The sequence below is a fragment of the Solanum dulcamara genome, chromosome 8 (genome assembly GCF_947179165.1).
Source record: "Solanum dulcamara chromosome 8, daSolDulc1.2, whole genome shotgun sequence".
NCBI lineage: Eukaryota > Viridiplantae > Streptophyta > Magnoliopsida > Solanales > Solanaceae > Solanum > Solanum dulcamara.
Window position 1 is genome coordinate 26,125,117 of NC_077244.1, and position 72,089 is coordinate 26,197,205.

The 72,089-nt window shown below is 38.4% G+C and overlaps 1 protein-coding gene across 3 annotated transcripts; it reads right to left on the reverse strand.

Annotated features, from left to right (window-relative positions):
• Positions 1-37,875: 37,875 nt before the first annotated feature.
• LOC129900539 (uncharacterized) lies at positions 37,876-43,009 on the reverse strand. 3 transcript variants are annotated; one of them, XM_055975533.1, is made up of 4 exons: positions 42,926-42,992; positions 40,227-40,303; positions 39,220-39,320; positions 37,876-38,419 (listed from the first exon to the last, which is right to left on the reverse strand). In XM_055975533.1, the coding sequence occupies exons 3-4, from the start codon at positions 39,317-39,319 to the stop codon at positions 38,280-38,282; spliced, it is 240 nt and encodes a 79-aa protein (XP_055831508.1). In that variant the 5' UTR covers position 39,320; positions 40,227-40,303; positions 42,926-42,992; the 3' UTR covers positions 37,876-38,279. The 3 variants fall into 3 exon arrangements, with proteins under 3 accessions (XP_055831508.1, XP_055831507.1, XP_055831506.1); XM_055975532.1 differs by lacking the exon at positions 40,227-40,303 and having other exon boundaries at positions 42,926-43,009; XM_055975531.1 differs by lacking the exons at positions 40,227-40,303; positions 42,926-42,992 and having other exon boundaries at positions 39,220-40,204.
• Positions 43,010-72,089: the final 29,080 nt, after the last annotated feature.

Here is a 72,089-nt window from a genome sequence, read left to right on the forward strand (position 1 = left end):
ATCCAGTAAATACATCTGTAATACCATCATAGGCCCCATGCCATCACCACCTTATTACAACACATCATAATATATATACATACGTAACCCAGACCTCTAGTGAGGGGCGGTGGACAATGCAGTGAATTGGACAAATCTGAAAACTGGTCCGAGACTCGGAGAAAAAGTGTTACATTATACATGAATAGAGTAGTGAGTAACTATATGCAATTTAAATCTTTATCAGAAACTCGACAGAATAAGAAAGTTAAGCTTTTGCCTAAGGACCCAAGTAGTAGTGTAGTCATCTCGAGTGTCCTCTAAATGGCATTATGGGTTGCCTCAATTATAATCTCGGGGACCCTAGACAAGTGTTAACATAGGGCTAAATTATTTATGGAATCAAAACACTTGGTGTCATATAGTCTGTAAGACTTGGAGCCTGTACATTCATTATCTCCTTAGTACACAGAAGTTTCCAGGAAACTAGTTCAACTATTATAAGAGTTCGATATTCAAAAGTAAATAGGACATGTTTAAGAATGGAGTTAACCCAGAGCTCGTATCATATTTTACTTACAACTAAGACATGCCAGAAAAGAAAGAGAGTAAGCTCTACATAGTCTGTACCTCCCTTCATGTGGTCATCCTGTATATATTTCGTATCCGGCCCAACCTGGGACTCGGTGATCAACTATGGTATCATAGACTCATTTTCATACCAAGTACATATCAAGAGAAGGGACAGATAGCTTTCCACACACTACTTTTTGACACATAGAAGCCATAATAGGCAATACTCAATTCTTATAAAAGTTCCAATACTAAGCAGTGGATAGGCGTTATGAGGCGTACTTAGAGTTCTGGGAATGGAATTATCCCCTCATTTCATATACCATTTACTTAAGTCTAAGACATGCCAAAAGGGAAGAAATACATCCTTACATACTTATTCCAAAAATATGCCAAGAGAAAGCTTCACATACCTCGTACGGGTTGCTCTTTGCCACGTTTGCCTCGTCGTCCTTTGAACCTATTCAACACGGAAGTAATACTAATATCAACCACTTTTGACTTTCCATCACCTTAAGTTACACCTTAGTATTCATGGAACCTATTTCCTTATTCGTCTCCTCAACTAGTTCTTTAATTAGTTAGGGCATTAACAAAAATTGGGCAGCACCTCCCCTATAATGTGCCCTATCTGAATTTCAAATTTCACTCCTAATACCTATAGACAACCAAAAACAACAACCTATAGCATATGTTTAAGCAATTCACATCAACAATATACAACATAAACTCCAAACGACTCGCTTGAAATTGCGATACCAAAATAAGGTTTCTAGTTTCTCTTTTGCAAAACCTTTAATCGTACGAAGTGGGGGATCATGTTGCTGCAACCAGAAGCTCCCCCACCTCCTTTAAAACACTCTTAGGCCCTGCAACACACCACCACACGACCAGCAACATCCCTCACACGCATAATGTATCATTTTGACTTCAATTTAACTATAAAGATTCTAATTTAGTTTATTTCGGACGTCGAGCATTTCCACAATTTAGTTTACCTTATTTTTTCCTCCAAGCCATCACTATTTTCTCTCAACTTTAGGGTTTGTTTTCTTTTATTTGCTGCTGAAGTTTTGGAGTATAAATTGAAGCTAAGTCATCATATACATGTATATTGGTGGTCCTAGGAGGCGACACGTGTCATCCCATAAAGGGGACACCTGTCCAGCCCCTATTGGGACACTGTATCTATGCAAGCAAAGAGAGGCTGCCACGTGGCAGTAGGGCCCACCTTCCCCAAGCAAGTGGGTCACCTGCTTGCTTAAGGTGCTGTCATGTGTTACTCCTCCATTGGCTGCCATATGCCATCTTTTTCCCTTCCTTGTGGATTCGTAATATCATCTTATTTTAAGAGACTATGTAATCCATGATATGTACCCCAATAGCTTAAGTATGTAAGACTTCTAAGTTAGTAGCTTACGTAGGTAAATTGAGTCCTACGACTCGTTACTTGGCCTCCAACTCCTTCCGACTTCTCTTGACCCTATTTCCAACCTTCCCTGCTATGGGGTATCATATTCTCCCTTTTTAGAGTTGTTTGATAGTGTCGTAGCTTAGGCGGCTCATATGATAACTTGTAAGTAACTTAAGGAATATTCTGAGCTTAAGCGTGTGGGGTGTAATAGGGTCTTTGGATGTCTATAAAGCCATGTCTAGTAGAGGCATTCTTAGCAGTATATAGTGTGCCACATCTTTAATAGAGAGGCTATAAGACATTAGAAAAGATCACCTTTCTTTCATACTCTAAATTAGTGCAATAGAGTTTAACTCTATAAAGTTTCCTTCTAACTCATGCCTTTGTGTATTTTAGATCATGCCTTTAAAACGTAGAGGTAGTTAGAGGAATGTCCTGACACTAAGGTTTCGGTTAGGACCACTAGGAATGCTATGTATCCACCTAATAGGTTGCACACTGGATGTTGAGCTTGCCTGATAGATCTGAGCAGTAGTGTTGGGAATCAAGGAGTGCTTGTCAACACTGCAACGGATCCACAGACATCTACTCCTCAGCCTTCACTAAATTTAGAGGCAGAGTTTAAAGGAGAAATCCATATGCTCACTTAGTTATTGGATGCTTAGTTAGGGCATCAGGGCACCATAATCATCAACTACAGTCCCCAAGAGTCATCATCTCCGATAATGATAAGGAATTTACTAAGAACAAATCCACCAGTATACATAGGGCCGAAGATAAAAGAGGATACTCAAAACTTTATAGATGAGATGTAGAAGATTCTAAAAGCTATGCATGCTATAGAGATTTAAGGAGTTGAACTTCTTGCGTATCAAATAAAATACATAGTAAAATAATTGGTACAATTAGTGAGAGAAGAGTAATGGTGAAGATGTTGAGTTGGCTGCATAGAATGAGTTCAAGGAGGAATTTTTGAACCACTTGTTTCCCTAAGATCTAAGTGAGGAAAAGGTGGAAGAGTTTGTGAACATAAAGCAGGAAAGATTGAGTGTGAAAGAGTAGAGCCTTAAGTTCATTCATATATCCCGTAATTATCGGGATATGGTTTCGGATATAAGGTCATGGATGAAGAAGTTTGTCTCTGGATTAGGAAAGCATGTGATGAAAGAGTGAAAGGCTACTTTACTAATTTCTAACATATACATCTCCAATCTTATGGTGTATGCACAACGGGTTGAGGAAGAAAAGAAAAGGGATAGGAAAGAGCATAAGAATAAGAGGGAAAAGTCGGCAATACATAAGACTAGTTAGCAGAGGATGGTAATAGAGACCGATCTTTCTTCAAAATAAGGTCATTTAGTCATTCACCATCACTAGAGAGTACACCTTCAATGAGTAATAGGAATGATAAAAAATTCCAGGGCAGTTAGAATTTCAATGCTTAGAATTCTTTTTCACAAGGTAGGATGGCTTAAGGTTCTTCTAAAAAATATCACGTGATAAGTGTGGTAGGCCTCATTTTGTAGAGTATCATGATAGCATTAGTGGTTTCTACAAGTGTGGGCAGATGGGTCACTTTTTGAGAGATTACCCTAAGTGGAAGCAGGGTAATAAGGGAAATATTTCTTTAGTGGCTCCATCAAGAAGGGTATCCCAAGGGGTTCTCCCTTAGGGAAAGGAGGAATCCCAAAAAATCTGTGTGCTATGTCTAGTCATCTGGATTAGGAGAACTCACCATATGTTGTCACTAGTTTTCTTAAATACTTCTGTCTTTCTGTTTATGCCTTACTTAATATAGATGCAAAGTTACCTTTTGTGACTCCTTATATTGCCATGAAGTTAAGAATTGATCTCCAATGCCTTTTCAACACTTTAAGTGTTTCTACTCTTATTGGTGAGTCCATTCTAGCAAAAAGAGTCTATAGAGATTGCACCATCAATCATAAAGACAACCTAGCTTACTTGGTCGAGTTAGACATGGTGGATTTCGATTTTATTAGAGGCATGGATTGGCTTCCTACATTTTATGCCTCAATTTATTGTAGAACTTGAGTAGTAAAGTTCCATTTTCCCAATATTCCAGTCGTAGAGTGGAAGGGTAGTCCACCAGTGCCTGAGGGTCATTTTATCTTATACCTTAAGGCCAAAAAGTTAGTTTCCAAGGGGTGTAAATATCACATAGTCAGAGCTAAAGATACTAGTATTGACACACCATCCCTCTAGCCAGTTCCAGTTATGAATGAGTTTTCAAAAGTCTTCCCTGATGATTTTCCTAAAGTCCCTCTTGATCAGGAGATAGAATTTAGTATAGCTATCATTCCCAATTCTCATATAATCTATATTCCAATATATGGAATGCCTATTTTCGAGTTGAAAGAGTTAAAAGAGCATTTAAAGAATATCATTTATAAGTGTTTTATTAGATGGAGTGTCTCTCCTTGGGGTGCTCTCGCGTGAAAGAGTAATGGTTCCCTTAGAATGTGTATTGACTACAGTCAGCTAAACAAGGTCACCTTAATGAAATATCCCCAAGATAGATCTCAAATCCCACTATCATTAGTTGAATGTGAGAAACAGTGATATCCTGAAAACAACCTTTAGGACCCAATATGGTCATTTTGAGTTCCTTGTTATGCCCTTTTGGTCTGACTAACACTCCTGCAACGTTCATGGATCTCATGAACCTCTTTTAGCAGTACTAGGATATGATTCTGATTATGTTCATTAACAACATTTTGATCTACTCTACAAGTGAGAAGGATTATGTCAGTCATCTCAGAATAGTCCTCTATACTTAAGGACAAGTAGTTGTTTGCCAAGTTTTCAAAGAGTGAATTTGGGCTAGAATTTATGGAATGCCTAGGACACACAATAATAAGAGAATATATCCGAGTTGATTCACAAAAAGTATAGGCAATGAAGAATTGGCCCAGACCCATATCCCCAAAGGACATAAGGAGTTTCTTGGATATGGAAGGTTACTATAGAAAGTTTATAGATGTCTTTTCTTCCATTTAATCTCCACTGTATTAGTTGATCCAGAAGAAGATAGTGTTATAATGGTCTAAGGGTTGTGCGAAGATCTTTCAGGAATTGAAAACTAGTTTGACTAATGCTCTAGTTTGACTTTTGATCTTGGGTATGTTTATGTGCCTAATAGCATATAAAACCCATAATTCACAAGTAAAGAGAGTAAATTCCTAGATTTTGGTTCATATATTTGTATCTTTATGCATTATTGTGACCAACAACCATGATTAGACATTTTCAGGGCTAATTGATAAAGAATGGACATTCAAAGAATGATTGGATTGAAAGTGGAACTCAAAGGAGAAGTTGGGAATAAAATGTGAAGAAATTACACTATAAAGAAGTGCGTCTGCATCGGACACTCGCTTCAGTGATTTAATTCCAAAACTTAGAATTTATTCAACTCAATAGTGCGATGCGTGCCACGTACCCATCGTAGACCTAGTTCTGAATAGAATAATTTTTTGCCGACATAGGAAATGAAAAATTATACTAAACTAAACCAAGTATGCATCGCAGACTTCTGTGCGCCCACTTTAACTCCGTGTTTTTGGTGCTATAAATAGCACCTTTACATAGTTTATTAGAAAGTAGATCGGATTGTCGATTTATGGGTTGAAGAAGATAAAGGAAGATCTACTTTTGGCGATATTTTCTTCTTTCCTTTCATTTGAATTCAAGTTTTTATGTTATTAATGATTCATGTAATAATTTTATAAACTATGAGTGGCTAAATCTCTTTGTTCTTGGGTTGTATCCACAAGAAGAAGGTTTAAATCTTGTTTTTGTTTAGTTGAAAATGGGATTTTGTATATGATTACTCTTATATTCTTATTTTGATTATTTTAATGATTGATCACTATTAGAACAAATTTTTTGTCCACCCAGAGCTTAGAAGACGGAAAGAAGATAGAACACTAAAATATAAGAAGCATGTTAATTCTAGAATTATCTAGAATAATTCGTGTATAGAATGACCGTGACGCATATCTATACATAATGTTTTGTTAATAAACATGATGATATGATTAATGTATTTTTGTTGGTTCATGCTTATCCTCTCTCAATGATGTAGTTAAGCTGTCAATAAGAGTAGGAAATTAGAGGTCAGAAAATCATAATTGTAAAATTAACCCTATATATCAGTAATCAAAAACTCATTGAATACCAAAGTAAAGGAGGTTAGAGTGGAAATCTATGAGTTCATCAACCTTGGGACTCTTCTTTAAATTGATAACATTTCTCAAATATCGTTAAATTAGTTTCTTATATCATTTTTGGTATAATTATGTTGTAGATATAAATGATCTCAAATCTTTGAAAACACACACAAATAATTCAATTCATTGAAAAGGTAACTAACCCCTAATTAAATTTTTATGTGCTTTCGACATCCAACTATTAAAAAGAGTCACTATATTACTTTTGAGACTGCGTACACTTGTGTGTGTGTTTGGATAAAGAAATATTTTGGCGCCATTACTAGGAAAGTTGTTTAATTTTTCAATAGTTTTCTTTGTGAAGTTTATTTATTATTTGTGTTTGTGTTAACAACTTGATCTTAGCTGTTAAATCTAGTAGGAGAACATAAAAAGGTCACTCGACAGAAGTGGGAACATTGTAGAGCTACTAGCTTAGCTAGAAAGATATTTGCATCAGCAAAGAAGGAGAGCAGTTGCTCTATATCCTGTATAATAGGTAAATCTAGGTGATAAAAATGAAGTGCCTGTAGATTTCCCTTTGGAGATGGCAGCCGGACAATACATGATGTGGCAGTCCCACACACAGCGAATGTCACCTCCACCATGCAAAAACTGCCAGCTGGAGGAAGATTTTAACTTTTTTTTTTCTTGGGAACAGACCCTACACGAGGCTCCCACCTCTCGTGCACAGTCAGGGGTTGAGCATCACCCCCAAGCCTTAACATAAATAAACAAAATAAAAATACAAGGAGGGGGACATAAACCTTACCTCCGATCCTATGGTGGTTCATAAGTCGGCTAACCTATTAAGGTCGGCTAACTCATCCCCGATACAAAAAAGGGACTAACTATAACTAGAAAGCAATAAATCTATGAGAGGACTCCTCCCGATACAAATTGACTAAGAAAGCATAAATGAGGGAGACTCTCCCCTTCCATGAGAAAAATAAGAAAGTAACCTACACTAGTCCTATTCAACTATGCTACGTACCCGACATAGCTACATTGAAGAAGAACAAGTATATGAAACTTCTATCTCGCATGGGATGGGAAAATTCTTTTCATCTTTGCCCTTTTTAGTCTTGTCATACCAAGTAAGTCCAAACTTCTATCTTGGGACACCTGCACAGATACACCAAACCAAAACAACATACAAAACAAACCTTCCAGCTACTGTACCAAATACTATTGGCTTGTAATTGTTCAGTGTGTGCTGCATCTTGGTGAAGCAGGGGTTAGCTGATGTTTGTTGCGGGTGGGTTGGGGATCAATACATTCTTGAAGTTGGTGCACTTGTTATAGTCTAATGGACAGTTTAAGGGTTTTCCTCATGAAGATCCTCAAGTTCATATCCAGAACTTCTTGGAGATTAGCGACACTTATATGACTGATGGGGTATCTCATGACTATGTGAGGTTAACATTGTTTTCCTTTTCTTTGTTGGAGAAAGCTAAGAGGTGGTAGAAGTCAGAACCACCAGATTTAATCACTTCATGCAATAATTTGGCTCGCAAGTTTCTTATCAGCTTCTTCCCTTTGGGGAAGACAGCTAAGTTGAGGGCTGAAATTTTAAGCTTTAAACAAAAATTTAGAGAAAATTTGTACCAATCTTAGGACAGGTTTACATCTCTAGTCATTAGTTATCCTCACCATCATCAGGCTAATAAGGTGTTGGCCCATATCTTCATAGAAGGGTTAGAACCCAACACCAAAATTATTCTTGACAATGCAGCAGGTGAACACGCACTAGAAAAAATATATGATGAGCTTTATACATTGTTTAATCACATATCTTAGGAAAATCCTAAGTGGAACGGAGGAAATTGTGACATGTGGATAAAAAAAAAGCAAGTATATTGGAAGTTGATGCGATGACAGCGTTGAATGAATAGATTACGGCAATGCAAAACATGATGACAATGCATTTCAATACTTTAGCAAAAGGACAACAAAAAGCTTTGGTGAATATGGTTCAGCAACAACACATATGGTGTGAGGTGTATGGAAATAGTGAACATGTGGCAGAATACTATGGAGCTAATCTTAAGTTGGTAAATTTCATGGGTAACGCACCTAAGGGTGGAGGTAATCAGAACTATGGAAATACTTACAATCCAAATTGAAGAAACCATACGAACTTCTCATAGGGTGGAAATCAGCAAAACCAACATTAATAGAAGACAAAATTCAGACTACAAGGAATCGGGTAGTAGTACAACAATCAAGGCCATGGTCGATATATATCACAAGAAGGAGGCCAGCACTACAACCAGCAAGAGTAGAGTAACCAAAAATTAAGCAGTGCAGGAAACATGAGTGTGGAAGACATGCTTAAAAAACTCATGAATAATCAAGATAAGCTAGTTTCAGATGTTCATCAATACCAAATCACCACTCAAAATTTAGAGAAATAGGTGGGATGGCTAGAAAATGCTCAAAATTATCACCCGTAAGGTGGTTTACCAGGTAACACTGATCGAAACTTCAAGCAAGTAAATGTTGTGAGCACACGAAGTAGATGAGCATTAGTTGAGCTAGCTCCACAAAGCAAAGGTAGTGAAGGAAAAGGCAAACCCGTGAAGATGGAAGGTAGTGAATCTAACCAACCATAGATGGAGCAAGAGCAAAAAATAAAACTACCTCCCCCTCCCCCATTCCCACAAAAATTTAAATAGAAGAAAGAGGAGGAATGTTTTGAAAAATTCATAGACACTCTTAAACAGGTACAAATATCATTCCCACAAAAATTTAAAAAGAGAAAGAGGAGGAAACTTTTGAAAAATTCATAGACATGCTTAAACAAGTACAAATTAACTTACCTTTGATTATTGTGTTTCAGGGCATCCCAAAATAGGCCAAGTTTCTCAAAGATATTGTGCCCAACAAGAGCAAGTTAGCTGAATTTGAAATAGTGAAACTCACTGAAAACTATAATTCAAGAATTTTGAACAAAGTTGAGCTTTCAGCTAAATAAAAAGATACATGTAGTTTCACGATAAAGGTAACTATTGGTAAGTACAGTTATACAAGAGGTCTCTGTGATCTAGGTGCTACTATAAACTTGATGCCTAGATCTATGCTTAAGAAATTAGGTCTGGGAGAGCTTAAAGCAACCACCATTTTGTTACAGTTAGCTGATCGTTCTATAGCTAGACTTGATGGTATTATTGAGGAGGTATTAGTTCAACTGGGATCCCTCATCTTTCCTATTGATTTGTTGTATTAGATGTTGAGCCTAACCCAGATGTTCCTTTTATAATTGGGCATTCGTTCTTCGTAATAGGCAATGCACTTATTGACATAACTATGAGAGCATATGACAAATTGGACATATTCAATATATATCAGCCACTGAAGCTTCTTGCAGTCTATGAAGAGTTGTCTGCTATAACTATCATCAATGAGGAAATCTAAGCTCAATGCATTTCAGAAAAAGATCCTTTAGAAACAGTCGTGATGGATCAAGATATTAAAGAGGACATGAAAGCTAAAGAGTTACTTGGTGTGCGTGACATGCCAAATCTCAGTATGTGGAAAAAGAGTGTGGAACCTTTAAATAGAGAATTGGTTCCTTCACCCAAGCCATCTCTGCAAGAAGCTCCTAACTTGGAGTTGAAGAAATTGCTAGCACATATAAAGTATGCTTTTCTTGAAGTGAATAATACCTTACCTGTAATTCTTTTATCTACTTTGTCTGAGGTGCAGGTCATAGTAGCACTTGAGGTATTATAAAGGCACAAAAAGTCAATTGGATGGCAAATGGCTAATCTTCATGGTATCATTCCCTCTCTGTGTATGCATAGAATATTCATGGAAGAAGGACATTGTTACACCCCGCACTCTTGAGCTCGGAACGTCTTCTTAAGTTCCTTAGACACTATCATGTGAGCCAGATAAGCTACGACACTATCAAACAACTCTAAGGAAAGAAGATTGTGATACCTCGCGAGAAGGGAGGTCGGAGATAGAGTCATAAGAATCCGGAAAGAGTTGGAGGCTAAGAAATGAGTCGTAGGACTCGATTTACCTACGTAAGACACTAAGTTAAGAGTCTTATACACTTAAGTTGCTTAAGGATATACCAAGCTTACGTAGTACGGATTACATAGGCTCTTAAAGTGAGACGAAATTACGAACCCGCGAGGAAGGGAAAAAGACGACGCGTGGCAGCCAATGGAGGAGCGACACGTGGCAGCACCTCAAGCAAGCAGGTGATGCACCTACTTAGGGTCAAGTAGGTGATGCAGCTGCTTGGGGGAGGTGGGCCCCACTGCCACGTGGCAGCCCCACCCTTCTTGCATGGACACGGTGGCCCAATAGGGGCTGGACACATGTCCCTCTTAGGGGCTGACACGTGTCACCCCTTGGGACCACCTATATAAGTTGATATGTATTCTAATTACTTCAGTTCATTAGCATATTTCCAGCAGCAACGTGAGAAAACAGACCCTAAAGCTAAGGAGAAATACTTGCGACGGCTTTGGGAGAAAAATAGGTAAGTCCCGTTTTCGTTCCATAAATTAATTAATTAGCGTATAATACAATGATATGGAGGTATTAGAAGTATAAAATTTATGGCTTGGTGCAGCCAAAACGAACAGCAACCAGTCCACACAGTTTCAGCACGTAAATAAAATTCCGAGGCGCGATTTCGGCAAGTTTTAGTCAATTTCGGGAAAGGTAAGTGCTTCCCCTCTAATTTGAAGTTTATAATGTTAAATTATGGTGTATTACACACCTTAGGACCTGCTGGAAGTTGGGTAAAAGGTTTGAAAAGTTCGGCGTTCGAAATAAACGAATTTAGAATTGCTATAGTTAAGTTGTTGTCGAAATAAAGTGTTGTACGCGTAGGGGCTGCTGCTGGTTGTGTTGTGGCGTGTTGCAGGGTCTAAAAGTTATCTAAATGAGGTGTGGGAGATGCTGGTTGCAGCCACAGGCTTTGCAATTAAAGTATTCGCGAAAGAAAGATTAAAAACTCTAGTTTTGGTATCTTAGTTTCGAGTGAATTGTTGGGGGTTTATATTGTATAATTTTGGTCATAATATGTATATGTATGGGCTGCTGGTTGCATTGTTGGTTGGCTGCAGGTTCTAAGGACATGGTTGGAAATTCGGATAGGGCACATTATAGGGGAGGTGCTGCCCGATTTTCGTTAACATCCTAACTAGTTAAGGAACTAGCCGAGAAGGCGAGCGAAGGGATGAATGTTATGAATACTCGTGGGTAGTCTAAGTTGCTGAAAAGTCCAAGGTTGTTAATACTTACCTTACTTCCATGTTAAATAGGTTTCGAGGACAACGATGTGGACGTGATTAAGAGAAGTCCATACAAGGTATGTGAAGCTTTCCTTTGGTGTGTTTTTGGAATAGATATGTAGAACTATTCTTCTTTTCTTTTGGCATGTCTTAGATATAAGTTATGAATGATATATATACGATATTTGGGGATTCAATCCATTCGTAAATCACTGAGTATGAGTCGAGACTCTTGTTTACTTCTTGATATTAGAACTTCTGTAATAGCTGAGTCATTGCCTTTTAGTCTTCTATGTGATGAAAATTAATATATGTAAAGCCTATTTCTTATTTCCTTTGGAATGGCTTAACTTTAAGTGAGATGGTATAAGATATAGGTTTAGAGGTGATTCCATTTATGAGCTCTGATTGTAACTCGTGACTTGTAGTCACTCCTGAACATTAAGAATCTGAAAGTAGTCAAACTACTATTCTCGAGCCTTCTATATAACGAATAGTAAGTGGAGGTACCAGCTCCTCTCTTTTAAAAGGCTCTAAAATGGTAAATGCGTCTGATTGCATAAGTTGAGTCTTTGGCTAGATAACGGTGTCTCTGATTGCATAGATTATATTTCTGATTACATAAACCATGTTTTTGATTGCATAAGCTATATGGCATTGTCTGGATGCATGTCTGTGATTCTTGAGGCCCCAACTGATGTAAGCCCTAATGACATCTAAAGGGATACCTCGGATAATTACTCCCCAGTCTTTAGGTGACGGTTCACTTGACTGTTTCATCGAGTCTTAAATAATGACTTAGTTGCATATGGTTTCTCACTACTCTACTCATGCATACTGTAACCCATCCTTCCTCGAGTCCCACGATGGGCCGGGATATGTTATCGTGCACAGTGTTACTGCTTCTTTCACCGCGTCCCGGGCCGGATGTGTATAGTTCCACGCACGAGGAGACGATACCGTACGTGAGGTGTGATATATGTTATATGTTATGACGATACGATTATTCACCGAGTCCCGGGCCGGCTGTAATATGATTGTATATGTGGTGAAATAAGGAAGGAACACCGAGTCCCTCCTTAGAGGGCCGGGTACATATGTATATTATGATGGTACGCTATAGACGTACACCACTCCATTCACCGAGTCCCTCACTAAAGGGCCGGATACTTTATGTAGGCATGCATATGAGATTAAAGCAATACATTGTGACCCTGAGCCCCACAGTGAACCGGGTATAATACGATGATATACATGATAAGATGATACCGTATACGATGGTATGATACCGTATACGATGATATGATGAAATGAAATGCATTATGATATGATGATATGTGATTATGAAGAAGTGATTATAACACCGAGTTCACTAGAGGGCCGGGCACAGCATATGATGATGTGTATGATTTACGTGTCCTAAGGTGCAGGTACAGTAATTCATTTAGTTATTATACTTGTCCCCTGCATCCCTATTTCAGTTATGATCTCAGTTACGATGTGTTATGCTTTACATACTCAGTACATATATCGTACTGACCCCCTTTTCTCGGGGGGCTGCGTTTCATGCCCGCAGGTACAGATGTTTATTCTGGAGATCCATCAGCATAGGAGTTCCTCTCAGCTGAGTCGGAAGTGCTTCACTGTTCTGGAGCCTAAATTTTAATGCTGGTCACTTAATGTATATATTTGTACATTCAGGGGTACGGCGGGGGTCTTGTCCCGCCATATATTGTTGTTACTATTCTTAGAGGTCTGTAGACATATGTATATGTGGGTTGTTTGTGAATTAGTTTCGATGTTGCCTATCCGATATGTTGTGAATGTCCTTGTTATAGCAGCCTTGTCGGCTCACGTGCCCTTTCATGATATGATACAAATGAAAGAGGCTACATGTATATAAAAAAAGTTTTAAACTATTGGGGATTTTGTATATAGTATCACATCACACACGGTTCAACTTAAGTGTAGTTGATAAATACGCATAAGAGGGTCCAGGTCGGACCCCAGTTGCGGCCTACGGGGTTGGGTCGTGACAGAAGTGGTATCAGAGCAGTTCGTCCTTGGAGTGTCTACAGACCGTGTCTAGTAGAGTCTTGTTTATCGGTGTGTTGTGCACCACATCTATAGACAAGAGGCTACAGGACATTTAGAATGTTACTTTCTTTCATATCTAAGATCGTGCGATAGAGCCGAGCTATAGGAAATGAAATTCCTCATACTAACCTTCAATTTTAGCAGGAAGACAACGCCGATAGAAGAAAGTAACTGACAATATTGGAGGTTACAAAGCACGCAGGTAAGCAAAGGCACGAAAGCCCTATGTTAGGTAAGGTATTGAAATGCGATTGACAGATACAATTGAAAAGTGAAAGGAAAGGTAAATAGGAAAGTATAACAGGTGCAGCTCGAGTGGACATAACAGGTAAGTTCATTTCCATACTGTTAATTATGGGAGCCCTGTGCGGCCGCGATATGAGATGATATGACTATATATGTGTTCCCTGTGTGGCTGAGATGTTAAACAATATGAATATATATATATGTGTGCCCTGTGAGGCACTGTTGGTATTTTCTGCGTGCAGGTGTTGAGATAGTAAGAAATACAGAGGAAACTCTGCCCAAATTTTCCTAGAAATAAGAGGAGAATGAGATACAGGGCTATAGTATGTCTTGAAAGGTTGTCCTCGCAACAATGATGAGATTTGATTAAACAAGTATGGCTGACCTCGAGAAATAAGTTAATTGCTGAGTTAATGGCAATAGAAACTAGGAGGACGATACTGGAATAGTAGAATAAGTTAGAAAGGAACTATAAGCCAAAGAAAATGACTCAGAGAGGAATGATAGATCGGGATAAAATGAGATAGTAAGGCATTGCCTGAATTGATACATAGGGATAAACTATGACAAGTGATAGTTGAAGGAAGTAACAGTATGGTTAAGACAAGAGTAAGACAAGAGTACAAAGGGAAAAGAATTGTGACGGATATGAAGTGTTAATAAGATAGCTTGTGAGACATTAAGGACAAGACTAGCTAAGAAGGGTAAGTAACCCATAGTAAGAATCGTGAAGAAAGTCAAGCGGTATTATACTATGGGTCTGAATGCGAACAAGGTACCAGGTGAACATAACAAAAACCATTATTAGAATAAGCAAAACTTAGTAAGGAATTAACTGGAAGGTATGATGTGGTCCATGTAAATGGAATGTAAAGATAGGTGTGGAACGGAAAAGCAAGCTATGGAATAAATAAGGAAGATTTATCAAGTTCCATAAGGAAAGTTTCGAATAAAGGTTATATGATGACGAAAAGGATGGCTAGTGCAAGGAAATAAAGGGTAATATGGAATTCCTTACGCCCAACCAAAAATGGAAATGAGTTGAAGGAATAATACAGAAGTTCTAATAAAGGCACTCAAGATAGATGTGATTAATTAAGTATAAGTATCGAACAAAAAGAGACATAGACAGTTACGAATTGAAAGTATAGTATGATGAAAAAGTAATAAGATAAGGCCCATACTACCACGAAATTGATATGGTTTTAAGCAGGATTAGAAATGAGCCTTAAAGCACACAACAAAAATGCAAGCTCAGGAGGCGTAAAGAAGTATGATGTACACGTGACTCCACTCTAATGATTAGTGGTATCAACTGGAATAAAGTTAGTATAATGACGAAGCTCGAAACATGAGTCATTAAAGTTTAAGTACACTCGAGTGGGGAATGTGCACCAATTATGAGCCCTCCCTAATTACTGATTGGGATGAATGGAATATGGCTTTGAATGTACTGCTACATTACGGATATTACTCAAATATCAATTGTTAGATGAGATTTTATACGATACATTGTGAATACTAAAGCACCCTACGGGTATGCTAGGGTTTCCTAGAAAGGCAACCTAACGTGGAGATGATTTAACAGAAGGTGTAGATATGGTGCAGCCCATTAAATATGTTGGAATAGAATCATTCGTGTGTAAATAGCTGAAGATATACGGAGAATGACATAGGTACACCCTAAAAGGGGGGAAGTGGACAAAAGAAGTACAAGCATAAAAGAAAATCAACTGATGCTATCGCATGTAAATGGGAACGCTTAAACGTCAAACGAGACCCCATAAGGGATGGACGCGATCATACCCGTATTAATGCACCGGATTCCGTCAAAACACTGAAGTTAAGCGTGCTCGAATGAGAGTAGCACTGGGATGGGTGACCCCCTGGGAAGTGAGAAAGAGAACAAAACAAGTATGACAAAAAGAGATTATAAAAGCGAGTTAGTACAACGACACATATAGAACAGAGTTAGCCAAGAGCAGAAAAGATTATGACTGAAATACAATGCACCTCGTGAAAATGGCACAAGAATAGTTGTGCAGCTTATGAATATTGGCATACTAAGAGCGAGGTCAAATGATTACTCGATAAAAGAAAGTCAGTAATAACAATGTGATTGCCATATTTAGAATCTATTCAGGAAAAGTGTAAGATGGTTCGAGGCAGAACTATTCACATATAATCGGTATTAAGGACAATAGCCATAGTAGAGCCTTAACCTCGACTAAAGGAGGTAAGCCACTAGTATAGCAACGCTAAAGAATTTTCTGGACTGCTCTATGTCCGTACACACGTTTATGTAAGGATTACAATATGATGTAGGGTAAGAAAACTGGAGAAAAGATCTGAGTAAAAGAGAAAGATAGCATACCTAAGGTATTACAAGTTAGATTAAGAAGAGTTGTACAATAGCTTAAGTTAAAAGAAGCATCAGCAGTCTGATAGCCTATCTCAGGGAATGGAAACCCGACTCAGAGGTGGAAAGCAGTTAGTATGTATTATAGTACGAGCTGACCTCGCATTCTAAGGAACTGGGAGTTCATACGGGCTATGGTAGATGGGTTGATAGAATCAACATGTTCCCCTCCAGTTAGAAAGGCATATTCAGCTGAGGGTTCTGCGAAATGACATAGTAGGGAAACAATAAGATTTCACGGAGTCCCCACATCTATTATCTTAGATAGAAAATTTCAATTTACATCTAACTGCTGGAAATCATTTCGAAAGGGATTGAGGAACCCAGATGAATCTTAGTATGACATTTTGCCCTTCGATTAAGGGACAGGCCCAGATGTGACCCACTAAATTATTGATGAAGTAAAGCTTATTCCGGAACAAGATATCGATTAGCAGGCTAAAGTCAGCAAGAAGGGGATACATTGATCCTTCGCAGAGCATCTTTAGAATAGATAAAGCTGCCTATGAGTGGGACCTACCGTCTGATTTGAAACAAAATATTCAGTTTTACAAATTAATACTCTGCAAGTATATAAACGACCCTCCCAGAATATTTCCCGGAGAGGAGGTCTATGTAACAGGGAGTTATCCTACGAGGGGCAACTTATTGCCATCCTGGATTGGAAGATTAAAAGGGGTGCGAACTAAGGACATAGCTTCCGTCAAGGTACTGTGGCGGAATAAGAATTGTGAAGACATAAACTGGGAGGTTGAAAAGGACATGAAACACAAGTGTCCGTACCTATTCCCGATGTCTACAAATAAACCAGTCTTGGAACTCGTATATTAATTTTTTGGACGAAAATGTATGCCATTCCAGTAGAAAGGCATCTCCCTATGATCCGTATAAAGTCTTAAGGAAAGTTTTATTCAACATTCGGGGACGAATGTTCTAAAGGGGGGAAGGATGTTACACCCCGCACTCTTGAGCTCGGAACGTCTTCTTAAGTTCCTTAGACACTATCATGTGAGCCAGATAAGCTACGACACTATCAAACAACTCTAAGGAAAGAAGATTGTGATACCTCGCGAGAAGGGAGGTCGGAGATAGAGTCATAAGAATCCGGAAAGAGTTGGAGGCTAAGAAATGAGTCGTAGGACTCGATTTACCTACGTAAGACACTAAGTTAAGAGTCTTATACACTTAAGTTGCTTAAGGATATACCAAGCTTACGTAGTACGGATTACATAGGCTCTTAAAGTGAGACGAAATTACGAACCCGCGAGGAAGGGAAAAAGACGACGCGTGGCAGCCAATGGAGGAGCGACACGTGGCAGCACCTCAAGCAAGCAGGTGATGCACCTACTTAGGGTCAAGTAGGTGATGCAGCTGCTTGGGGGAGGTGGGCCCCACTGCCACGTGGCAGCCCCACCCTTCTTGCATGGACACGGTGGCCCAATAGGGGCTGGACACGTGTCCCTCTTAGGGGCTGACACGTGTCACCCCTTGGGACCACCTATATAAGTTGATATGTATTCTAATTACTTCAGTTCATTAGCATATTTCCAGCAGCAACGTGAGAAAACAGACCCTAAAGCTAAGGAGAAATACTTGCGACGGCTTTGGGAGAAAAATAGGTAAGTCCCGTTTTCGTTCCATAAATTAATTAATTAGCGTATAATACAATGATATGGAGGTATTAGAAGTATAAAATTTATGGCTTGGTGCAGCCAAAACGAACAGCAACCAGTCCACACAGTTTCAGCACGTAAATAAAATTCCGAGGCGCGATTTCGGCAAGTTTTAGTCAATTTCGGGAAAGGTAAGTGCTTCCCCTCTAATTTGAAGTTTATAATGTTAAATTATGGTGTATTACACACCTTAGGACCTGCTGGAAGTTGGGTAAAAGGTTTGAAAAGTTCGGCGTTCGAAATAAACGAATTTAGAATTGCTATAGTTAAGTTGTTGTCGAAATAAAGTGTTGTACGCGTAGGGGCTGCTGCTGGTTGTGTTGTGGCGTGTTGCAGGGTCTAAAAGTTATCTAAATGAGGTGTGGGAGATGCTGGTTGCAGCCACAGGCTTTGCAATTAAAGTATTCGCGAAAGAAAGATTAAAAACTCTAGTTTTGGTATCTTAGTTTCGAGTGAATTGTTGGGGGTTTATATTGTATAATTTTGGTCATAATATGTATATGTATGGGCTGCTGGTTGCATTGTTGGTTGGCTGCAGGTTCTAAGGACATGGTTGGAAATTCGGATAGGGCACATTATAGGGGAGGTGCTGCCCGATTTTCGTTAACATCCTAACTAGTTAAGGAACTAGCCGAGAAGGCGAGCGAAGGGATGAATGTTATGAATACTCGTGGGTAGTCTAAGTTGCTGAAAAGTCCAAGGTTGTTAATACTTACCTTACTTCCATGTTAAATAGGTTTCGAGGACAACGATGTGGACGTGATTAAGAGAAGTCCATACAAGGTATGTGAAGCTTTCCTTTGGTGTGTTTTTGGAATAGATATGTAGAACTATTCTTCTTTTCTTTTGGCATGTCTTAGATATAAGTTATGAATGATATATATACGATATTTGGGGATTCAATCCATTCGTAAATCACTGAGTATGAGTCGAGACTCTTGTTTACTTCTTGATATTAGAACTTCTGTAATAGCTGAGTCATTGCCTTTTAGTCTTCTATGTGATGAAAATTAATATATGTAAAGCCTATTTCTTATTTCCTTTGGAATGGCTTAACTTTAAGTGAGATGGTATAAGATATAGGTTTAGAGGTGATTCCATTTATGAGCTCTGATTGTAACTCGTGACTTGTAGTCACTCCTGAACATTAAGAATCTGAAAGTAGTCAAACTACTATTCTCGAGCCTTCTATATAACGAATAGTAAGTGGAGGTACCAGCTCCTCTCTTTTAAAAGGCTCTAAAATGGTAAATGCGTCTGATTGCATAAGTTGAGTCTTTGGCTAGATAACGGTGTCTCTGATTGCATAGATTATATTTCTGATTACATAAACCATGTTTTTGATTGCATAAGCTATATGGCATTGTCTGGATGCATGTCTGTGATTCTTGAGGCCCCAACTGATGTAAGCCCTAATGACATCTAAAGGGATACCTCGGATAATTACTCCCCAGTCTTTAGGTGACGGTTCACTTGACTGTTTCATCGAGTCTTAAATAATGACTTAGTTGCATATGGTTTCTCACTACTCTACTCATGCATACTGTAACCCATCCTTCCTCGAGTCCCACGATGGGCCGGGATATGTTATCGTGCACAGTGTTACTGCTTCTTTCACCGCGTCCCGGGCCGGATGTGTATAGTTCCACGCACGAGGAGACGATACCGTACGTGAGGTGTGATATATGTTATATGTTATGACGATACGATTATTCACCGAGTCCCAGGCCGGCTGTAATATGATTGTATATGTGGTGAAATAAGGAAGGAACACCGAGTCCCTCCTTAGAGGGCCGGGTACATATGTATATTATGATGGTACGCTATAGACGTACACCACTCCATTCACCGAGTCCCTCACTAAAGGGCCGGATACTTTATGTAGGCATGCATATGAGATTAAAGCAATACATTGTGACCCTGAGCCCCACAGTGAACCGGGTATAATACGATGATATACATGATAAGATGATACCGTATACGATGGTATGATACCGTATACGATGATATGATGAAATGAAATGCATTATGATATGATGATATGTGATTATGAAGAAGTGATTATAACACCGAGTTCACTAGAGGGCCGGGCACAGCATATGATGATGTGTATGATTTACGTGTCCTAAGGTGCAGGTACAGTAATTCATTTAGTTATTATACTTGTCCCCTGCATCCCTATTTCAGTTATGATCTCAGTTACGATGTGTTATGCTTTACATACTCAGTACATATATCGTACTGACCCCCTTTTCTCGGGGGGCTGCGTTTCATGCCCGCAGGTACAGATGTTTATTCTGGAGATCCATCAGCATAGGAGTTCCTCTCAGCTGAGTCGGAAGTGCTTCACTGTTCTGGAGCCTAAATTTTAATGCTGGTCACTTAATGTATATATTTGTACATTCAGGGGTACGGCGGGGGTCTTGTCCCGCCATATATTGTTGTTACTATTCTTAGAGGTCTGTAGACATATGTATATGTGGGTTGTTTGTGAATTAGTTTCGATGTTGCCTATCCGATATATTGTGAATGTCCTTGTTATAGCAGCCTTGTCGGCTCACGTGCCCTTTCATGATATGATACAAATGAAAGAGGCTACATGTATATAAAAAAAGTTTTAAACTATTGGGGATTTTGTATATAGTATCACATCACACACGGTTCAACTTAAGTGTAGTTGATAAATACGCATAAGAGGGTCCAGGTCGGACCCCAGTTGCGGCCTACGGGGTTGGGTCGTGACAGACATAAGGCTAGTACGCAACCATAACGCCGATTGAACCCCATCATGAAAGAAGTGATAAATAAAGAGATAATTAAGTGGCTAGATGCAGGCATAATATACCCAATATCGTATAGTAAATGGGTAAGCCCAGTTCATGTGTACTAAAGAAAGGTGGAATGACTGTAGTAACTAATGAAAATAATGAGTTAATCCCCAAAATAATAGTAATTGGTTGGCATATATGCATGGACTACAGAAATTTAAATAATGCCACAAGGAAATATCACTACCCTGTACCTTTCATTGACCAAATGCTTTACAGATTAGTAGGCCAAGAGTACTATTGTTTCTTGGATGGGTACTTGGGTTATAATCAGATTACCATTGCACTAGAGGACCAGGAAAAGAAAATGTTCACATGCCCGTATGGGATATATACATTTAAGTGTATGCCATTTGGTCTTCGTAATGCTCCTTCAACTTTTTAGAGGTGTAAGATTGCTATATTTTACGATATTGTGGAAGAGTTTTTAGAGATTTTTATGGATGACTTTTCAGTTTTCAGAGAGTCTTTTGATCTTTGTTTGCAAAATCTAGAGAAAGTAATAACAAGGTGTGAAGAAACAAATCTAGTCTTAAATTGGGAAAAATGTCATTTTTAGTAAAAGAGGGTATTGTGTTGGGGCACAAAGTTTCAAAAGATGGTTTGGAGGTAGACAAAGCTAAAATTTAAGTGATTGAGAAGCTTCCACAGCCGGTTTCAGGAAAAGGTGTCTGTAATTTTCTAGGTCATGTTGGATTCTATCGGCGATTCATCAAAGATATTTCAAAGATCGCCATACTCGTGTGCAACTTATTAGAAAAGGAGGTAAAATTTCTTTTTTGATAATAAATGTTTGCAGGCCTTTGCACTCTTAAAGAAGAAGTTGATTGAAGCCCCCATCCTAATAGCTCTTGACTGGGAGCTACCTTTTGTGCAGATGTGCTATGCAAGTAACATATCAGTGGGAGAAGTTCTGGGACAAAGGAAGAAGAAATTTTTTCACTCCATCTATTAAACTAGTAAGACTCTTGACTCTGCTCAAGCCAACTACACGGTTATAGAGAAGGAAATTCAGGCATTAGTGTATGCATTTGATAAATTCTTCTCTTACCTGGTAAGTACAAAAGTGATTGTCTATACTAACCATACAACCCTCAAGTATTTGTTCAACAAGAAGGATACAAAATCTAGATTAATTAGATGGATCTTATTGCTCAAAAAATTCTATATTGAAATCAAAGATAAGAGGGGATGTGAAAATCAAATAGCAGATCACCTATCAAGATTAGAGGATTCATCCCATATAGGTGAGAAAAAGTCCTCGCATGGTATGCCAATATTGTAAACTACACTGTGAGTGGAGTATTTCCCTCCAAAGCAAACTTCAAAAAAAGAAGATGGTAATATATGAAGCAAAGTTCTATGTATGGAATGAACCTTATTTATTCAAAAAAGGTGTTGATCAGATGATAAGAAGATATGTGCCTAAGTCTGATGTTCACCAAATTCTACATAGTTGCCATTTGTCTGAACACGGTGGACATCATGGAGGTGAATGAACAACCTATAAGGTATTGCAGTCAAGTTTATTTTAGCCTAATTTATTTAAAGGTGTTGTAGAATTTGTGAAGAGTTGTGTTCAATACAAAAAGATTGGAACAATATCAAGAAGGCATGAGATGCCAGTGAATAACATCCTCGAGGTAGAGATATTTAATGTGTGGAGAATCGACTTCATAGGTCCTTTCCCTTCGTCATATGGAGATCAATATATACTGGTTGTGGTTGATTATGTTTCCAAATGGGTCGAGGCCATTGTATTGCAAACCAATGACTCTAAAGTGATAAGTCACTTCCTCAAGAAGCACATTTTCACAAGGTTTGGCACTCCAAGGGCTATCATCAACACCGGAAGTAAGCATTTCATAAATCAAATATTAAAGAATCTATTAGCTAAATTTGGTGTCAAGCACAAGGTCGCCATGACATATCACCCCTAAACTAGTGGAAATGTTGAGGTATCAAATCACGAGGTGAAGAAAATCATTCAGAAAACCATAAATGCTACAACAAAGGACTAGGCAATCAAACTAGATGAAGAACTTTAGGCCTACCGGACTACATATAAAATACCAATTGGCACTTTACCATATCATCTGGTGTTCAGAATAGCATGTCACCTCCAGGTAGAACTGAAGCACCAAGCATATTGGGCCATCAAAAAGTTTAACCTAGACCCAGAATTGGTAGGTAGAAAGAGTATGGATCAGCTCCATGAATTGGAGGAATTCAAACTCTACGCTTATAAAAATGCAAAGTTGTATAAAGAGAAGACGAAATGATGGCATGACAAGTATATAATCCATCGAACATTTGATCTTGGTCTAAAATTCTTGGGTTTTAACTCTTATTTGCATTTTCTTCAAGGTAATCTTTGATCAAAATGGAGTGGAGCATTTGAGGTAGTGCGAATGTCGGCATATGGAGTCGTGGAACTATGGAATCGCTCCAAATCTACCACATTCTGTTACATCCCACACTCTCGAGCTCAGAATGTCTCTTAAGTTCCTTAGACATTAACATGTGTCCTAGATAAGCTACGACACTATCAAACGACTCTAAGGAAGGGATAATATGATACCCCATAGTAGAGAAGGTGGGAAATAGAGTCATAAGAATCCAGAAGGAATTGGAGGCCAAGTAATGAGTTGTAGAACTCGATTTACCTACGTAAGCTACGAACTTAGAAGTCCTACATACTAGAGCTACTTGAGGACATACCAAGCTTACGTAGCACGTATTACATGTGCTCTTAAAATAACACGAGATTACGAACCCACGAGGGAGGAGAAAAGATGACACGTGGCAACCAATGAAGGAGTGACACGTGGAAGCACCTCAAGCAAGCAGGTGACCCACCTGCTTGGGGGAGGTAGGCCCCACTTCCACATGGCAGCCCCTCCTTTAATGCTTGGATACGGTGGCCAATAGAGGCTGGACACGTATCACATCCTAGGACCACATATATACATGTATATGTATCTTATACTTCAGTTCTGATCCATTAAACTTCAGCAAAAACTCAAGAACAAAATCCTAGTTTAGAGAGAAACTAGCGACGGCTAGGAGGAAAAAAAATAGGTAAGTCCCAATTTCGTTTCGTAAATTAATTATCTAGAATATACCAAGATCATATGGAGGTATTATAAGTATAAAATCACGGCTTGGTGCAGCCAAAACGGACAGCAACCAGTCCACACAGTTTCAGCGCGCTAAAGAGGTTTCCGAGGCGCGGTTTTGGCTAGTTTTGGCCAATTTCGGGTAAGGTAAGGTTTCTCCTTTAAATTTTGACTTTATGGAGTTGTTATGGAGTGTATTATGTACCCTTTATACTTCTGTAAGTATGAAAAAAAGCGTGGGGATGCTCAGCGAAGGAAACAATCTAAATTGAAGTCGTCGTAGTTAAATTATAGTCGAAATGAGGCGTGGTATGTTTGGAGGCTTCTTCTGGTTGGGTGGTGTATGTTTCAGGGTATAAATGTGATATAAAATAGGTGTGGAAGCTTCTGGTTGCATCCACACAATTCCACGCTTCGTACGGTTAAAGGTTTCACAAAATTGAAACTAGAAACCCTATTTTGGATATCGTAATTTTGAGCGAGTCGTTCGGAGGTTGTAATGTATAATGTTGCAAAGTTTTCAATATATACGAGCTTCTGGTTATGTTGTTTGTTGGATGTAGGTATTAGGGACGTGATTGAGAATTCGGATAGGGCACATTATAGGGGAGGTGCTGTCCAATTTTTGTTAACGCTTTAACTAGTTAAGGAACTAGCCGAGAAGGCGAGGGAGGGAATGGGGTTTATGAATACTCGTAAGTAATGTAAGACTCTGAAAGGTCTAAATATTTTGATGCTTGTATTGATTTCATGTTACCTAGGTTCACGGGACGACAAGGCGACCGGGACAAAGACTAACCCATAACAGGTATGTAGAGCTATTCTTCTTTTCTTTTGGGCATGTCTTAGGTGTAAGCTATGAATAGTTTGTATATGAGATGTGGGGATAATTCCACTCGTGAAACTCCAAGTGTAATTCATAAATTGTATTCACTTTGTAAAGATAAGACTTCGGTAATAGTTGAGTTATTGCCTTTCCAGGCTGCCAGATCATGAACAGTAGTATATGTAAAGCCTGTTTGTTCTTTCTTTTGGAATGTATTAAGTATAAATGTAATAGAATATGATATGAGGTGGAGGTAGTTCCAGTTATAAGCTCCAGGTATAACTTGTAACTTTTATTTACTACGTGGTATTAGAATTCTTAAAATAGTTGAGCTACTATCCTCGAGTCCCCTATCTGCTGAATAATACTTGAATGTGTTAGCTCCTATTCCTAAAGTCTCTGCGACGATAAACGTCTCTACTTCCATAAGCTATTTAACCTTGTCTTGATACACGTCTACAATTCCTAAAACTCTAGTTGATATGCTCCTTAACGATGTTTAGAAGGTACTTAAGGCGATTCCTACTCTGGTCTTCAGGTGACAATTCACTTGACTATTTCATTGAGTCTCAAATGATGATTTAGTTGCATATAGTTTCCCACTACTCTACTTGAGCACACTGTAACCCATCTTCTTCTGAGTCCCATAAAGGGGCCGGGAATGTGGTCGTACCTAGTTTCACTATTCGTTCATTGAGTCCCGGGCCGACTATCTATATGTAGAAGTATACGAGGATGAGGTGTTGTATACGATGAAGTGAAATATACGATGACACCATATGTAATGATGATCGTCACCGCATCCCGAGCCAGATATATATATATGATGATATGATGGAAAATATAGATCGAGTCATATGTTCTTCGGCATTGTTTTAAATTATGGATCAGGCCAAACGTTCCTCGGCGTATTTTACTGTATGATAATGGTACGCTATAGACGTACACTACTCTTTCACCGAGTACCTCACTAAAGGGCCAGATACTTTATGTACGCATGCATATGAAAATATAGGGATACATTTGTGACCCTGAGCCCCGGAGTGGACCGGATATGCTGTAATGACATATTAGATTATGCCGTATATGATAATATGATGTCGTATACGATGACATGATGAAATGATATACATAATTATATGACGACATGTGATTATGATGAAACGATTATGATATCGAGTTCACTAAAGGGCCGGATACAGTGTATGATAAGGTATATGACTGCATGTCCTAAGCTGCAGGAACATTAATTTGTTAACTGTTATACATATTTTTTGTATCCCCATTTTAGTTGTTGTTTCAGTTATGATATGTTATGCTTTATATACTCAGTACATATGTCATAATGATCCCCCGTTCTCTGGGAGGCTGCATTTCATGCCCACAGGTAAAGACATCCATTTTGGAGATCAGTCAGCTTAGGAGTTCCTCTCAGCTATGTCGGAAGTGATTCACTATCTTAGAGCCTAATTTTTTATACTGGTCATTTAATGTACATATTTATTTATTCATGGGTACGGCGGGGGCCCTGTCCGGCCATATGATGCAGTTATTTTTCTTTGAGGTCTGTAGACATATGTATGTGGGTTATTTGTAAGTTTGTTTCAGTTGTGCTCATACGACATATTGCAAATGTTTTTGTGCTATGACAGCCTCGTCGTCTCGCGTACCCTTTCCCATTATGATATAAGTGAATGAGGCTATAGGTTTATGAAAAAAGAAAAGTTTTTGACCCATTGGGGTTAGTGTATGGTATCACATTACACACAATTCAGCTTAAGGGTAGCAGATAGATACGCATAAGGGGGTCCAGGTCGGACTCCAGTCGCGGCCTATGGGGTTGGGACGTGACACATTCATAGTGAATGGCCAATATATTAAGTACTACTTTGGGAAATATATCGATCGTGAGGAAGAAATAATTGAGCTCGAGAATAAATAAAGCTACAACTGAGTCGTGCCGCAACTTTAAATTAGGCTCTACATGGGAGGCAACCCATGAGGTAGTGTAAAACATTTTTAATTAAAAACTATAATGGATTTTTTTGGGTTTTCTAAAATTTCATTTTAATTTAGTGTATAAGTTAGTTTATAAAATAAAAAAAATAAAAAGAGCTATAAAATAAAAGAAAATAAAAAGAGAATTTGGACAAGGCCTGCATAGTGAGGTCCTCAATGCGGACTTGTCGCAGACATATTCCATCTTAGTTAAAATCTTCCAAGGTATGTTTACGAATATTATTGGTCAAAATAAGTTCAAAGTAAGGTGTGCACCAGGTCTGCGACCTGGCTTATTTTAGTACAAACTATGGTTTGGAATTTTGTACGCTAAATAATAAGGTCTGCTCACCAACCTGGGACCTTTAAATGAAGGGAATTCAAATGTGGGGTGAAGTTTCTATTATTCCAACATTTTGCATGCTAAATAGTATTCAAATGAAGGGAATTCTAAGTATCTTCATATCACGTGCATGCTAATGAAATGCTTAAGTGTAGGGAATGGGCCTAAAGTTTGAATGCAAATTTAGGTTCTTATATGTTGTTTTTGGGTGGCTTATTTGCAGCAAAAATGTCATCTAGCCAAAGGCCAGGAAAGGAACCAGTAGGACCTGGAAGCAGAAAAAGAGAGATAGGGGCACCCTCTATACCACCTGTCTGACCCATGCCTCGAGGTCAATCTCATCGATTTGGCTTAAAAGTGGTACATCCAATAGGAAACAATTAGTAAAAGCAACACACTGAGTCTCTCTATCTCTCTGATATGCCAATTAACGAAGAAAAATGGCCACAAACTACCTCCAATTCATGAAGAGAAGAGAGGAACATAATATGCATTTCTTGTTCGCTGACCTAAAGTCGTGCAATTTGCACATGGTACAAGAATTCTATATAAATTATCAACCTGATTAGTGCACTCATTACATCACAGTCCGAGGGGTTGATGTTCCTCTATCTCAATTGCCATAAATGAGATATTGGGAACTCTAGAGCTTCCTACCACCATCTTGATAGATTTGAATATTGAACCACCATATATGAATGTCCATCATACATTATGTGAGCCCAGATCAATATCAAAGTGAGTACATAATGGGCTTCTAGGAAACAACAAAATATTCCCGTACACTTATCTTAACAAAGAGGCATGTGTGTGGGTGAAAATTGTCATGCACAACCTTATTCCAGGCCTCCACTACACCAAATTAACAAGGGAAAGAGTGTTCTTGGTCTATGCCCTTATAAAAGGGATAGACGTGAATGTTGGTGTTGCTATCAAATCTACTATCCGAAAATGCAAAGTCCATCAAGGTATGGGGTTTGCATTTAGAGGTCTCATCACAGAGATATGCCAAAGGACCAGGGTCCGCGAGGAACAACATGATTATATGGCACCCCTTCCCTCGGATTCTTGTGATGTCACAAACACTAAGGGGACAGACTACACTCATAGCCTAGTCCTCACTACCCAAGAGCATGTGAGGAGCGATTATATGATCACAGCCTGCATATTTAGATTTGAGATGCTTCAACACAACACCGAAGGGAGAGCTTTAACTGAAGAAGAACTCCATGAGCTAGAAAGACAATATCCACTGGACAATGAAATTAATACTAAGGTTAATAAACTTTCACTTTCCAATTTTCAACTCTACACCCAAGTAACCATAGGAATCATTTCCTTATCTATGTCTCTCGACTAGTTTATTACTAGCTCCGAATCTACCGAAAATCGGGCAGCATCTCCCCTGTAACTTGAACATCCCCGAGTTTTCAACTCGGCCACCATGTCAACAACCATACCAACAACAACAGCCAGCAGCATGTATACAAGTAAATCACTTCAACTTTACACAATACAAGCTCTATACAACTCATTCCAAACTACGGTGCCAAAATAGAGTTTTTAACCTTTATTTCGTAAAATATGTAGTCATATCAAACGGAGGGTTGTGTGGCTGCAACCAGCAGCACCCACATCCATTTTTGAGTACTTTACAGCCCTGCAACACGCAATTAAACCACCACCAAACTGCAGTACCACAACAACAACACACTACGCGACTTCGATTTAACTACTATGACTTCCATTTAGTTTGTTTCCAATGTCAAACATCCTTATACATTTTTTCCACTTCCAGCATATTTTAAGACATGTAATATATTTCATAACATCATCATAAAGTCCAGTTCAAAACAGAAAACTTTACCTTTTCCGAAATTCACCAAAACTCGCCAAAACTTGCCTCGGAATTTCCTTTAGCGCAGCTGAAACTTATTGGCTGTTTGGTAACGTTTTGGGCTGCTTCAAACCATAAAATTTCATTACTAACATCTTCATAACATCATGCTATAGCTCATATAATTAATTCTTGGAACGGAATTGGAGAACTTACCTTTTTCCCCTCCCAAAATCGTAGCTCTTTCCTTCTTTCTACCTTAATTTCTCTTCTCTTCTATACTTCTTTTTTTTTCTTGCCATTTCGTTTTTCTTGCTCTTGAACACTCTAGATGAGTGTGGAAATTAATGAGTCATAAGACTCATATATATATATATACAACTTTAGGGGTGACACATGTCATCCCCTAAGTGGTGACATGTGTCGGGTGACATGTGTCAAGCCCTAAGTGGTGACAAATGTCAAGATCTAAGTGGTGACACATGTCAAGGTTTTATTGGTCCAACACACCCCTCTTCTCCAATCATGGGCTGCCATGTGGCATGTGGGGCCCACATGAGTCTCCTTGAAGACTTTGTGAAATTCCCATTTTACCCCTAGCCTTCCACAATATTACCATAGGCCACTTTGCGAATTTTCCTTTTTGCCCTTTTCCTTTTCTAATATTTCCACACTATTAATGATCATAAATAATATTCATATCCAACTTGTATATTAAATAAATTTTGGAAGATGTTCATTCCCTTAACTTTACCACGGCTACCTTAAAACATCCAACCGTATAAAATACGGGATATAACATTCTCTATGAGAAATTCCAATTTTTGCCCCTCACCTTTTATAATATTTCCAAGTTGAAATTCCAATTTAGTCATAAGAATTTTGTATCCAACAAGATCAACCATAGCCTTGCGCTTGACTTATTACTGTTATCCCGAAATGCCCTAATGTGCAAAATACGGGTTATAACATAATCATTCAAAAGTGAGTGAGGGTCCTGAAGTAATATTCAGAACCTGGGAATGGAATTACCCCCAAAAGCTCATATCATATCCCGCTTACATCTAAGACATGCCAAAAGATAAAAGATAGGTTTTACATACCTATACCAAAAACATACCAAGAGAAGCTTCACATACCTCTTATGGACTCCCCTTAATAGTGTTCAAGTCGTTGTCCTCGAAACCTATTTATCATGGAAGTAATGCAAGTGTTAACAACCTTAGACTTTTCATCCACTTAGACTACCCACGAGTATTCATAGCATTCATCCCTTCGCTCGCCTTCTCGACTAGTTCCTTAACTAGTTAAGGCGTTAACGAAAATCGGACAGCACCTCCCCTATAATGTGCCCTATCCGAATTCCCAATTGTGTCCTTAACACCTACATCCAACCAAAAACATAACCATCAGCTCATATATATGTATATTATAGCGACGTTACACAATATAAACCCCAAACAACCCATTCAAAACTACGATACCAAAACTAGGGTTTTTATCCTTCTTTTCGTGAATCCTTTAATTGTGCAAAGAGGAGGGTCATGTGGCTGCAATAAGCTAATCCCACGCCCTCATTAACTAATTTTCCAGCATCATAATACATTACCACATGACCAGCAGTCCCACACCACAAGCGCAATGCGTTATTTGATTACAATTCAACTATAGCGATTTCAATTTCATTTATTTCTAACGTCAAACTTTTTATGACTTTTCCCCAACTTCCAGCAGCCCACAAGGTATGTAATACATCCTATAATAACATCATAAACTTCAAATTAGAAGGGAAGACATTACCTTTCCAGGAATTGGCTAGAACTCGCCGAAATTGTGCCTCGGAACTTTTTTTTAGCGCTGTAATGTCGTGGCAGCTTGCTGTCCAATTTTTGCCGCAAAAAAACCTAATTTTATACTAATAAAACTTCCATATCATTGTGTTATACGCTAGATAATTAATTTACGGAATGAAATTGGGACTTACCTTATTTTTTCCTCCAAGCCGTCACTATTTTCTCTCAACTTTAGGGTTTGCTTTCCTTTATTTGCTGCTGCACTTTTGAGATAAGAAGCAGCCCCTTAGTCACAATATACATATATATAGGTGTCCTTAGGAGGTGACACGTGTCAGCCCCTAAGGGTGACACGTGTCCAGCCCTTATTGGGCCACCGCATACATGCCTCCAATTAGGGGCTGCCACGTGGCAGTGGGGCCCACCTCCCCCAAGCAGGTGGGTCACCTACTTGACCTCAAGTATGTGGGTCACCTTCTTGCTTGAGGTGCTTCCACGTGGCACTCCTCTATTGGCTGCCACGTGTCATTTTTTTTTCTCCCTCGTGGGTTTGTAATCTCATCTTATTTTAAGAGCCTATGTAATCCATGCTACATAAGCTTGGTACGTACTCCAATAGCTTAAGTATGTAAGACTTCCAAGTTAGTAGCTTATATAGGTAAATCGAGTCTTACGACTCATTACTTGGCCTCCAATTCCTTCCGGATTCTTATGACTCCATTTCCAACCTTCTCTACTATGGGGTATCACATTCTCCCTTCCTTAGAGTCATTTGATAGTGTCGTAGCGTATCCGTCTCACATGATACTGTCTAAGGAACTTATAAGATATTTCCGAGTTTAAAAGTGTGGGGTGTAACACATATGAGGAACAAAATAACAATAAAAAGTTGAGGGAGAGGTCAAGAGGGTTTAAGAAGGCTAGAGTTGATAGTGGAAGGTTCAATCAACAAAGGTCTGGTTATAGTGGTAGTGTAAAGGGCCAAGGTGGGCAATGATTCGTGGAGCAAGGTCCTACCAATTTTTCTCCTCCAAGGTTCAACAAGGACAAGGTTGCTAATCCGATGGTTCCAATGGAGAATGTTGGTGCTCAAGCTTTCCCGCTTGCTAGAAGTGTGGAAAGACTCACAAAAGGGAATGTTGGCCGGCTACAATGCATGTTTTAAGTGTGGTAAACTAGGCCACCAAGCTAGATATTTTAGAGGTGGTGGTGGTAGGCCTCAAGGTCCAATTGCTCATGGTCAACAAGCTCGAGGAAGTGGTCAACGCATCAACTAATTTTATACCTTGCATGGGAGACAAGAGGTTGAGGAAGCACCCTATGTTGTTACCAGTATGTTAAAGGTTTTTGTTTTTGATGTGTATGCATTATTAGATCTGAGTGCCAATTTGTCATTTGCTACTCCATTCCTTGCAAATAGGTTTGATGTGTTACCCAAAATTTTATTAGAACAGTATTTGCGTCCAGTCATTAATAACTTGATTATTTTTAGATAATAGTAGATAAAAACAACGCTTGTAAGGAGTCCTATTAAAACCAAGAAATATAGGAACGTCCATTGCAGTATCTAAGACTTAAAAGACTGAAGTCTTGTTACTCTTTTGATTTAAAATCAGCAACAGATGTCTACCTCGTTGGTGAATCGATTGTTGCTAAAAAGGTCTATAAGGGTTGTCCCGTGTCTACATTGCATAAAGTTGTTCCTTGTGATCTCATTGAGATTAATATGGTAGATTTTGATGTTATTCTTGGGATGGTGTGGTTGCATGCATCTTATGCTTTTATAGATTGTAGAACTCGTAGAGTCGAATTTCAATTCCCATGTGAGCCTATTCTTGAATGGAAGGGTCATGATTCAGTAGTTTAGAGTAGGTTCTTTTTTGTCTTAAGGACCAAAAGTTGATTTCTAAGGGTTGCATCTACCACATTGTGAGGGTTAGAGATGTCAACTCTGAAAGTCTCTTGAGTTGGTTCCCATGGTCAATGAATTTCCCGATGTCTTTCCTGATAATCTTCTCGGTGTCCCTCCCGAAAGGAAAGTTGACTTTGGTATCGATATTCTACCTGATACCTAACCTATCTCTATTTCTCCCTACCGAATAGACCTAGTGGAATTAAAAGAGTTAAATAAAAAATTGAAGGACTTATTGGAAAAAGGATTCACAAGTCCAAGTATTTTGTCATAGGGGTGCTCCTGTATTGTTTGTGACAAAGAAGGTTAATTCGCTTCGGATGTGCATAGGCTACCGGTAATTGAACAAGGTAACCATTAAAAACAAATATCTGATTCGTAGGATAGATGATCTATTTAACCAATTGCAAGGGCAAAGTCATTTCCAAATAATTGATCTTCGATTCGTCTATCATCAACTTAGAGTGAGGGAGTATGATATTTGCAAGATAGCATTTCGAACACGGTATGGTCACTTTGAGTTTTTGGTAATGTTGTTTGGATTGACGAATGCATCGGTGGTGTTTATGGATCTAATGAATAGGGTGTTTAAACACTACCTTGATACTTTTGTGGTGACCTTCATTGACGACATCATGATTTACTCTCAGGGTGAGGAAGAGCATAAGGATCATTTGAAAGTTGTGCTTCAAACCTTGAGGGATAGGCAATTGTTTGCCAAATTTAGTAAGTTTGAATTTTGGTTGAAAGAGGTGGCGTTCCTCGGTCACATAGTGTCCTGTGATGGGTTCAAGGTTGATCCTAAGAAAATGGAGGTGGTTAAGAATTGGCCTAGACAATTGTCTCTTTCAAATATTAGGAGATTTTTGGGTCTAGCCAAGTATTATAGAAGGTTCATTAAAAGGTTCTCTTCCATCTCATCTCCTATAATGAAGTTAACTCAAAAGAAGGCAAAGTTCCTATAGAGGATGAGTGTGAAAGGAGTTTCCAAACCTTGAAAGATCGACGTATCTCCATTCTTATTTTGACTCTACCAGAAGGATTAGAGGGGTTCGTGGTGTATTGTAATGTCTCAAGAGTTGATTTGGATTGTGTATTGATGCAAAATGGCAAGGTTATAGCCTATGCTTCTAGGCAATTAAAGTTGTACGAGCGTAACTACCCTACCCATGATCTTGAGTTAGCGGTTGTAGTTTTTGCTTTAAATATTTAACGACATTACCTCTATAGGGTACATGTGGATGTGTTTACCGATCAAAAAAGTCTCCAATATATGCGAGGGTTAGATAGGGACATGTCTTTTCCCCTGCCAAGTCTAAAAATTTAGAGGTATTGTTGGACACATGTATGATGATTCTTGACTATTATGATGGTTCTTTTTGGTGTCTTCCCATAGACCCTTTCCCTTTTTATTTCTGTTTATGTTTATCGTTAATACTTATGAAGGCTAAATAATGCTAAGAGGATTGAGTGAGGTACCTCCGGGTCCCTCATTTATTGTATCACGTCTAGGCCCTAGGCTTGGGTCGTGATAGGTTCATTTCATACATTTTATGATATAGTTGTCTTGATCTTGCTTGATCGGCATATGATGCCTACTGAGTACACATGTAATTATATTCATACTACTTCTTTTTTATGCAAATCCTAGAATTTAGCATCCCTGTTAATTCAGTTTATCCAAGGTTGTGTCCATTTTGAAGTTCCGGTGAGTGACTTGTGTATTGAGCGAAGACTAGCTTCTTTTATATTACTTGCCTATCTTTATGGCTCTTTCAAATAGATCTGTAGTAATGAACGGTTGTATTCAGATGGACTTGTACTGATGATATTAGATTTTGGGCATACTTGGTTAAATTACACATTTATTTTTTATTTATAAAAGCTTGGATTGAGGCTTTGTCTTCCCCTACTTTTACTTCTTCCGCATTATTATATGTTGTTGATAGGGGTGATGGGTTGTTGATACTTCTTCTGCATTATTATAAAACATTATGTTGGGTTGTTGATACTTCTTCTGCATTATTGTAAAACCTTATGCTAGTTTTTTTAAGCATACATAGTATATAGTGTAGAGGCAATATAGGTGTTGATAGACTTGTGTATTCTTGAACTCCTTTACTATGATGGTCGCGCTTGCACCATTAAACCCGGGGTCTGATGTGTTGCGTGATTACGACACTTATGACACTTAAAATGGTGAATTAGTGTGTGTTACAAGCAAGTTTTTGTAGATATGAGTGTGTTTTGCTTATTTTGTAGGAAATTAGAGTCGCACAAGGTTTTTGGACTGATTGGACGGTTTCTGCTATGAAATTGGCCAAGTATGGGTTCACATGGGCTTTCATGGGTCATAGAACATTGAAAGCCTAGTGGGAGTGCTTCGTGAAAAGGGCTGATGAGTTCTATATAGAAAATTTGTTGAACTGAATCCCTACGACACCCTTCACGAGATGTAGAGGGTGGTATGAGCCGTACATGGGGTCCGTAAATAATGAGATTGATATGTATTAAACAATTAGTCAAGGAGAAATTCATGAGTCGTGGATCTTGCCCGTTCAGAAGACAGAGATAAGTCAAAGAAGAGTGCAAGGGAATTTCAATGATACAGTTCACGGGCCATGGTGTCCTAAACGGATCGTGAGTGTTGGCTATGAATATGAGATGCAGGTAGCAGAGTTTCAAAGGAGAAGACCACGACTGCACAACACGGAACATGAATTCCACGGCTTGTGAAGAGCCTTCTTGACATGCACCGACCCAGTTTTCCTAGTTGGTTTAGGAGTAGGTTTTGTACTTCTATAAATACCCAAATTTAATTTATTTTTAGGGTTATGCTTTTATTATCAGTTTTGAGTATTATTGTGAACAACATTGGAAGACACATTCTACTACTTCTTGAGATTGATTTTTGAAATATAGTTTCGGTTTTCATTCTTGATTTGTGGTTCGTGTGTGTAATTCAAGGTTACTTCTTCATTCACGTAGTCATTGATTCATGAATTCAACACCAATTCTTATTCCTTTACTTACAATTATGAATAGCTAAGCCCACAACTAGGGTTGCATGAACCATGACAAAATAACGAAGTAGGCAAACATGTAGGGTGATCTTCATTAGGTGTTTTGCCTGCATTGTCATTTTCTTCATCTAAAATTCTTTCTTAATGAGTGCACGCATTGGAAATCTGCTCGTATTCATTGCTTTCTTGGTAAGGAGGTAGTGATTAGGAAAAAACATCACAATAGAAATTTGGAGGAATAAAACTTCATCTTAGTCACTTGAGTCCCAGAAGGGATAGTGCAGTGAGATCTAGAGCCAGGGTTAGTACAGCACACATTCTGTGACCGAGAGGAGATAAATGTAATCCATCTAAGAAGGATCGGGTGGTGATTTAGATGTTACATAACTCGCTAGATTTTACATGCAATTCATTGAAACGTCACTACCATGATTAGTCTACTGAGTTAAACGTCATGGAAAACACAATCCTAGCTAAATTCTCATATTGTTCACAACCTAATTACTAGCTACTTTAGTGGTGCATTGTTAAGTGTTACTAAATCAATCAGTAAAAACCCCCCATTTTACTTTATGCACTTTTGTTTTGGGGGAGTAGGAACTACAACTGAAAAGTGTTTGCTAATAGACTTGTTTCAATCTATTCCTTATGGGATCGACCCCGACTCTTAGTTGGGTAAATATATTGCTAGTGATAGTCTATATCTCTTTCAAGAGGTATATTTGAACGTTATCAAGGTCTCTAAGCATTGCATTGCATCAAATTGCATATCCTCATTTTTCTTTGGTTTTCAGCTTATTGATTATCTGTCTTAATTGTGCTTTAAATTTACATATCAAGCGATTATGGTTAGTTGTTTATTCCCTATTTACCCTGAGATATTGAACTAACACGTTGACTTAGTGAGGTTCATTTCATACTTTTTATGATATAGTTGTCTTGCTCTTGCTTGATCGACCTATGATACCTACTGAGTACACATGTTATTATACTCATAATACTTTTTTATGCAAATCCTAGAACTAACCAACCCTGCTGATTCAGTTTATCCAAGGTCATGTCCATTTTGAAGTTTTGGTGAGTGACTTGCATTTGGAGCGAAGACTAGTTTATTTTATATTACTTGCCTATCTTTATGTCTATTTCGAATAGATTTGTAGTAATGACCGGTTGTATTCAGATGGACTTGTACTGATGACATTAGATTTGGGGCATACTTGGTTAAATTACACATTTATTTTCTATTTATAAAAGCTTGGATTGAGGCTTTATCTTTACCTACTTTTACTTCTTCCACATTATTATATTTTGTTGATCTGGGTGAAGGGTTGTCTTACCTACCAATGGGTTATGGTAGTTTTCATTATGACCTTATATTTTGGATCGTAACACTTAACCATCTTAAGTATCATGTGTTTACACTTAAATTTATCGCTTAACCATGGAAATTCAATGTCGTTTAATGTAGACCTCCAGTGGAATAAAAATATTTTCATCTGTAAGCACCAATCCAAATCCAATGTTGATACATGAGATCCCATCTTGTCCCTCTTTTTTTTCTTTTTTCCAAAAACATTGTTTCCAAATATCATTATTGGGAGATAAAATGGGAATGTTGTTTATAAAAAGAGAAATGTGTAGCCATTCCTTTTGGGACAGTGAAAGTGTTCTCTTAATAAAATGGAGCTAAATATTTATTCGCATCTAGTATTTATAGCAAATTACATTAAATTTCCATGGCTAAGAGATAAATTTAAGTGAAAACACGTTACCTAAGATGATTAAGTGATAGAAGTATAAACACTTGGAGTGGGCAAATCCCCCCACACTCCACCCCCTTACAAACCTTCTAGTAAAATGATTGTCATATTTGAGACTGGTCATCAGCCAGTTTATGAATTGGTTTTGCAACAACTAAGGGAAGTGGGAAGAATCATGGATTTGCTTCCCTCTATAGAAGTAAACACCATTTTAACTTGAGCTTATGGAATATACCATACCATTAGGTTATTTCTTATGGACTCCTCATACTAAATTCGTATTTGGTATAAACAGTGAATATTAGCATTGATTACAACAAAAGCAAACACCAAAAAAGCACCTAATCCCACACCCACTAACGCTCAAAATGGGAGTTTAGCCTCAGAAGTAGCATCTAATTAAATACACAGTAATGAATGTAAAAATCCTCTACACCTACGAGTTTTCCATCTTGAGCATACCAATTAGTATTTGTTAGAATGAAAATTGCTAGAAGAAGTGAATGTTGCAGCTCAAAAATCCTTTGACTGCACTTGATAGCACAAAATTGAAACATTATAAGCTTGAATATTGAGAATAACCACATTCCTCCACAAACAATATGGACACAAGAAATTTAAGCAGCTCTGAACCTTGAGAGTTACATATTATAGAATTCTTTTCTAGTTCTAGCTGTTGGAGACTTGGAGCAGTACACTCTCAGTATGTTTACAAGAGGATCAGAAAAGATCTTCAAAATCATATGTTTACTAGAGGATCAGTGAAGACCCTTGCATAAGGTAAGTTGGAAAACAATAAGGTCTGACAGGCGACAACGGGCATAAACCCAGCAGAGATGGCTAAAGCGCATGAACCACCTACGTTTGCAGCACGTCTCTGATTAATCTGAGAGGTGAAAACAGTATTAGTGTTGCAAGATGTAAGCTATACCATATACACATTACAGTTAAATCAATGGCCTTGCATATCAAGCGTCTCATTCAAACGTTTCACTCTTTCCAATCCATCACTAATCAAGAACCGAATTCTCTGCTTATCGTTGCAATTCCTATTATTCTCCATCTCTTGTCTTATAATCTGCCTCAAATCAGCTGCAAACAGAAAGGGTCCAATTGAAGTCATTGAGCACTATATAAACAACATATTTGAAAAGAGAAAAAGCCATACACCTAGAACAATTTCCAGAAAGTTTGAACCATTAGAAAGTATTAGCATGCTCAAAGAATCAGAAATAATTCAAGGGATAAAGAACAAAATAAAATAATCTACAGCTGATAATTAGAGGAGTATGACTGATATGGATAGAAACAACTTTTTGATTCACTCTTCATTGGAACATCTCCGCAAAAGCCTTATCTATACAACTTTTTGAGGCAATAATGTACTAACCTTTCTTTTTCTGAAATATTAAGAGGTAACATTATTTAGAGTGACACTTGAGTCTTGCTTAGAAAAGGCTAGGATTGCAATGACAAAAGGATGAGAACAATTTTTTGGAAAACCCATTTACCAAGTAATATTTCACAAGTAGTGACATGCCATAGTCACATCTCAGTATTTCATTGATGGACTCTCATCATGTAATTCTCTCTAGTATCAGGGGTAACTAATTAATGGCTCAGATTAGAAAGACACCGCAGGCTTCCTCTTTTCTATTTTATACACAAAATTCAATGGCCCAGATAACCCAATGTGCAAAATTCTAACGTATTGGCAAAATGAGTTGATCATACTATGAGATTGCAATAACAACTCACAGACAGGAAGAACCCAAAGAGCAGGAAAGCACTGAATAAAAATAAGTGTCAAACATCATTGTTATCTCAATTAGTAGATTCACCACGAATTAAACAACAGGAAATAAGCTCGCTCTCCCAAGTATATGTCTCACCTCTAGCATGAGAAGGTGCTCTCCTTGAGATTCTCAGAGCATGTCGGTACAGCTTTAGTACTCCGGCACGAACAAGGAAGTCCTCTAATGAGAGAGCCATTCTTGATTCCATCCAATGAAAGGGATTCAGTAACTCAAAGACAGTAGATTCATTTATTATATAGAAACAAACGATAAACACTGCTCCAGCTAATGAACTAACAAACCAGGAAACATTCATTTATCTGTAATTCTGTAGTAACATTTAGTTAGGCAAACAGATTACTAGGGGTGGCACAATTAGCCCATGAAAACATGACTCGCGCAACCCTTCTAAGCTTCGGACATGTATAACCTGCCTATTTATTAACTTAGTCCATTATGACTCGTCTAATTCAGTTTATCTAAACATTGGCTGATATGTAAGCCAAATTGTCTCATGAGAAACTTTATCAAAAATGATTTAAGAAGACTTATTTTATTATGTCATATAAAGTAAAGTCAACAACATACTCAGTGTCGTCTCACAAGTAGGGACGTCAACTGGGGCAGGTCATGGAAAACTCGTAAGGGGCGGGGCAGCAGAAGTTTTAAATGGGCAAGGGTGAGGCAAAACATAATTTTGAAAATTTTTAATGGGTTTAGGGCAGGGTAGGACAAGGAATAGATCTCTAATTCCTTAAGAAGGTTAGTAATATCATAAGATAAGAAATTTCAGCTATGGTACAATGAACTGTAATATTATGAGTTACAAATTTTCAGAACCACTTTCCATACACCCCGAATAACTATGTGAGAGCAACAAAAAAAATATTTACAAGTCATGCTTCACAATTACTATACTTTGTCAATGGGACAACTCTTTAAAATTACTGTACCTAGTAAATTTCATTAGTAATGTCTAGCTTTATTCTTAATTAATTTAATCTATTCACTTTCTTTAAATGTTATAAAAGTGTGAGTAAAAATAATTGTGTACAAATTTGAAAGAAGGTGATACTAGGACCAAGTGATGCTTTACTAATAACCTCAATTAGTACTAATATGGATTGTGGTGGGATGATTGGGATCCATCCATCTTTAACCAAAGGTCTCCGTTTGAGCCCTGGATATAAAAAAAATTAGAATTAACTATTTATGCTAATTAGGAACCTTTAGGTGTTTGTATACAATAGATGTGTTACAAGTTTGAATTAGCCGGGAAAAATATTTCAGATAAATATAGACTAATCAATTAAAGAGATATCAAAGGCTATTAAAAAAATTAATTTAATATTACAAAATGACAAATAACGAGAAAAAAAATAAAAAAGAGACTAAATGGGGCAGGATAAATAGTGAGGGGGACAAAGACAATTTTTTATGAAATGGTAAAAGAGGCGGAGGTAGAGCAGGTCAAGGTTTGCCTCGCCCTGCCCCACCCTACCCCAAGTGTCATCCTACCCACAAGTGGGGTTTTGGGAGGATATAATGTACACGGACCTTAACACTACCTTGAGAGGTAGAGAAATGTTATATGAAGTCATAATTAAAAAAAAACATTATTAGGCAATTAAAAATTTAGAACAAAATAAACAAAAAGAATTAAAACGTGGTAAAAAGTGGTGGAAGCAATAATCCCACATTGTATCTGGTGGACTATCTGGAGGGAGAGGAACAGAAGAAGCTTTGAAGATAGATTCAACAACATTGAGAAAATCAAAAGGAGCTGCTTTGCAACTTTCTACTTTTGGTGTAAAGAACATTGTATAGAAAATGTTACAGTTAGTAGATCTTCTAGGAAAACTATAACTAATCTGTTGTTTTAGCTTGTTGCTACCTTTTGGAGGTCTCCAGCATACCTTAATACTTAGGAATACAACATTATCAGTTTTCAAAAAATAATTAAAATGTGGTATGAATTGGACAGGATGTAATGACCATTGTTTAGTCCATTTTAACCCAAACCATTTAAGCACAAAGTAACCTTTGGGCGGGTCAATGACCAACTAATTTATCACCTCAATCAATTTTGACCCACCCACCCCATCCTCCTCAAAAATTCAGCCAAATCCATCCATTTGACACCACTATAGGTTACTATGCAAGTAGTACAAACTCACAACAATGGTAAACACAAGAAAATAAGGACCAACAACAATTAAGCATCAATCTCAAGCTAGTCGGCATCAGCTATAGGGATGGGAATGGGGCAGGGCCGATTCTATGCGAGGTGAGTGAGCTTCTATGTGGGGTGGGGCGGGTGCTAACAGATATTTTAAAATTTTAAGTGGAGTGGGGTGTTTGTGCGTTGAAACAAATTGTTGAAATTTCAGCATTGATTTCGTTGGCATCTGGACTCTAGCAAGACCCATTTGAGGAAACTTGATATTTCTTAGTAAGAGCCATGTGAAGCAAATCAGTCTGCTGACACTGTTAGTAGGATAAGGAACATACAACTTGATATTTCTTAATAATGGTCAATGTTGAAACAATATGATTCTTGCTAATTAACTGGACTATTCAATAACATGACGAGCTCACAATTAAATTTCAACACAAAGGAACTTATTTCATCAAGTTCCACCATGAAGCACAAATATGATCAGAATTACCACTTCCAGTTATTTCAACAACAATTCTTTCTTGTCATATTTAAGTGCTAGTCTTCTCTAAACTCACTAAGAGGGTGAGGAAATTATACAATCAATAGTATAGTCTTTTGAACAATCATAAGTATAAGGACATGAGTATGGTCTGTCCAGCTAGTACCAATTCTAGGACAAGGCAGTCATAAAGTAGTAAATTAAGACAAGTTTCTTCACGGCTTTAAAATCATACCAACAAATCTTATTTTTATACCTGTGTGTCTCCATGTAGATATGTTAAATTTTAATTCTTCACACAGGCTGATGTCTCAAAGAAATGTATATTTATTGGAAGGATTCCGAGCATCAACCAAAAAGGGAAAAAGTGGAACAATAATGTTAAAGCCAAGGGAACTGAGAACTTCAAATGTTTATCACATGCCTTCCCTACTCAAGTAAATTGAACTAATTTTCAGGAGTTCCTTTTAATATCTATTAAGGATTTCCTTCACTGTGTATGATCAGCAATACAAAATTTTACAAGAGTCGAGGACAATTTGCATAGAGAAGAACATGGCACAGAAAGTGGAAGGCTAATCGTTTCTACAGGCCTCTTGGAACCTGTAGTTCAAGATTCCATTCACAAATCAATAAAAATTGAGCACATTAGCAATACATGTTCATTAGTTTATATCCTTTCATCTCCAATTGCCTCACTTTTTAGAATATAGAATCAATTATACGAATAGAGAAATCATGCAAAAGTTCACTTCAAGTGAGTTGAGAAAAGACAATTCAACTATAAAGATCATAATTGAATGGTTTTCAGTGTAAATTCATTGCATTTTATAATAGGTAGTTGTCTAACTAGGAATCAACAACAACTTAATGTAGTCACTAGGCAAAGAGATGTTTGGTATAGACTAAGGGCGGCTCAAAGCAGTGGCTTTAGGCCCAAAAATAAGGGCCTCAAAATTACATATTCTCCGAAGAACCAAAAAAACCCAAATTCAGTTCGAATAAGGAGCAAAACTACGAAAACATATATATACATCCGAAGACGCACAAAAAAGAAATAAACTCGACCAGGACACAGGATTAAACGAAGAACCAAAAGCATTGAGTAGAAGACGCAGATAAAAGACGGAGGAGATACATACATAAAAAGAGACAACCAGATCCGATGAAGGCGATGTCAAATGTTAATGGTGAGAAGCACTGTATTAACCAATAGGACACTTTGAAAGACCAAAATACCCCAAGTAGAATATAAAAATACATATATTTATTGTTACTATTCATTATAATTTTCTTGTAGTTTGTTGGCAACCTCTTTCTAATTATGCACATATTTTTGAAGTTTTACTATTGACGTCGTTTGACCCAAATAGTTTATAAAAAAAACTTGAAAAAATTTGAGAATCGGTGTTTGATCATATAATTTGTTATTACTTGTCAAATATATTTGGTAAATATCCCAATTTTCCAAATTTTATTTTTTCGGAAACTTGAAAAGTTTTAAAAATTACCCCCAAATTTTTATATTTTATAAAAACACCCATCATTTATTGTCAGGAAGAGATTGTTCTAGAATGTGGAAAGATTTTATAAAATAATTATTTTTTATTATCTCATCCGAAAAAGAATAGTTTGAGTGACAAGATTGAAAAAAAGAAAAAATTGTTTTTAATTCGATTAATGTATTTCTCTTGCACATATTGTTATTTTGTTGTTCTTGATTGTTATCAATTATGTTATAAGTTTTTTTAACAAAACATGTTTATTTTAAAATGATAACACAAACTTATGGATATTTCTAATAATTTTTAAAACTTATGAGTAAAAAGTTATATTTTTTTGAAACAGACAGATATTCTTGAGAAAATTTGTGGCCGAACGCATTGTGAAATTTTACCAAAACATCCCCCAAAATTACTTGCCAAGAATATTTGGGGAACTTGGGGTCAAACCCTAGCGTAATTGTAATTAAAAATCATAGAAAATTATTAAATGATTTTTTTAACAACTTTCTCATGTTAAATTGGCTTAATTGTATTAGAAAAGATTTTCCAAATCAACTTATTTTCCACAAATTTAAGAAAAATGACTTACCTAAACAAAAAAAGGAAAGCATTTTCCAAAGCTCTGTTTTAACCTCACACCTCAACAGAGTAGAAAATACTTTTTAGAAAAAAAAAGTTTTTGACCCACGAACCAACCCAAATATCAATCGGGTCTCATTCAGGTCATGGGTCTCGAATCAATGTTGTGGTCGGGTACCAAATCAGGTCTAAAAGCGAGTGTCGGGCTCAGGTCTTGAATTAGGTCTTGGGTCGGGTATGGGGTCAGTATCGAGGTTAGGCTTAGGGTTGGGTCAGATCCTAGTTTGGGTGTTGAGTTTTGAGTCGGGAGTCAGGGTTAGGTCTAAGATCCAGTGTTAGGATTGAGTCTTGAGTCGGGTGTCGAGGTCGAATACCGAATCAGTTGTAGGAGATAGGTTCTAATTCGGGTGTCGGTGTTAGAATCAATATTGGGTCTAAGATTGGGAGTCAGGGTCGGGTATAAAGGTTGGATCTCGAATCAATCATTGGGGTCGGGTCTATATTTGGTTATTAGGTTTGGGTTTTGGTGTTGCAATTGTGTCCCAATTTTAATGTCAGTGTCGATGTTGGTGTCGAGTGTTTGATCCTAGATAGGGTATCAAGATCAAGTCTCGGGGTCAAATCCTGGATCAATTGCCGGGTTTGGTTTAGGTTCAAGTGTAGGGATTTGGTGCCGATGTGAAGGTCAGGTGTCGGGGTTAGGTGTTGAGCTCGGATCCCAAATGTTTCATTAGGTTTGAATCTCAATTTAGTTATTGGGGTCAAGATCTGGTGTCCAGATCAAAACTAGTTCGAGTGGGGTGTCTCGGTCAGATGTCTGGCCCTGAGTCATGAGTTGGGGTTGGGTCACTATTTTGATATTGGGTTTGAGGTTAGGGGTCCTAGTTTAAGTGTTGGTTTTATGGTTAATTGTCGGGTTCAAGGTCATGTCCTGAATTAGGTGTTAGGTTCAAGCCTTCACGTCGAATCTTTGATTAATTGTGGGTTGATCCAAATTTGATTGTTAGGGTTGAGTCTCTAGTCGAGTATCGGGATTGAATCCAGAATCGATCGTAGGGGTCGAGTCCTAAATTATTATCAAGGACACAACATCTGAGCTGGTGATACCCACACTGGGACTCGACCTTGAATTTCGAATCAGGTCTCGATAACTAAATTAGGACCTGACACTAACATCGACATCCAAACCTAGACTTGACCCCAACTGTTATACCCCGCACTTTTGTACATTGGAACATATTTTTTTTCCTCCAAAAAGATTGTCATGTGATCTATATTATCTATGAAGTACTATGTGAGTAGTGATGGTTGGAAATAGGTTTGGAAGAATTTGAAAGGAGTTGGAAGCCACATAATGAGTCGTGGTAATCGACCTACTTGCGTAAGCTACCGACTTGGATGTCTTACATAATTAAGCTATTTGAGTACATGTCAAGCTTAAGTAGTCAGGATTACATAGGTTCTTAAAGTGAGACGAGATTACGAACCCACAAAAGAGGAATAAGGAGGCGATACACCTACTTGGAACAAGTAGATGATGCACCTACTTGGACTAAGTAGGTGACGCACCTAATTTGACCAAGAAGGTGACGCACCTACTTGGACCAAGCAGGTGACGCACCTACTTGGACCAAGCAGGTGACACACCTACTTGGGTGGACCCTACCCTGCCACATGGCAGCCATGGGGAGGATGCATGAATGAGGTGGCCCAATAAGGGCTGGACACATGTCACCCTTAGGGGATGACACGTATCACTCTCAAAGGAAAGATATATAAACCTAGTTAATGACTAAGGGTTCTATTTCTTCATCTTCCCACTTAAGAAACTTAGAGAGAATTTGGAGAGCAAGAAGAGAGGGAGCTACGGCCAAGCTGCAGCAAGGTAAGGTTTTTGATTTTAATTCTAAATTAATTATCTAAGGTATTCTTTGATCACGTGGAGGTGTTTAACAACGTAAATTACTAGTTGGGGAAGCAAGAAGGTCCAATGAAACACCCATCAACTTTCAGCCACGTTGAGGAGCTCTTGAAGTCAACGTTCAGCAAGGTAGGGTTCTTCCTTTCAAATTGGAGTTGATGAGGTTGTAACAATGTTTTACCCCGTACTTTTGTACCTTGGAAAGTTCTTAAGATTCTTAAGTTTCTTAAAAGGCTCTTAAGCTTCTTAAAGCTTCTTAAGCTTCTTAAAAGTCACCATGTGAGCCGGATAATCTATAACGCCATCAAATAACTATAAGGAAGGGAGAATGAGATACCCCATAATAGAGAAGATTGAAAATAGGGTTGTAAGAATTTGGAAGAAGTTGGATACCAAATAATGAGTCGTAGGACTCGACCTACTTACGTAAGCTACCAACTTGGAAACCTTACTTACTTAAGCTACTTGAGTACATACCAAGCTTACGTAGCAAGGATTACATAGGTTCATAAAGTAAGATGAGATTACGAACCCACGAGGGGAAAAAGAAGGTGACACGTGGAAATATGAAAGAGTGACACATGGAAGCAGCTGGAGCAAGTGGTGGACCCCACATGCCATGTGGCAGCTCATGGTTGGAGGAGGTAGTGCATTGGCCCTATGAGGGCTTGACATGTGTCACCATCTAGGGGTTGACACATGTCACCCCCCTAAGGTGTAATATATATATATGTTTTATGACTTTTCAATTCATTCTTATCCCATAAGTTTCATCTTCATTCAAGAAAATTCTAGAAAAGAAAAGAGAAGAGAAACTCTAAACTAGAGAGAGGGAGCTATGAATTTAGGAGAAAAAAAGGTAAGTTCTTCGATTTTTTTTGGTGAATTAATTATCTAAGGTATACCATGATGATATTAAGGTGTTATTAATGTAAATTTATGATTTGGGGCAGCACCAAAAGTACAACAAGAAGCCACAAAGTTTTAGTCACGCTAAAGGAACTTCTGAGGCGAGTTTTGGCAAGTTTTGGGAAAGGTACGGTTTTGAAGTTCAAACTGGAGTTTATGATGATGTTATGAGGTATATTACATGTCTTAAATGAGGTTGTAAGTGGAAAAATTACATAAGGATGCTTGACGTTAGAAACAAGCTAAATTGAAGTTGTTATAGTTAAATCGAAGTCGAGTAGTGTATTGTGATTGTGGTGCTATGGTTTCAGCTGGGTTGGTTGTGTGTTGCAGGGCTAGAAAGTGTTCTAAAAAGGGTGTGGGTGCTTCTGGTTGCAGCTGCACGACCCTCTATTTTGTATGGTAAAAGGTTTTACGAAATAAAGATTAAAAAACTCTATTTTGGTATCGTAGTTTTGGGCGAGTTTTGTAGAATTTTTACTTCATTGTATTAGAGTGATTTGATTGTATATAGCTGCTGGTTGTTGTGGGTAATATGGATGCTAAGATTAGAATTAGGATAAGACAAGTTATAGGGGAGATGCTGCCCGATTTCCGCCAACCTCGAAACTAGTAGTAAACTAGTCGAGGGAAATGGATAAGGAAATGATTCCTATGGATACTTGGTTGCGTATTTGGGAGTTGGAAAGTGTAAGGTTATTAATCTTAGTATTGCGTACATGTTAAATAGGTTCAAAAGACGATGAGGCAAACATGGTGAAGGGTAACCCATAAGAGGTATGTGAAGCTACCTTCTTTCTCTTGGCATATTTTTGGCATAAATATGTAAAGCTACCCTTCTTCTCTCTTGATATGTCTTTGAAATCAGTTATGATGTTATGATGAAATATTTATAGTATCGAGTCCCTTTATGGGCCAAGTAGGATATATTTTACTATCTAAGGATAGGGTCGTATGTTCCACGGCACATATGTGTATGACGACTATATGAGGGGAAGTAAAGAGTATGTAAAGTGGTTGGTATATGTACTGTGGTGATAATTTCATTTATAGAAACCCGAGTATGGTTCGTAAATCTTATTCGCTTCTTGATGTTAGAACTCTTGCGATAGTTGATTTATTGTCTTTTAAGTCTTCTACATGATGAAAGGTAGTACACGTGAAGCCTATCCCTTCCTTCTCTTGAAATGGATTAATGTAAGTGAAGCGGTATACGATATGAGTTAGAGGTGATTCCATTTATAGGTACCAGGTGTAACTCATGGCTGGTACTCACTTCTGAATGTTAAAGGTCTTAAAGCAATTGAACTACTACCCTCGAGCCTTTTATATGTTGGGTAGTAGCTGGATACGCAAGCTCGTATTCCTAAGGGCTCTAGGGCGATGAATGTCTCTAATTGCGTAAGCTGTGTAGCATTATCTTGATGCACGTCTATGACTCCTAAGGCTCCACTTAATATGATCCCTAATAACCCTCAGAGGGTACTCAAGACAATTACTACCCAGATTTTCAAGTAACGGTTCACTTGGCTATTTCATGGAGTCTTAGATAATGATTTAGCTTGCATATGGTTACTCATTGCTTTGCTTGTGTATATGGTTAATATATCTCCCACCGAGTCCCTCACAAAAGGGTCGGGTACGATCGAGTCTTATAAAGAGCCGGGTACAATATAAGATGATATAAGTATTCACCGAGTCCCATAAAGGGCCGGGTATGACCGAATCCTATAAAGGGCTGGGTATGACCGAGTCCCATAAAGGGATGGGTATGACCGATTCCCCTAAAGGGCCGGGTTTGATCGAGTCCCCTAAAGGGACGGGTATGATATATGTATACAATGGTAAGATGATATGATTATTGACCGGGTCCCATAAAAGTCCGGGTATGGTATATATATGCATATAATGATATAATGATACATTTGTAACACCGAGTCCCACAACAGGCCGGGTACGGAATATGATACTGAGATACATAATGTCATTTTACAAGGACAGGTACAGTGATTTATTAATTGTACTTGTTCCCTGCATCCCTATGTCAACTGTGCGCTCCTTGTGGTATTTTATGCTTTACATACTCAGTACACATATTGTACTGACCCCCTCTTTCCAGGGGGGCTGCGTTTCTTGCCCGCAGGTACAGATACACACTTTGGGGATCCGCCAGCGTAAAAGTCTCACTCAGCAGTTTAGAGGCGCTCTATTGTGATGGAGCCTAGATTTTATTACTAACCCTTGATGTATATATTTATTTGTTCACGGGTATAGAGGGGGCCCTGTCCGGCCTTATGTTAGCGTTGGTATTTTGAGAGGTCTGTAGACTTGTGTATGTGGGTTGTTTGTAAGTTTGTTTCAATTGTGCCTATACGACGTGTTATAAGTGTCATTATGTTATTGCAGCCTTGTCGGCTTGTGTGCCATTTCATGTTATGATACAAAAAAAGAGGCTACGTGTATAAGAAGATGTTATGACCCATTAGGGTTCTTATGTATAGTTCTTATATCGGATAGTTATGTATACGGGGGTCCAAGTCGGACCTCAGTCATGACCGGCAGGGTTGGGTCATGAAAAAAGTGGTATTAGAGTGGTTTGGTCCTCGGAATATCTACAAACCATGTCTAGTAGAGTCCTGTTTATCGATGTGTTGTGCACCACATCTATAAACAAGAGGCTAAAGGACATTTAGGATGTTACCTTTCCTTCTTGACTTAGATCGTGCAATAGAGCTGTATTATCAGGATGATTCCACCCTAACAAAATGAGTTGTTATGTTTCTAGTGATGCCTCTGAAGAAAGCAACGGCTGCCCAGAAGGGCAAATTAGCAGCGCCCGGTGAGGCATTTTGGCTGTGATATGATATGATATGGATGTATATATACGTTTTCCTTGCATGGCATTGTTGGTATTTCCTGAGTGCAGGTTTGAGATAGTAAGAAATATAGAGGAAACTCTGCCAAAATTTTTCTAGGAAAAAAAAAAGAATGAACTATAAGTTTATCATACGGCTTGGAAGTTGATACCGAGTACCCCTATTATGATGAACTAAATTTGTAGGGGTACCCTCCATGATTATTGGTAAGGGGGGACCATGTTTACTTAGGAAGTTTTATGTCGGAGGAAAACTCCTGTTGGAGGAACAAGTGGTATCCACTAGGATGAAAATAGTGTTATAGCAGAGCTAGAAACACGGGTCACTAGAGTACAAGTACTTCTGAATGGAGAAGTGTAAACGATTGTGAGCGCTAGCTAAACACTGGTGGGGAAGAAAGGAATGTGGCTCTGGATAAACTACTATATTAATTATATGACTCGAGTACCAGTACTTGGACTAGATTAGGTACGAGTTATCAAAAATTCTAAGCACCCCATGGTTGTATTAAGGTTTCTTACAGGGGCAACCTAAAGTATAGATGATCTAACAAAAGATGTAGATATGGTGCAGTAGGTCAAATATGTTGGAACAGAATCATATGCGTATGAACAGTTGAAAATAAACAGAGGATGACATAGGTACACCCTAAAGGAGGGAAGTGGACAAGAGAAATATAAGTGTGAGATGAAGTCAACTGACATTATCACATGTTAACAGAAATGCTTAAACTTCAAGCGAGATCCCATGCTGGCACGAGTTAGCAAGGGCTAAAGGCCAGCAATAAATGGATAGAAATCATGATATCTAATAACAAGAGGAGGAGTGCATGATAAAAAGGAGTTATGATATTTTGGAGACGTTATAGAGGGAAAAAAAGGGAAGTTAAATGAAATGACCAAAATGGACATGGTCATGGTTGAACTAAAGATCTACCCGATACCGGTTGTAAGATAAGAGAGGAGGGTGCAAGACGGAACCTAAAGACTAGAAAAACGACGCTAAGGTAAATCTTGGGCTAAGTTGAGTGCCTTCGCACATTATTGTAGAGATGGCAATGTAATGTAACGTGCAACAGAAAAATTGGAGCCAAATCTGAGCAAAGGACCATGGAAGAATCTAAACTAATGAGAAGCAACCTATCACCATCCTGGATCGACGGAGTAGGAATTTATGAGTTAAGGAAGTAGTTTTCGTCAAGGTGTTAAGGAGAAATGAAAATCGTGAAGAAGTGACCTGGAAAGCTGAAGAGGAAGTGAATCACAAGTATCCGTACCTATTTCCTATGTCTACAAATAATCCCAACCTTTGAAACTTTGTTATTGAGTGCTCGGTGAAAGTATATGTTATTGTAATGAAATAGAGAAACTCTCCCTATAGCCTGTATAAGATCTTGAGAAGGGTTTTTGGTTCACATTCGAGGAGGAATGTTCTAAAGGGGGGAAGGATATTATACCCTGTACTTTTGTACCTTGGAAGGTTCTTAAGCTTCTTAAGTTTCTTGAAAGGCTCTTAATCTTCTTAAAGCTTCTTAAGCTTTTTAGAAGTCACCATGTGAGCTAGATAATTTATAACGCCATCAAATAACTCTAAGAAAGGGAGAATGAGATACCCCATAATAGAGAAGATTGGAAATAGGGTTGTAAGAATTTAGAAGAAGTTGGAGACCAAATAATGAGTCATAGGAATCGACTTACTTACGTAATCTACCAACTTGGAAACCTTACATACTTAAGCTACTTCAGTACATACTAAACTTATATAACAAGGATTACATAGGTTCATAAAGTAAGACGAGATTACGAATCCACGAGGGGGAAAGAAGGTGACATATGGTAGCATAAAAGAGTGCCACATGGCAGCAGCTGAAAATGCTATGTGGTAGCAGCTAGAGCAAGGGGTGGACCCCACATTCCACATGGCAGCTCATGGTTGGAGGAGGTGGTGTGTTATCCCTATGAGGGCTTGACACTTGTCACCACTAAAGGGTTGACATGTGTTACCCCTCTAAGGTGGCATATATATATATATATATATATATATATATATATGTTTTATGACTTTTCAATTCATTCTTATCCCATAAGTTTCATCTTCATTCAAGAAAATTCTAGAAAAGAAAAGACAAGAGAAACTCTAAACTAGAGAGAGGGAGCTACGAATTTGGGAGACAAAAAGGTAAGTACTCCGATTTTATTCCATGAATTAATTATCTAGGATATACCAATATGATATGAATATGTTATTAATGTAAATTTATGATTGGGGGAAGCAGCAAAAGGAAAACAAGCAGCCATAAAGTTTTAGTCGCGCTAAAGGAACTTCTGAGGAGAGTTTTGGTGAGTTTTGGGAAAGGTACGGTTTTCCCTTTCAAACTAGAGTGTATGATGATGTTATAAGGTATATTACATGTCTTAAATGAGGTTGGAAATGGAAAAATTGTATAAGGATGCTTGACGTTAGAAACAAGCTAAATTGAAGTCATTATAGTTAAATCGAAGTCGAGTAGTGTGTTGTGATTAAGGTGTTGTGGTTTCAGCTGGGTTGGTTATGTCTTGAAGGGATGGAAAGTGTTCTAAAAAGGTTGTGGGTTCTTCTGGTTTCAGCCACACGACCCTCTATTTTGTATGGTTAAAGGTTTTACAAAATAAAGATTAAAAACTCTATTTTGGTATCATAGTTTTGGGTGAGTTGTGTAGAATTTTTACTTCATCATATTGGAGTGATTTAATTGAATATAGCTTCTAGTTTTTTTGTGTAATATGGTTTTTAAGATTATAATTGGGATAGGGTAAGTTATAGGGGAGATGCTGCCCGATTTCCGCCAACTTCAGAACTAGTAGTAAATTAGTGGAGGAAAATGGATAAGGAAATGATTCCTATGGATACTTGGTTGTGGATTTGGGAGTTGGACAATGGAAGGTTATTAATCTTAGTATTGCTTCCATTTTAAATAGGTTCAAAAGACGATGAGGTGAACGTGGTGAAGGATAACCCATAAGAGGTATGTGAAGCTACCTTCTTTCTCTTAGCATGTTTTTGGCCTAAGTATGTAAAGCTACCCTTCTTCTCTCATGATATGTCTTTGAAATCAGTTACGATGTTATGATGAAATGTTTGTGGTACCGAGTCCCTTGATATTCCAAGTAGGATATATGTTACTATCTAAGGATCGAGTCGTACGTTCCACGACACATATATATATAACGACTATATGAGGGGAAGTAGAGAGTATGTAAAGCTTGGCATGTCTTAGTCATAAGTGGTTGGTATATGTACTGTGGGGATAATTACATTCATAGAACCCCAAGTATGGTTCGTAAATCTTATTCACTTCTTGATGTTAAAACTCCTGCGATAGTTAAATTATTGTCTTGTAAGTCTTCTACATGATGAAAGGTAGTATACCTGAAGCCTATCCCTTCCTTCTTTTGAAATGGATTAATGTAAGTGAAGCGGTATACGATATGAGTTAGAGGTAATTCCATTTATAGGTTCTGGGTGTAACTCATGGCTGATACTCACTTATGAATGTTAAAGGTCCTAAAGCAGTTGAACTACTACCCTCGAGTCTTCCATATATTGGGTAGTAACTAGATACGCAAGCTCGTATTCCTAAGGGCTTTAGGGCGATGAATGTCTATGATTGCATAAGTTGTGTAGCATTATCTTGATGCATATCTATGATGCCTGAGGCTCCACTTAATATGATCCCTAATGACCCTCAGAGGGTACTCAAGACAATTACTACCCGGATCTTCAAGTGACGGTTCACTTGGCTATTTCATGAAGTCTCAAATAATGATTTAGCTTACATATGATTACTCACTGCTCTGCTCGTGCATATGGTCAATATATCTTCCACCAAGTCCCTCACAAGAGGGCCAGGTACAACCGAGTCCCATAAAGGGTCGGGTACAATATAAGATGATATAAGTATTCACCGAGTCTCATAAAGGGTCGGGTATGACCGAGTCCCTTAAAAGGCCAGGTATAACCAAGCCCATAAAGGGTCGGGTATGACCGAGTCCCATAAAGGGCTGGGTATGATCGAGTCCTATAAAGGGCCGGGTATGATATATGTATACGATAATAAGATGACATAATTATTGACCAAGTCCCATAAAGGTTCGGGTATGGTATATATACGCATATGATGACATAATGATACATTTGTACCACCGAGTCCCACAACGGGTCGGGTACGGAATATGACACTGAGATACATAACTTTATTTTACAAGATGCAGGTACAGTGATTTATTAATTGTTATACTTATTCCCTGCATCCCTATGTCAACTATGCGCTCTTTGTGTTATTTTATGCTTTACATACTTAGTACACATGTCGTATTGACCCCCTCTTTTTGGAGGTACTGCATTTCATGCCCGCAGGTACAGATACACACTTTGGGGATCCGTCAGCATAGAAGTCCCACTCTGCAATTCAGAGACACTCCATTATGCTGGAGCCTAGATGTTTTTACTAACCCTTGATATATATATTTATTTGTTCATGGGTACAGCGGGGGCCCTATCCCACCTTATGTTACTTTTCTTACTCTTAGAGGTCTTTGGATATGTATGTGGGTTATATATGTACGTGTGTACAGTTGTACCTATATGTCTTATATTTTGGGTCATTCACTTTATTGTGGCAGCCTTGTCGGCTCGCGCGTGTGTTCATTATGGAATGACCCTATATGTTATGATAGCGTCGTCGACTTATACATTGTATTGCCTTATGCTGTTTGTTGGTACATTATAACTCAAACAGGAGGCAGGTTTACTTATAGTTATCAGGGGTATATGTGAGTATCCAGTTCGGGCACCTATCACGGCCCGCGGGATTAGGTCGTGACAAACAATGTAGGCTATATTGTATTAAGTAGGGTCGGAGGTAAGAAAATCACGCGGGTATGGTTGACGTGATAAACAGGCAGAATTGGAGGTGTTCTAGTTCGATTAAAGTTTGATTAATGTTGTCACTTTTATGGTGTTGTAGTTAAAGGTAAATTGTATATGTTGAAGGGCTGGAAATGTGGTTATGAGTAAGTATAAAGTGCTTCCAGTTGCAGCCACGTTATGCTCCCTTCCGTGGGGTTGTGATTTTACGAAATAAAGACAGAAAACCATATTTGGATAACGTGGTTTTAGATGGGCTGCTTGGAACTTATATTGAGTGGTATTGAAGTAATTTAGTTGTATATGGTTGCTAGTTGTTGTTGTTGGGGTGGCTGTACTACTCAGAGGTTAATTGGAAGTTCGGATAGGGCAAGTTTAGGGGAGATGCTGCCCGATTTCTGTTAACTTCTTAACTAATCAGCATACTAGTCGAGGAGTATGCATGCAAAAATGATTCCTATAAATAATTGCTTATAGATTCATAAGTTGGAAGATTGAAGTCTATTCACAATAGTGTTACCTTTGTATCAAATAGGTTAAAGGAGTAACGAAGAAAGTGTGGATACAGTTAATCTATAGCAGGTACGTAAAGTTATCCCTTCTTTCTTTTGGCATTTCTTTGACATAAGTGATGAATGATATGAGCTTGAGGGTAATTCTATTCATAAATGTCGAGTGTAATTCATAATCCTTATTTACTTCTTGATGTTAGAACTCTTACAATATTTGAGCTATTACCTCTCAAGTCTTCTATATGTTGGATAGTAGTCAGTATGTAAAGACTATCCCTTATTTTCTTTTTGCATTCCTTAGAGATAAGTGCTGTGTTATATGAAATTTGGAGCTAATTCCATTCATAGGTTCTGGACATGATCCATGACTCTTATTCACGTCTGAATGTGAAAACTCTTAAAGTAGTTGAGCTACTACCCTTGAGTCTTCTATATGTTGAATAATAATGGGATGTATAAGCTCCTATCCCTAAAGACTCTATGATAACAAATACCTTTGATTCCATAAGTTGTTTAGCATTTACATGTCTATGATTCCGGAGGCTCCGTTTGATATGATCCCTAGTGACATCTAGAGGGTACTTTAGATAATTACTACCCTGATCTTCAAGTGATGGTTCACTTGATTACTTCATTGAGTCTCAAAGGATAATTTAAATTGTGTATGGTTATTCACTACTCTGCTCGTGTATACTATAACACATCTTTCACCGAGTCCCGGGACGGATATGTTATCATGCTCAGTTTCTCTGTATTGTTCACTGAGTCCCTCGCTAGAGGGCCAGGTATAATATATGTGTATATGGATCAGGCCGTACGTTCCTCGATATTATTTTACTATATAAGGATCGGGCCGTACGTTCCTCGACATTATTATATGTATATAGGGATCGGGCCGTACATTCCTCGGCATATATGTATATGCTGATATGATGACATGATGATGTGATGATGGCGCCAGGCCCCAAGATGGGTCCTATATGAATCACCGAGTCTATAATGGGTTAGAAATGATATATGATATGAGCATGCATGATTTTACTTCATAAAGAATAGGTGTAGTGATTTCTTAAGTATCATACTTGTCTCATGAACCTCTATTTCAGATGTGATCCCATTTATGATATATCATGCTTTATACTCAGTACATATGTCGTACTGACTCGCCTCTCTCTGGGGTTTGCATTTCATGCTCGTAGGTACAGACACGTATTTTGGGATCTGCCAGCTTAGGATTTTCACTCAGAGATTTTGGAAAATCTCCATTGTACCGGAGCGTAAACTATTGGTATTGTTCTGTTAATATATATGTTCATTGATTCAGGGGTACGGTGGGGGACTTGTCCCACCATTGTTACCGTTGACACTCTTAGAGGTCTGTAGATATATGTGTATGTGGGTTGTATGTAAGTTTTTTTCAGCTGTGTCTACATGATGTGATATAAACATTAATATGCTATAGCAGCCTTGTCGGCTTGCATGCCCTTTCATGATATGACTAGTGTAACTCCTCGGGAGACAAATGAAAGAGGCTATTTGTATATGAAGACATTATCACCCATTGGGGTTCTTATGTATAGTACCACATTGTTTATAGTTCGACTTGACTATAGCTAATAGATATGTATACGGGGGTCCAGGTCGGACCTTAGTCATGGCCTACGGGATTGGGTCGTGACATTAATGATTAATATAGTATTCAACCTCTACACCTGACTTGAGACTCGACCCTGACACTTGATATAAGACCCGACACCTACACTTGAATTGAAATCTGACCTCATCGATAGATCAAAGATTTGATCTAATACTGACACCTGACTCGGGACTCGATCCCAACTCCGACCTAGGACTCGACACTAGAATCGAAACCCTAATCCTAATACCTAACTCCAACACTTGATCCAAGATATGACCTCAAATTGGGACCCAATCAATCATCGACGTTGGTTCTCGGGTAACACATTATATTCCTAAAAGTACTTTCTACTCTTTAGCCACAATAAAAGATATTTTCTAGAAAATATTTTTCATTCACCAACAAACACTAGGAAATTTTTTCCAAAAAATATTTTTCACTAACTAACCAAACATGAGAAAATAAGTAAAAAAAATCAATTTGTTTTTCATGAAAATATTTCCAAGAAAACATTTTTCCTTCGTACCAAACACACCCTTAATCTAAAAAATCAGTGATTACAAACATTGATTGAGCTCTCTCACACCGTTTTGCCTTGAAAAAGTAAAATGGAGTAGGGTAAGACTCAATAGTAAAGACTTGTATAGATTACACCATGAGTTTGAGCCAAGGATGAGATAATTCGAGTAATTTGTCATTTAATGATATGAGTTAGGGATAGTCTATCTACTCAAGCAATGTTTGGTATTTTATTGGAAAGTGTCTTGGAGTTCAAGATAATCCAAGGTACATACATTTGATAGTTCCAGAGAGTATTGAATGAAGCTTACACCAAGACATACATTTGATAGTTTGAGAGAATATCTAATGTAGCCTAGACCAAACACTATCTATGTACCAATCAATTATGTTACAATTATTGTTTGCCTATTTGAGTTGAAATCCCAATCATTATACACACACCCCTAAGTCTTTTTTGAACTTGGTAGATCATATTTGCATATATATATATATATATATATATATATGCATATTGAGAATTAGATTTTTTAATGTGCTTCTATAATACCTCATAATATTTTAACCTTGATCAATCCCAAAGAGCCATGAGAAAGTGAGAAAAGCTTGAGGAAATCACTGCCCTGGCCCATGAGTGGGACCTATAACCCCTAGAAGTTTCTACGAGTCATAGGTGGGACTGGTAGGGTCCCCCAGGACTTGAAAAATTTGGAGTTGCTAGGAACATTCCTACGACCCCACTCTACGATCCTGTAAATTGAAAAGACTAAATGAAGGAAAAATATCTAAAAATGTGATCTACCCTAAGTCTATGAGTCAACCTACAAGTCGTAGGTACTTCTACGAGTCATAGGAATGACTTGTAGAGTGGGTACTGAGGAAAGGAAATTTGACCAAGAGAGTGGTAAGTTTATGAGTCCATGCTATGATTTGTAGAAGAAATGACGAGTCGTAGAAATGACTTGCCAAGAAACTTTAGAGACTAGAACTTGTAGGTTTTCCAAACCTGCAGGACAACTCGAGTCTATGACCCATCTTCAAGTAGACGACTCTTAGAAATGACTTTTAGAGAAAGTTCAGAGACTCAATTCGTAGAGGTTCTCAGACCTTGTAGGGTAAGTCACTTCTACGAATCATAGAAGTTCCTACGACTCATCTACGAGTCGTAGAGAAATTCCTGAGGGTCAGTCCTCAGGGTATTCCCAAGGCCCTACAGGAAGAGTCATTCCTACGACTCGTTGACACTTTTATGAGTCGTAAGTCAGTTCTGCCCATATTTTTAAAGGGCATTTTGATCTTTTCCTGTGTTTTTACCAAAGTGAGGTCATTGTGAGGATATAGTTCATCTATTTAAAGGACCTTAAGAATTTCCACACTCATTTACTCTTATTCACATCCTAATACTCAAAATCCTAACCTCTCAAGTTTCTCTCAAAGTCTTCCTTTTCACCAAGAAAGCTAGGGTTTCATTCCAAGAGCTTCAAGCCTCCATTTTCAATCTTGCATTGGGATTTATTCCCCAAGGTATGTGGGTCTCATTCATGGGTTTATCCATCCATGGATCCCAAGTATTTTTAAACTTAACAGTTCAATTTTAAATGGTGAAATCTTATGGGATTTTATACCATGATTCCAAATGCATAGATTATTCTCTATTTGAAGTTTATTTACCTATATTGACTTATATTTATTCTTATTTATATAAAATGGATGATTTATCAAGGTCCTTATATGAAGTCATGAGAGTAGTTTTAAAGTGTATTGGTGGGTTATTTTAAGATATTTTAAATGATGCATTCCTTTACTCTCATGCATGCTAGCATTGATTTGAAGGACTTGAAAGTTAATTGATTTGAACCCACATAGTTTCATTATGTTTCAATGAAGTTTGAATTGAAAGCTTTGACTCCAAAATGAAATTTTATGAAAGTAAATGTTTATGATCAAAGGGAGTGTTATGAAATGAAAGAATGATGAAATTATTATGAAATTATATATTCCACTTGTGAAAGGACAATTCTCACTTGTGTGAATCAAATGAAAGGTTTTAATGAGCTATTCTATCGAATGATGATTTGATGATCTAAAGCAATGTAAATGAATATGTTCTTATGTTATATGAACTATTCCGTGGGATTGACTTAGCACAGAATGAGGAATTGAGGTGGGATACAGTAAGGAAATCCTAGTAGCAACCCCTTGTCTCATTAACTATATGCCAACATAGGATCCCTTATTGGCTTAGGCTAGTGGATCCATGAATAGCCCTTAAAGTTAAAGTTAAAGTTAAATAAATGAATGAAGTTGATAGATCTCTACCCGGCAAGTAGTCTCCCTGTACCAATGTAGGTAGTTACGTTGGATTTCATGAATAGCTCGCATGGTCTTAAATGTTAAATATGGTCATCTTCCCATAAAATGAATGTTTCAAATGTTATTTACACAAATGATTAAGCATGTATTGCACTATGTTTCATACAACATTAATGCTCTATTTTTAAATTTTCATGCATGCCTACATACTTAGTATATTCAAAGTACTAACGCATACTCTTTTTCCTATATGATATCACCATGTAGGGACCAACGTTGCTCCACATTCACCTCCTCGTGGGTAGTTTGATCGGTGAAGGCTACATAGTTGGTAAGTTCCCATATTTTGGGAAATATTTCCCTTTTGTTTTCTAGCTCATGTTATATAAAGACTTTTAGATTTCTTTTTGGTACTTATTCCATTTATAATGAGGGTGAGTTAGGGACACGTCTTAGCCCCCACCAAGTCTATATGTAGAGGTATGCTTGGACATAGATGTATGATGTTTTGAAGCCATTGGCGACTCTTATTCTATTATGTTCTCCCTTAGTACCGTTCCTCTTTTATTTCTGCTTATTGTTAATGAATGTCATTACCTATGAAAATCTAAATGAATGCTAATAGACTTGGATGAGGTACCTTTAAGTGTCTCATTCGCCGTGTCACGTCTAGGCCCTAGGCTTGGATCGTGATTAACTTGGTATCAGAGCTCGAGGTTTTGAATGGGTTCTCGGAGTTGAACATACCGTATTGAATAAGGTCATATTCATAATTGTGAAGCGCTCTAGCAATTATAAATAGGAGACTTTGAGATGTTTAGGAAAGTTTTCACTTCTTTCAAAATTAATGTCGTGCTCTAGAGTATCCTAAGACTTTCTCTAACTACCTCATCATTTTATGTCTTCTAGATCATGTCTCCAAGAAGGGTACCTCAACCTAGAGTAAGGGTTGAAGATGAGGACCAAGTTCCTCCGATTCCCAAAGCGCCCCACTATGAGGAAGGGGTGACTCATGCGAAATTTATCAATATCATCACTTTGTTGGCCCAAGCCATAACCAACCAAACTAACCAAGGCATTATTCCTCCTCTTTCTCTTGAAGTGCCTAATCTAGCTTCTAGAATTTGGGACTTCAAGAGGATGAATCAACCTAAGTTTGATGGTTCTAAAGTAGTTGAGGACACTATGTAATTCATTGAAGAGGTCTATCGGATTGTGTCTATAATGGGTGTGCCTCCAAATGAGAAGGCCGAACTAATTTTCATGACCTAACCCTGTAGGCCGTGACTGGGGTCCGACCTGGACCCCCTTGTGTGTATCTATCAGCTACACTTACATTGAACCATGTGTTATGTGATACTATACACAAACTCTAATAGGTCAAAAACGTTTTTCATAAACCTGTAGCCTCATTCACTTGTATCATAACAGGAAAGGGCACATGAGCCGACGAGGCTACCATACCACGAAAACATTTGCAATACATCGTACGCGCACAATTGAAACAACTTACAAATAACCCACATACACATGTCTATAGACCTCTAAGAGTAATATCTGCATCATATGGTGGGATAAGACCCCTGCCGTACCCCTGAATAAATAAATATATACATCAAATGACCAGTATCAAAAATTAGGCTCCAGAATAGTAGAGCACTTCCAACATAGCTGAGAGGAAATCCTAAGCTGACGGATCTCTAAAATGAACATCTATACCTACGGGCATGAAACGTAGCTCCCCGAAAAAAGGGGGGTCAGTACGATATATGTACTGAGTATGTAAAATATAACGCATCATAACTGAGACCATAACTAAAATAGAGATGCAGGGGACAAGTGTCACGACCCAATCCCGTAGGTCATAACAGGGGTCCGACTTGGACCCCCTTATGCGTATATATTAGCTACCCTTAAGTTGAACCGTGCGTGATGTGATACTATATACAAACCCTAATGGGTCAAAAATGTTTTTTCAGGAACCTGTAGCCTCATTTACCTATATCATAACAAGAAAGGGCACGCGAGCCGACGAGGCTGCCATATCACGAAACATTTGCAATACGTCATATGAGCATAATTGAAATAAACTTACAAATAACCCACATACACATGTCTATAGACCTCTAAGAGTAATAACTGTATCATATGGCAAAATAGGGCCCTTACCGTACCCCTGAATAAATAAACATATACATCAATGACCAGCATCAACAATAAGGCTCTGGAACAGCGGAGCACGTCCAACATAGCAGAGTGAAAACCCTAAGCTAGCAGATCTCCAACAGAACATCTGTACGTGCAGGCATGAAACGCAGCCCCCCGAAGAACAGGGGGTCAGTACGACATATGTACTGAGTATAAAAAGCATAACATATCATAACTAAAACAACAACTGAAATGGGGATACAGAAAACATGTATAATAGTTGACAGATTACTGTACCTGCAGCTTAGGACATGCAGTCATATACCTTATCATACCCTATACCCGGCCCTCTAGTGAACTCGGTATCATAATCGTTTCATCATAATCATGTGTCGTCATATCATCATGTATATCATTTTATCATGTTGTCGTATATGACATCATATCATCGTATATAGCATCATTTCGTATATCATCATAGTATATCCGGTCCACTCTGGGGCTCGGGGTCACAAATATATCCCTATATTTTTATATGCATGCCTACATAAAGTATCCGACCCTTTAGTGAGGGACTCGGTGAATGAGCAGTGTACGTCTATAGCGTACCATCATCATACAGTAAAATATGCTGAGGAACGTTCGGCCCGATCTGTAATTTAAAACAATGCCAAAGAACATATGACTCAATCAACATTTTCCATTATATTATCATATATATATCCGGCCCAGGACGCGGTGAAGAGCATCATCACATATGGCGTCATCGTATGCTTCACTTCATCGTATACGGCACCTCATCCTTGTATACTTCTACATATATATAGCCGGCCTGGGACTCGGTGAACGAATAGTAAAACTAGGCACGACCGCGTTCCCGACCCTCTTATGGGACTCGGAGAAAGATGGGTTACAGGGTGCTCGAGTAGAGTAGTGAGAAACTATATGCAACTAAGTCATCATTTGAGACTCAATATAACAGTCAAGTGAATCGTCACCTGAAGATCAGAGTAGTAATCATCTTAAGTATCTTCTAAACATCGTTACGGAGCATATCAACTGGAGTTTCAGGAATCGTAGATATGTATCGATACAAGGTTAAACAGCTTATGGAAGTAGAGACATTTGTCATCACAGAGACTTTAGGAATAGGGGCTGACAAATTCAAGTATTATTCAGCAGATAGGAGACTCGAGGGTAATTCAACTATTTTAAGAATTCTAATACCAGGTAGTAAATAAAAGTCACAAGTTATACTTGGAGCTTATAACTGGAACTACTTCCACCTCATATCATATGCTATTACATTTATACCTAATATATTCCAAAAAGAAGAACAAACAGGCTTTACATATACTACTGTTCATGATCTAGTAGCCTGGAAAGGCAATAATTCAACTATTACCGAAATCTTAACATTATAAAGTGAATAAAGTTTATGAATTACACTTGGAGTTTCACGAGTGGAATTATCCCCACATTTCGTATACAAACCATCCATAACTTATACCTAAGACATGCCAAAAAAAAAGAAGAATAGCTCTACATACCTGTTATCGGTTAGTCTTTGTCTCGGTCGCCTTATCGTCCCGTAAACCTAGGTAACATGAAATAAATACGAACATCAAACTCTTTAGACATTTCAGTGTCTTATATTACTTAAGAGTATTCATAAAACCTATTTCCTCGCCCGCCTTCTCGACTAGTTCCTTAACTAGTTAAGGCGTTAACGAAAATCGGACAACACCTCCCCTATAATGTGCCCTATCCGAATTCCCAATCACGTCCCTAATATATACAGCCAACAAAAAACATAACCAGCAGCTTTTATATATAGAAAACTTTGCAACATTATACATTACAACCTCCGAACGACTCGCTCGAAATTACGATATCAAAAATAGGATTTCTAGTTTCTATTTTGCGAAACCTTTAATCGTACGAAGAGTGGAATCATGTGGATGCAACCAGAAAATTCCACACCTATTTTAGAACACATTTATACCCTGCAACACACACCACCCAACTAGCAGCAGCCTCCTAACACACCACGCCTCACTTCGACTACAATTTAACTATGATGACTTCAATTTAGATTGTTTCTTTCGCTGAGCATACCCACGATTTTTCCATACTTCCAGCAGTATAAAAGGTACATAATACACTCAATAACAACCCCATAAAGTCTAAATTTAAAGGAGAAACCTTACCTTACCCGAAATTGGCCAAACTAGCCAAAATCGCGCCTCGGAATCCTTCTTAGCGCGCTGAAACTGTGTGGACTGGTTGCTGTCCATTTTGGCTGCACCAAGCCATGATTTTATACTTATAATACCTCTATATCATCTTGGTATATGATCAATAATTAATTTACGGAGAAAAATCGGGACTTACCTATTTTTTCTTGAAGCCGTCGCTACTTTCTCTCTAAGCTAGGGCTTGCTTTATTTTCTTTTCTTGCTGCAGATTTTTTGGATAGGGAATGAAATTATGAGTCATTTAACATGTATATAAGGGCTGACTTGGAGGTGATACGTGTCATCCCCTTAGGGTGACACATGTCGAGCCATAATTGGCCACCATATCATGCTGCCAACTAGGGGCTGCCACATGGCAGTGGGGTCCACCCCTCCAAGCAACTGCATCACCTACTTGACCCTAAGTAGGTGCATCACCTTCTTACTTGAGGTGCTGCCATGTGTCGCTCCTCCATTGGCTGCCACATGTCATCTTTTCCCCTTCCTCGTGGGTTCGTAATCTCATCTTATTTTAGGAGCCTATATAATCCATGCTACGTAAGCTTGGTATGTCCTTATGCAACTCAAGTGTATAAGACTTCTAAATTAGTAGCTTACATAGGTAAATCGAGTCCTACAACTTATTACTTGGCCTCCAATTCCTTCCGAATTCTTATGACTCTATTTCCAACCTTCTCTACTATAAGGTATCACATTCTCCTTTCCTTTGATAGTGTCGTAGCTTATCCGGATCACATGATAATGTCTAAAGAACTTAAGAGACATTCCGAGCTAGAGAGTGTGGGGTGTAACAACAAAGTAATGAGAAACTATATGCAACTAAGTCACCCTCTGAGACTCAATGAAACAGTCAAGTGAACCATCACCTGAAGACCAGGAAGGTAATTATCCAAAGTGACCTTTAGATGTCATTAGGGATTACATCAATTGGGGCCTCAGGAATCACAGACATGCATCAAGACAATACCAAATAGCTCATGCAAACAAAGACCTAACTTATGCAATCAGAAGCAATTATCACTGTAGAGCCTTTAGGAAGAGGAGCTGGCATCTCCACTTACCATTCACTATATAAAAGGCTCGAGAATAGTAGTTTGACTACTTTTAGACTCTTAATGTTCAGAAGTGACTACAAGTCACGAGTTATACTCAGAGCTCATAATTGGAATTACCTCTAAACCCATATCTTATATCATTTCACTTAAAATTAAGCCATTTCAAAGGAAAGAAGAGATAGGCTTTACATGTACTACTTTTCATCACATAGAAGACTTTAAGGCAATAACTCCGCTATTGCAGGAGTTCTAACATCAAGAAGTGGACAAGACTTATAAATCATACTTGGAGTTTTATGAGTGGAATTATCCCCACATTTCATATACAAAACATTCATAACTTATACCTAAGACATGCCAAAATAAAAGAAGGATAGCTCTACGTACCTGTTATGGGTTAGTCGCATCCAGACTCGCTTCGGTACTCCTTTAACCTATTTAACATGAAAGTAATACTAAGGTTAGTGACTTTCGACTTTCCCATTCCTAAATCCACAACTAAGCACCCATAAGAATCAATTTCTTACTTGCCTTCCTCGACTAGTCTCGACTAGTCTTTTAGTTAGTTACGGAGTCAATAAAAATCGGGCAGCACCTCCCCTATAACGTGACCTATCCGAATTTCCAATTAGATCCCTAATTACTACAGCCAACCAACAAAAACAACCTGTAGATCATATACAAATAAAACATGGCAACATTACACCACATAAGCTCCATACAACTTGCTTAACATTACTATACCAAAATAGGGTTTTTAGTCGCTATTTCATAAAATCTTTAACCGTATGAAGAAGGGAATCGTGTGGATGCAACCAGAAGCTCACACACCTTTTTTAAAATGCATTTAGTCCCTAAAACATCACCACACACCTGCAGCAGACCCCACATGCACAACGCCTTATTTCGACTATAATTTAACTATAGCGATTCTAATTTAGTTCATTTCAAACGTCGAGCATTTCTACGACATTCTTACACTTCCAGAAGCATAAATGGTGTGTAATACACCCTATAAAAACACCATAAACTTCAAATTTAAAGGAAAGACCTTACCTTTTCCGAAATTGGCCAAAACTCATTAAAACCCGCCTCGAAAAACCTCTTGCTGTGCTAAAACGGAGTGGACTGTTTGTTGTCCTTTTGGTGCTGCTAAAAACCTTAACTTTACATTATTAACACCCTCATAACATGTAAAAACCCTTAAAAAACGTGGGAGAAGAGAATCAAGCCATAGCTTATCAAACAGCTTCCCAAACTTGCTGAAAATTAACTTTGGAACCTCCTTGACGCAGCTGAAATATTGTGGCTAAGTTACATTGTTAAACACCTCCAATTGATATAAGAATACCTTAGATAATTAATTTATGGAGAGAAATTGGGATGTACCTCTTTTTTCTCCCTAAGCCGTCACCCTTTTCCTTTAGCTTTTAGGGTTTCTTCTCCTTTGCTTTTGCTGTAGATTTTTGGATAGGAACTGAAGTATAAGTCCCTATATATATATAAGTGGTATTAGGAGGTGACACGTGTCATCCCCATAGGGTGACACGTGTCCAGCTCCTATTGGGCCACGGATTCATGTCATCAAGGAGGGGCTGCCACGCGTCCTTGGTGAGGCCCACCCCCAAGTAGGTGGGTCACCTACTTTACCCTAAGTAGGTGGGTCACCTGCTTGCTTGAGGGGATTCCACGTGTCGCTCCTCTATTGGCTTCCATGTGTCATCTTCTCCTCTTCCTCGTGGGTTTGTAATCTCGTCCTATTTTAAGAGCCCATGTAATCCTTGCTACGCAAGCTTGGTGTGTAATCAACTAGTTTAAGTATGTAAGACTTCAAAATTAGTAGCTTACATAGGTAAATTGAGTCCTACGACTCATTACACTGCCTCCAACTCCTTTCGACTTCTCTTGACCCTATTTCCAACCTTCTCTACTATGGGGTATCCCATTCTCCCTTTCTTAGATTTGTTTGATAGTGTCGTAGCTTATGCGGCTCACATGATAACTTCTAAGAACTTAAGGGACATTTCGAGCTCAAAGGTGTAGGGTGTAACATCCTTCCCCCCTTTAGAACATTAGTCCTCGAATGTTAATTAATCTTATGAGGTCTTACCAGGACTTTGGGAATTCTCTATACTAGTTGTCATCCATAGGCCTCTTACTCGCCGACACCATTAATTTAGGAGTTTAGATTACCTATAGACGTAAGGAACCCATACGAATATTTCTTCTCCATCTTTATCTCATTACCTGCTTTGATGGGAGCCACGTCCTTAGTTTGCAACCTTCTAATTGCCGACCCATGATGGCGATAGGTTGCTCCTCATAGGATAACTCCCTATTACGTGGACCTCCTCCATGGGAAATATTCTGGGAGGGTCGTTTATATAATTGCGGAGCATTGACCCGTGAAAAATTAGATGTATTACTTCTAAATCCGCCGGTAGGTCCAACTCATAGGTAGTTCTGCTTATCTTACAACTGATTTGATAAGGCCCAATGTATCTTGGGCTAAGTTTCCTTTTTTGGCCGCATCTCATTACTCCTTTCATTGGTGAGGCTTTTAAGAACTCCCACTCACCTACTTCAAACTCTAGGGGTCGACGTCAATTATCTGCATATGACTTTTATCGATACTGGGCTGTTAATAGTTTTTCCTGAATAAGCTTTACTTTATCGATAATTTAGTGGATCACATCTGGGCCTGTCCATTTCCAAGTTGGAATTTCTATCTCCTGTAATTGGTCATTCGACATCTGATATCCGATCTTGTTCAAGCTATTTCACAATTTCTCTTATGCCAACTTGTAATACTCTAGGTATATTCCACTCTGCTTTTACTCAGATTTTCTTTCTAATTCTCTTACCCCGCATTATATCGCAATCCTTACACGAGTATGTGTAGGTGCTTAGTCAGTTTCGAAGATTCCGTAGCATCGCTATACCAGTCTCTTACCTTCTTCAGTCGAGGTCAGGGCTCTACTATGGTTTTTGTCCTTAATACCGATTATATCTTAATAGTTCTGCCTCAAGCCATCTTACATTTTTCTTTAATAGATTCTAATTATGGAACTCACATTGCTATTACCAACTTCTTTTTATCGAGTAATCACTTGATCTTACTCTTAGTATGCCAATGTTTGTAAGTCGCACAACTATTTTGGTTCAATTTGCACGAAGTGCGTTCCATTTTAGTCATAGTCTTTCCTGCTCTTGGCTTACTCTATTCTACATGTGTTATTGTACTAGCACGCACTTATAGTCTCTTTTGTCATACTTGTTTTGCTTCCTTCACTTACTCTTAAGTCCTCTCGTATTCCAATATAGGAGAGATTTCTTATCCTTTCTCTTTTTCTACTTGTATATCATACTATCTGTTACACCCCACATCTTTGAACTGGGAAGGTTCCTTAAGTTACTTAGAAGCTAGTATGTGAGCTACTTAAGTTACGACCCTATTGAACAACTCTAAGAAGGGAGAATGTGACACCCCTTGGTAGGGAAGGTTGTAAATAGTGTCAAGAGGAGTCGGAAGGAGTTGGAGGCCAAGTAACGGGTCGTAGGACTCGACTTATCTACGTAAACTACTAAGTTAGAAGTCTTACATACGTGAGTTACTTGATTACATACCAAGCTTATGTAGCAAGGGTTTCATAGGCTCTTGAAGTGAGACGAGATTACGAACGAGATTACGAACCCACGAGGAAGAAAAAAAAATTCACGGGGCAGCCAATGGGAGGGTGACACGTGGCAGCACCTAAGAAAGTAGGTGACCCACCTACTTGGGGTCAAGTAGGCGACCCACCTGCTTGGGGGAGGTGGGTCCCACTACCACGTGGCAGCCCCTCCTTGATGGCATGGATCCGTGGCCTAATAGGGGCTGGACACGTGTCCCCCTTAGGGGATGACATGTGTCACCACCTAGGGCCACGTAAATATATGTATATATGACTAATGGCTTCAGTTCTGTTCCAAAAAAATCAGCAGCAACAAAGGAAAACAAACCCTAGGGCTAAGGAGAAAATTGCGACGGCTTGGGAGAAAAATAAGGTAAGTCCCGATTTCGCTCCGTAAATTAATTATATAGCATATACCATGATGATATGGAAGTATTATTAGAGTAAAATTAGAGTTTGGTGCAGCCAAGAAAACGACAGCAAGCTGCCATGACGATTCAGCACGTTAAAAAAATTCCGAGGTTCGATTTCGGCGAGTTCTAGCCAATTTCGGGAAAGGTAAGTTCTTAACCTCTAATTTGAAGTTTATGAGGTTAAATTAGGGTGTATTACACACCTTAGGGACTGATGGAAGTTGGGGAAAAGGTTTGAAAAGTTCAGCGTTCGGAATAAACTAAATTGGAGTCGCTAGAAGTGAATTGTTGTCGAAATAAGGTATTGTGCACGTGAGGGATGCTGCTGGTTGTGTTGTGGCGTGTTGCAGGGTCTAAAAGTTCTCTAAATGAGGTAGGGCAGATTCTGGTTGCAACCACATGACCCTCCGCATTGCAATTAAAAGATTCGCGAAAGAAAGATTAAAAACTCTAGTTTTGGTATCTTAGTTCGAGTGAATTGTTGGGGGTTTATATTGTGTAATGTTGTCATAATATGTATATGTATGGTCTGTTGGTTGTATTGTTGGTTGGCCGCAGGTGCTAAGGACATGGTTGGGAATTCGGATAGGGCACATTATAGGGGAGGTGCTGCCCAATTTTCGTTAACGCCTTAACAAACTAAAGAACTGGTCGAGGAAACGGCTAAGGAAATAGATTCCATTAATACTAAGGTGTAACCTAAGAAGCTGGAAAGTTAAGAAGAGTTGATATTCATATTACTCTCCTGTTGGATAGGTTCAAAGGACGACGAGGCGAACAGGATAAGGAATAACTCAGACAAGGTATGTGAAGCTTTCTTTTGGCGTGTTTTTGGAATAAGTATGTAGAGTTATTCTTCTTTTCTTTTGGCATGTCTTAGCTGTAAGCTATAAATGCTATGTATATGATATTTGGGATTCAATCCATTCGTAAAGCCCTGAGTATGAGTCGAGACTCTCATTTACTTCTCGATAGTAGAACTCCTGCAATAGCTGAGTCGTTGCCTTTAAGTCTTCTATGTGATGAAAACTAGTACATGTAAGGCCTACCTCTTCTTTCCTTTGGAATGGCTTACTTTTAAGTAAAATGATATATGATATGGGTTTAGAGGTAATTCCAGTTATGAGCTCTAAGTGTAACTCGTGACTTGTAGTCACTTCTGAACATTGAGAGTCTGAAAGTAATCAAATGACTATTCTCGAGCCTGCTATATAATGAATAGTAAGTGGAAGTACCGGCTCCTCTTTTTAAAGGCTCTGAAATGATAAATGTGTCTGATTGCATAAGTTGAGTCTTTGCCTAGATAAATTGTGTTTCTGGTTGCATAGACTATATTTGTGATTGCATAAATTGTGTGGCATTATCTTGATGCATGTATGTGATCCCTGAAGCCCCAACTGATGTAAGCCCTAATGACATCTAAAGGGGTATCTCGGATAATTACTTCCCTGGTCTTCAGGTGACGGTTTACTTGATAGTTTCATCGAGTCTCAGGTAATGAATTAGTTGCATATGGTTTCTCACTACTCTATTCATGCATACTGTAACCCATCCTTCCTCTAGTCCTACGATGGGCCGGGAATGTTATCGTGCACAGTTTTACTATTTCTTTCACCATGTCCGGGCCGGATGTGTATAGTTCCACGCACGAGGAGACGATGCCGTACGCGAGGTGTGATATATGTTATATGTTATGATGATATGATTATTCACCGAGTCCCGGGACGGCTGTAATGTGATACTATATGTGGCGGAATAAGAAAGGAACACTGAGTCCCTCCTTAGAGGGCCGGGTACAGTATGTATATTATGATGGTACGCTATAGACGTACACCACTCCATTCACTGAGTCCCTCACTAAAGGGATAAATACTTTATGTAGGCATGCATATGAGATTAGAGTGATACATTGCAACCCCGAGCCCCGTAGTGAACCGGGTGTAATACAATGATATACATGATAAGATTATACCGTATACGATGATATGATACCGTATATGATGATATGATGAAATAAAATATGTGGTGATACGATGACGTGTGAATATGAGAAAATGCTTATGACACCGAGTTCACTAGAGGGCCGGGCACAATATATGATGATGTGTATGATTTACATGTCGTAAGGTACAGGTACAGTAATTCTTTAAGTTATTATACTTGTCCCCTGCATCCCTATTTCAGTTATGGTCTCAGTTACGATGTGTTAAACTTTACATACTGTATAGTAAAACTGAGTATGTAAAGTTTAACACATCATAACTGAGACCATAACTGAAATAGGGATGCAGGGGACAAGTATAATAACTTAACGAATTACTGTACCTACACCTTACGACACGTAAATCATACACATCATCATATGTTGTGCCCGGCCCTCTAGTGAACTAGGTGTCATAAGCATTTTCTCATATTCACACGTCATCGTATCACCACATATTTTATTTCATCATATCATCATATACGGTATCATATCATCATATACGGTATAATCTTATCATGTATATCATTGTATTACACCTGATTCACTATAGGGCTCGGGGTCGCAATATATCACTCTAATCTCATATGCATGCCTACATAAAGTATCTGGCCCTTTAGTGAGGGACTTGGTGAATGGAGTGGTGTACGTCTATAGCGTACCATCATAAATACATACCGTACCCGGCCCTCTAAGGAGGGACTCGGTGTTCCTTCCTTATTCCGCCACATATAGTATCACATTTCAGCCGGCCCAGGACTCGGTGAATAATCGTATCGTCATAACATATAACATATATCACACCTCACGTACGGAATCATCTCCTCGTGCGTGGAACTATACACATCCGGCTTGGGACACGGTGAAAGAAATAGTAAAACTGTGCACGATAACATTCTCGGCCCATCGTGGGACTTGAGGAAGGATGGGTTATAGTATGCATGAATAGAGTAGTGAGAAATCATATGCAACTAAGTCATTACCTGAGACTCGATGAAACAGTCAAGTGAACAGTCACCTGAAGACCAGAGGAGTAATTATCTGAGATACCCCTTTAGATGTCATTAGGGCTTACATCAGTTGGGTCTTCAGGGATCAC

Bases quoted from the DNA above. Each gene is read 5' to 3' on its own strand.
- LOC129900539 (XM_055975531.1), bottom strand. From the start codon at position 39,439: ATGAATGTTTCCTGGTTTGTTAGTTCATTAGCTGGAGCAGTGTTTATC. The intron at 38,420-39,219 runs GTGAGACATATA...TTCTGTTTGCAG, and splicing joins AGCACCTTCTCATGCTAGAG to CTGATTTGAGGCAGATTATA.